The sequence below is a fragment of the Triticum urartu genome, chromosome 2A, assembly GCF_056163025.1.
Source record: "Triticum urartu cultivar PI428250 chromosome 2A, HENAU_Tu73, whole genome shotgun sequence".
NCBI lineage: Eukaryota > Viridiplantae > Streptophyta > Magnoliopsida > Poales > Poaceae > Triticum > Triticum urartu.
The window spans coordinates 546,871,502-546,943,590 of record NC_141874.1 but is presented as its reverse complement, the minus strand read 5'-3'; positions in this window follow the sequence as shown (position 1 = coordinate 546,943,590).

Sequence of the window (72,089 nt, the reverse complement as noted above, 5' to 3'; positions counted from 1 at the left end):
AGCCCGTTGTTGACACGGGAGGATCAAGCGGATGAGCATAACCTGGACTACGTTGACAAGTTTGAGCTTCTTGTCCACCAGGGTTTGGACGCATGTTTGGAGTCCAGCCAGCTCTCCCTTCTTACCCCACGATAGGCCCGTCTCCTTCCAGGAGGTGAGCCGCGTAGGGGGTCCGGATCAAAACTCAGGGGGGCGACCCATTTGGCGTCACGCGGCTCGGTGATGTAAAACCACCCCGATTGCCACCCCTTCAGGATCTCCACAAAGGAGCCCTCGAGCCAGAGGATGTTGGCCATCTTTCCCACCATGGCGCCTCCGCACTCCGCCTGGTTGCTGCGCACCACCTTCGGCTTGACGTTGAAAGTCTTGAGCCATAGGCCGAAATGGGGGCAGATGCGGAGGAAGGCCTCGCACACGACGATAAACGCCGAGATGTTGAGGACGAAGTTCGGGGCCAGATCATGGAAATCCAGGCCGTAGTAGAACATGAGCCCCCGGACAAATGGGTGAAGAGGGAAGCCCAGTCCGCAGAGGAAATGGGGGAGGAACACCACCCTCTCATGGGGCCTAGGGGTGGGCATGAGCTGCCCCTTTTCAGAGAGCCGGTACGCGATGTCGTTAGACAGGTATCCGGCCTTCCTCAACTTTTTGATATGTCCCTCCGTGACGGAGGAGACCATCCACTTGCCTCCCGCTCCGGACATGGCTGGAGAAGGTTGAGGTGAGGAGTGCGGACTTGGGCGCTGGAGCTCGAGTGCGCAAAGATGGATAGGCGAAGGAGGAAGAAGGCGTAGGTGAAAAGGTGGATCTCTGGTAAGACTCGCTTATCTCCAAGCGCCGTAATCAATGGCGCGGTTGGGTTACCCACGCCCGTATTGATGAGAATCCCGGGATAAGGGGACACGATCTCTGCTTTAACAAGACATGCCAAGGAAACCTCCTCGCATGACGCACTGAGGTGGGGTAATGAAACGACTCGGATAAAGGTTTGGCCGTGGTGTGACACGCTACGGAGTACGTCAACAGATTAGATTGGTGTAAATATTATTCTCTCTATGGCAATATGTGGAAACTTATTTTGCAAAGCCGGACACTATCTTTGTGTTCAAAATCTTCTATGAAGTACTTGGAGGAGGAACCCGCCTTGCAATGCCGAAGACAATCTGCGCGCCGGACTCATCGTCATTGAAGCCTGGTTTAGGGGCTACTGAGGGAGTCCTGGATTAGGGGGTGTTCGGATAGCCGGACTATACCTTCAGCCGGACTCCTGGACTATGAAGATGCAAGATTGAAGACTCCATCCCGTGTCCGGAAGGGACTTTCCTTGGCGTGGAAGGCAAGCTTGGCGATACGGATATGAAGATCTCCTACCATTGTAACCGACTTTGTGTAACCCTAACCCTCTCCGGTGTCTATATAAACCGGGGGGTTTTAGTCCGTAGGACAACGTACACATCAACAATCATACCATAGGCTAGCTTCTAGGGTTTAGCCTCCTCGATCTCGTGGTAGATCTACTCTTGTACTACCCATATCATCAATATTAATCAAGCAGGATGTAGGGTTTTACCTCCATCGAGAGGGCCCGAACCTGGGTAAAACTTCGTGTCCCTTGCCTCCTGTTACCATCCGGCCTAGACGCACAGTTCAGGACCCCCTACCCGAGATCCGCCGGTTTTGACACCGACAATTCCTTTGTCACACTGCTTTCCCTAACGCCGAACATGATTATGCAGGCCGCCCAGAGCCAGTATCGATGTATCATCAGACGACTCCCTGGGCTCGTCGGATATGGATAGTGATCCACTTCCGACCGCCACCTCCCCTTGCCCTGCGGACGATGCAGAGGTGCTGTCTCACGAGGCACCGGGTCGAGGGGAGACGGTCCCGGAGGCGCCTCAAGGCGGCCTCCCGAACTCCGGGAGCCGAGGGGACAAGGCCCCTGAGGGCCCCAAGTTCGCCCCTCAGCCGAACACCACGCCGGAACCTCCAGCGGTTCCGGACTCGGGCAGGCGGCCTGCTTCTAAGAGGGGCAAGATGCTTGTGCCGGTGACCTCTGCCCATCCAGAGGCGCCAGACAATCTGCTAGAAGCGCTTCGCAGCACTTCCATCGACGAGGAGCACCGTACTATTATGAGTGCGGTGGTCCGGAAGGTTCAGTCCGCCAAGAGCGGATTGACTGAAGCCTGTGCCAGCCTTCTAACAGGATTTGAGGTAAGTGTTAAAATATAGGAAAAATATTACCGCATAGACAGTATCCCATGAGCTTTGTTCGGTGTTCACAAAGAAAAGCCGAACAGAGGATCAAACAATATCGCAGGAGTCTAATTTAAGTATGTCAATATGCGTATGCAGGCTACGCTGCTGGCGTCCGCCGCACAGACTGCGGAGGTTGCCGTACTGAAGCAGGACCTCGAGGGGTCCAAGAAAGAGCTCGTTCTTGCCAAGAGGTAGCTCAAGGAGAACAAGGGTAAGTAATACCCTATCTATAGATATGTATATATAAAAGAAGACGTGATTGCAAAATGACAGGATCATCGTATATTTGCCAGGGGCCACGACCGAGGTGGCAACCCTGAAGCAAGCACTAACCAAGGCCGAAGATAAAGCGGCCAAGGAGCGCACCGAGCGGGAAAAGCAAGAGGCTCGTGTGGGCGAGGTGCAGGAAGAGCTCCAGGCTCTCGTGACGAAGCATGAGGCGTTGGAGCTTGACTCGAAGACGCGGGAGTCTGAGCTTGTCACGGCCCTCGAGAGCGCAAAAAGTGCCAAGGCCAAAGCCCAAAAGGCCCTCCAGGAGATCGACGCAATGAAGAAGATAGCGGCGGGTAAGGCATTCTATATGCAAAGCAAGCATGTAAAAGTAAATTACTGATTACTTACCCGAATTCGGAGCTCTCTAGGAGCATTCGTAGATCTGCCCCGCTGCGTGTCGGATGCCGCACTGTTTTATCAGGCCGAGGAGGGAATCTCAACGGAGAAGCTGTTCTGGTCTTAGTATACTGAGATCGAACACCCGATGCCTCTGAGCGACCAGCTAAAGCAGCTGGTTGAGCTGCACAAGGCGGCCGAACAGGCCATGAAGGGCCTTATAGTCTGGCTGTGGCCTGGCGACGCCCTTCCGAACCGCTACTTCGGCCTGGTGAGGCAGCTTGTGGATGCCTACCCACGGCTGGAGGTCGTCAAGCGGTCCGTCTGCATCGAAGGTGCACGCTGGGCTTTCGCCCGTGTGAAGGTGCAGTGGGCCAAGCTAGACGCTGTGAAGCTGATCAAGGAAGGGCCGCCGCAGGGCAAGGAGCATCGCACCCCTGAAATTTATTATGAGGGTGTCCTGAAGGGTGCCCGTCTTGTAGCAGAAGAATGTTCCAAGGATGCAATATTTGAGTAAACTTGCTCGTGTGATCCTGTATGATGAAAACTTGTTTCATATGTGCTATGCAACGCTTGTGTGAATTTAAAATATTACCTTATGTTTGGCTGTTTATCCAATCTGAGAGATGGCTAGTCCTCGGCTTCTGCCCCCATGCCACTAGTGCTGGGGTGTTCGGGATAAACCTGAGCACTCTTGTTCCCATGTTTGGGTCCTTCGAGGGAGGTGCTCAGCACAACGAACCAGGCAACCAGACTAATAATGCTTTATCACTCTCACTTAGCCATAGAATTCTATAATTTTAAATTTTGGCGAAGCCCCTGGTATTCGGAAGGCCGAATTCGGGGTGCGATACACGCCTTTAAGCCGAACAGGGCCGGCCCCTCGCTCTAAGCGGCATAAGTCTTTAGGGACTCGAAAACCTCGCCGAACAGCGACCAGTCTCTCGCCTTATCATGATAGTTAGTTTTAGGTTTCTCTACTGAGGTGCTCAGCCCGGCAAAACCGGGGCACAATCGCAGTAGTTCTCCTAGCGCTACCTTAGCCGATAGAGCGGAACGTAAGGTACCAAAACATAGGAGCCGGGCAAACCCAACATTTGACCAAAGACATGATTCGGAGATGATGCATATAATGCTATAAGTTCGGGGTGCCGCACTTGTGAAAGTGTTCAGACTTTTCACACTATATTGTGGGGTACGTAAGCCCCTGGTGTATTGGCCGTACCAAAGTGTACGGGTGCAAGGCGTCATTAATGAACACACACACACACACACACACATATATATATAACAAGAATGCAACAAAAGTCGTAATGTTATGCATTGTTTATTCAAAAAGGTGCGTTAAAGCAGAATGATACAGATGGTGCGATAAGCAAAGAGTAGGACTATGTCCCTTCCAAGGGCAAGCTGAGGAACAATATTAAATCAAATATTTTGCTCGTTATTGTAATCCACCTGGGAATTCCGTGGTGTGACGTAGCTTTCTGCCTCCTTGGTTGCTGCATCATGTGTTCGGCGATAGTGCTGCCGGACCGGGTTTCGAGAGATTAAGGTCCTGAAAAAGAGAAAAATAACCAAATGGGAAGCCCCTAGTGAGGTTTAAGCCACGTCTTGGGGTGTGCCGCAGTGTGTCCCCCCTCCCCACCTGTGCCCATGGTATTTTTAATGCGTAATTATGTACGTGTGGCACGAGTTTCGCCGTTCGGCTGGGACTAGGGTGGGGGCCGCATTGCTACGCGAGCTCAGATCGCGCCAGGCGGTCTAGTTGCCGATTGCTCCGAGCACGCTTGAAGGTGTCCGGGTCTTGAAATGCCGAACTGGTGTATTGCCTTGAGAGGCTGGTTTGCGCTTCTGCTGCGAGGGCTGCAGTGTGCTCCTCTGTTCGGAGAGAGAACTTCTGTGTTTCCATTGACTGTAATAACCCCGTGAGGTCCTGGCATCTTGAGCTTGAGGTATGCATAATGCGGTACCGCATTGAATCTCGCAAATGCGGTTCGCCCGAGCAGTGCATGATAACCACTGCGGAATGGGACTATATCGAAGATTAACTCTTTGCTTTGGAAGTTATCCGGGGATCCGAAGAACACTTCCAGTGTAATTGAGCCTGTGCAATGGGCCTCTACACCTGGAATGACGCCTTTAAAGGTCGTTTTTGTGGGTTTGATCCTTGAGGGATCTATACCCATTTTGTGCACTGTGTCCTGATAAAGCAGGTTCAGGCTGCTGCCGCCATCCATAAGGACTCGAGTGAGGTGAAATCCGTCAATGATTGGGTCCAGAACCAGTGCGGTGAATCCGTGATGACGGATACTAGTGGGATGGTACCTGCGATCGAAAGTGATCGGATAGGAGGACCATGGGTTGAACTTTGGGGCGACTGGTTCCAACGCATATACGTCCCTGAGCGCACGCTTCCGCTCCCTCTTGGGGATGTGGGTTGTGTATATCATGTTCACCATCCGCACTTGTGGGGGAAACCTCTTCTATCCTCTGGTGTGTGGCTGCCGGGGCTCCTCCTCGTCATCGCTATGTGGCCCCTTGTCCTTGTTTTCGGCAATTAACTTGTCGGCCTGCTTGAACACCCAACAAGCCCTGTTGGTGTGATTGGCTGGTTTTTCTGGGGTGCCGTGTATTTGACACGAGCGATCGAGTATACGGTCCATGCTGGACGGACCCGGCGTACTTTGTTTGAATGGCTTTTTCCGCTGACCGGGTTTAGAGCCTTTGAATCCGGCATTGACTGCCGTATCCTCATTATTATCGCTGTTAATGCGGCGCTTATGTTTGTCGCGACGTGACCTGCTATTGCCGTCCTTGGTATCTGAAGTACCATGGTTCTTTGATATGTTATTACTGCGAGCCAGCCAGCTGTCTTCTCCCACACAAAAGCGGGTCATGAGTGTCGTGAGGGCTGCCATAGATTTCGGCTTTTCCTGACCAAGGTGCCGGGCTAGCCATTCGTCACGGAAGTTGTGTTTGAAAGCCGCTAGGGCCTCTGCATCCGGACAGTCGACGATTTGATTTTTCTTTGTTAGGAACAGAGTCCAGAATTGCCTGGTCGATTCTTCTGGCTACTGAATTATGTGGCTCAAGCCATCGGCATCTAGTGGCCGCACATAAGTGCCCTGAAAGTTGTCGAGGAATGCGGCTTCCAGATCTTCCCAACAGCTGATGGACTCTGCTAGCAAGCTGTTAAGCCAATGCCGCGCTGGTCCCTTGAGCTTTAGTGGGAGGTATTTGATGGCATGTAAGTCATCACCGCGGGCCATGTGGATGTGGAGGAGGAAATCCTCGATCCATACTACGGGATCTGTTGTGCCGTCGTATGATTCAATATTTACAAGTTTGAAACCTTCTGGGATTTGATGATCCATTACTTCGTCTGTGAAGCATAAGGGGTGTGCGATGCCTCTGTATTGGGCTATATCACGACGCAGCTCGAATGGGTCTTGCCCACTGTGTTCGGCCCGGTCGGATTTACTTTTACTGTATCCGGCATGACGTTTATCGTCTCGCATAGTGGCGCGCCCTCGTGATCCGTAGATCGATCTTCCATGCTTTGCTTTATCCTCCAATATGTCTCGTAGGTCTGGCGTATCTCCCCATGCCTTCTTTTTTGAATGGTGTCGGGGTGCAGGCTGAGTTTTTGGCTGGAATGCCTCTCTATCGCGGCCACGAGGTGGCTGATCAGCCGCGTCATATGCTTCTTCCTCCAGTCGGGGTAGAGACCTACATTTTGGGTAACTCTTGGAGGGGCACTCAAGTTTATATTCCTTGGCCGCGAGGACTTCAGTCCATCTGTCAGCTAGCAGATCTTGATCAGCTTGAAGCTGTTGCTGCTTTTTCTTAAGGCTACTTGCCGTGGCTATAAGCCGGCGTTTGAAGCGCTCTTGTTCGACGGGATCCTCTGGTACGGCGAATTCGTCGTCGCCGAGGCTTGTCTCGTCTTCGGAGGGGGGCATGTAATTATCATCCTCCTCTCCATCTGCCGCTCTCTCAGGAGGGCTGGCTCCTCCATCCTCCTGCTCTAAATCTTGCTGGAGGGGATTGTTGTTGTCTTCGGCACTATACGAAGTGTTATTATCTCCTGTGCCGGTATCACCACTTTTGCTTTGGCGGGACTTAGAGCGGCGCCGCTGACGTCGGCGCTTGGGTTGCTTCTTGGAGGGGTCATCCTCCGCTATCTCGTTGCCATTGCCTTCTTTGGGTGTATCCACCATGTATATATCGTATGATGAGGTGGCTGTCCAGTGCCCTGTGGGCAGTGGATCCTCTTCGTCTCTCGCATCGTCGTCCATACCGTCGATGTCTTTGGACTCGAAATCGAGCATGTCGGTTAAGTCATCGACAGTGGCTACTAAGTGGGTGGTGGGTGGGCCGCGAATTTCTTCGTCGTCCGCATCCTAGTCCTGCCGGACCTTAATGAGTTCAGTATGTCGCCAAAGGGCGAGTACTGAAAAATATCCACGGAGGTAAACTCCATGATCGGCGCCCAATCGGGTTCGATGGGAACGGGCGCGGGCGGTTCAGAGTTCATGGCCGGAGAAGGATCCGGCAGTTTAACAACACGGCTCTTGTGCAAGGTAAGGTCGATGTTTGGCTCGATCGCCGCTGAGGGTAAGGCCTCCGTGGCGGGGTCCATCCACCCGTCCATGGACGGCGCAACTGGCTCCGAATTGAGGGTCAGAGCGGCTGCCTGTGCTATCTCCTGGACACTGTCCGATGGTAGAGCTAAATCGTACTCATCGTGACCGCGTGACGCACAAGGCAGAGGCTCGAATCCGTCGAAGATCAAGTCTCCACGAATATCGGCCATGTAGTTTAAGCTTCCAAACCTGACCTTGTGGCCAGGGGCGTAACTTTCAATCTGCTCCAGATGGCCAAGCGAATTGGCCCGCAGTGCAAAGCCGCCGAACACGAAGATCTGTCCGGGGAGAAAAGTCTCACCCTGGACTGCATCGCCATCAATGATAGTAGGAGCCATCAAGCCTAACAGCGACGACACAGAGGAACTCTCAATGAAAGCACCAATGTCGGTGTCAAAACCGGTGGATCTTGGGTAGGGGGTCCCGAACTGTGCGTCTAAGGCGGATGGTAACAGGAGGCAGGGGACACAATGTTTTACCCAGGTTCGGGCCCTCTTGATGGAGGTAAAACCCTACGTCTTGCTTGATTAATATTGATGATATGGGTAGTACAAGAGTAGATCTACCACGAGATCAGAGAGGCTAAACCCTAGAAGCTAGCCTATGGTATGATTGTATGTTGTAGTAGTTGTTGTTGTTCTACGGACTAAAACCCTCCGGTTTATATAGACACCGGAGAGGGTTAGGGTTACACAAGGTCGGTTACAAAGGAGGAGATATCCATATCCGTATTGCCTAGCTTGCCTTCCACGCCAAGTAGAGTCCCATCCGGACACGAGACGAAGTCTTCAATCTTGTATCTTCATAGTCCAACAGTCCGGCCAAAGGATATAATCCGGCTGTCCGGAGACCCCCCTAATCCAGGACTACCTCAATGAGTATTACAAGAGTTGATCTACCAAGAGATCATAATGGCTGAACCCTAGAAGTCTAGCCTGTATGACTAAGGTATTTTGTATATCCTATCCGGACTAAGTCCTCCGGTTTATATAGACAGCAGGAGGATCTAGGGTTACACAAGGTCGGTTACAAAGAAGGGAATTCACATATTCTGTCGCCAAGCTTGCCTTCCACGCCAAGGAGAGTCCCATCCGGACACGGGTGTAGTCTTCGGTCTTCGTATCTTCACAGCCCATTAGTCCGGCCCACAAATAACAGGTCGGACGCCCGAGCACCCCTTAGTCCAGGACTCCCTCAGTAGCTCCTGAACCTGGCTTCAATGACAAGGTATCCGGCGCGTAGTGTTGTCTTCGGCATTTCAAGGCGGGTTCCTCCTTCCGAACTCCTGAATAGTCTCCAGAAGAATTGATCGTGTAATAACGCATGAGTCCAATCTGCTGACAACTTTTGTAATGTGACGTCACGCCTGCCTGGTCATAATTTCGAACCGTTTTTCGCCCCATGTTTCGAGACGCGGTTGTCATTGGCACGTCTTGTCAAAGCATAGATCGTGTCCCCTTATTATGGGATTTTCATTAATACGAGCGTGGGTAACCCAACCATCCTGCGAGAAAGATTCCTTAGGAATAGGAAGGTTCCTAGGCTTAGGAGGAGACATTCAATACCAGAGGTGTATATAAAGGAACCAAAGGCCGTCCTTTTATGCATAACCTCTTTTAAGCCTCCCCAACCCCGAGTTCCAGCACTCAAGGTTCGACTCCATTGCTTTCATCCTTCCCATCATGTCCTGATCCAGCTCCCAAGGCCGATGGGTGTCTTCCTCTGTTACAGAGGAGGATATCACAAAGCTTCGGGCGGCCAGATATCTGACCGCAGAGATCCACCACCGGCTTCCTGCTCAAGGACAAGTTATCGCGACCCCCAGATCCGGCGAGAGGGTGGTATTCGTCTCCCACTTCCTCTAGGGGTTAGGTTTTGCTCTTCACCCCTTTGTCCGAGGGCTAATGTTTTATTACGGACTAGATTTTCACGATCTTGCCCCGGACTCTATCCTCCATGTCTTGATATTATCATTACATGTGAGGCCTTCCTTCGAATCCCCCCACACTTCGGCTTATGGCTCAAAACCTTTAGTGTAAAGCCGAAGGTAGTCGACGGGGAACAGGCGGAGTGCGGCAGTGCTACAATCAGCCAACTCGCCAACACTCCCTGGCTAAAAGGTTCTTTTGCCGAGGCTTCCAATTACTGGCAGCGGGAGTGGTTTTATATTGCAGAGCCCCGCAGTACTAAATGGGTAGCTGCCCCCACCTTCCGTCCTGGCCCACCATTACGGCTAGCATCATGGGTCAACAAGGGGCTAGACTGGGGATTAGTGTATGAAGTGCAGACCTTACAAAGCCGCATCCGAACCCTCCTCGAGAGGGATATCGATCTCGTCAGTGTGATCCAAGTGATGTTAGTTCGCCGAATCTTGCCCTGCCAGCGCAGGCCTCGCCGCATGTGGGAGTTTAATCCAGAAGGACCACAAACCCTCCAACACTTCTTTGGCGCCACACACGAACGGATGTGGAAGTTATTTTTCGGGAAGCGGAAACATTGGCCGGATACTGCTGAGGACGCCGGCCTTAACTGCAATCCTCCGGATACCCCGGTAAGCACTTGGCTTTCGAATACTTAGTGGTCATGCATACAGTAATATGGTACTGAGCAAGCTATCTTTTTCCAGGGCTGGATAAAGAAGGCGGAACTGATTATGTGTTCGACCCCTCTGCCCGAGGGTCCAGCGAATCCTGTCCTAACAAGGATGCTGGCCCCAGCACCATACCAGATGCCGGGGAAGGAGGAGGAGGCGGAGAGCAAGAGGACCAAGGATGGCATCTATTCCCAGGGAACCTTGGACTTTGCGTCCGGAGAAATAAATATCCCCTCATCCGAAGACAAAAGTGAAGGGGGCCACTATCTCCTTCCCTCCCAGGAAGAAGAGGGCCGCCTCTGAAGATTGGGAGAAGCAGGCTCCTAAGCGAGGCAAGATGCCTCTGGGGGCGGCCCGGGCCTGGAGGACGTTGAAGCGCAGTCTCATGATGAGGACAAGCCTCCGGCCAAATCATAAGCGAACAAGGCTGTTTTAAACCTATCCCATTCTTTTCCTATGATGCCTGGAATATATATATATATATATATATATATATATATATATATATATATATTTTCAGCTCAGCGCGTAGCCCCCTTCAACAATCCTCTTCCTCGGGGGACATTCTCCCGGAAATGATGGAAAGCGAGACGCCCCCACTGGCCTCTCCGTCCAATAAGGAAGACGACCTTGAGGTGTCGTCGCGGAGGGTCTCCCCCGACCAGCAAGTGGTGCCAGGGATGACGAAGATGCTACACAAAAGTGATACTTCGGAGGCCCAGGGTCCGGGGAACAACAATGAAGACCCCGAACAATCCAGAAAGCAGCCGGATACAAATAAACGGATCCCTTCAAAGGGTGACCGTACTCCTGCGGCTGCCTCCGGAGACCCAGAGGCACCGGATATCTTGACGAACATGCCGCGGCAGGCGTCCATTTCAGAGGAACATCGTACCTTGATGGGTACAGTGGTAAAAAAGGTCCTATCCGCAAAGAATGGATTGAATGAGGCATTTGCAAGTCTGCTAAGAGGCTTCGAGGTTTGTACTGTAATATGTGCAATCGTGTTTTATTCAGAAAATACACTTGTGTATAGACTGTAGCCCCTGAGACTTAGGTTGGCTTCCCATAGGAAGCGGACGGAGGATCAAAAGAAATATCTGAGGACTAATCTGATTAACTTTGAACACAGGCTGCTTCCCCCCTGATATGTCTCCAACGTATCTATAATTTTTCATTGCTCCATGCTATTATCTTATCTATTTTGGAAATTAATGGGCTTTATTTTACACTTTTGTATCATTTTTGGGACTAACCTACTAACCGGAGGCCAACCCAAATTGCTGTTTTTTTTTGTCTATTTTAGGGTTTCGAAGAAAAGGAATATCAAACGGAGTCCAAACGGAATGAAACCTTCGGGAACGTGATTTTCTCAACAAACGTGATCCAGGAGACTTGGAGTGGCTGTCATGAAACAAGGGAGGAAGTCACGAGGCAGGGGGCGCGCCTACCCCCTGGGCCCTCCACCCTCGTGGGCCCTCCGTTGCTCCACCGACGTACTTCTTCCTCCTATATATATCCACGTACCCCCAAACATCCAGGAGCACCACGAAAACCTAATTGCACCGCCACAACCTTTTGTACTCGAGAGATCCCATCTCGGGGCCTTTTCCGGAGCTCCGTCGGAGGGGGCATTGATCACGGAGGGCTTCTACATCAACTCCATGGCCTCTCCGGTGATGTGTGAGTAGTTTACTTCAGACCTATGGGTCCATAGTTATTAGCTAGATGGCTTCTTCTCTCTCTTTGGATCTCAATACAACACTCTTCTCGATCTTCTTGGAGATCTATTCGATGTAATCTTCTTTTGCGTTGTGTTTATCGAGATCCGATGAATTGTGGGTTTATGATCCAGATTATCTATGAACAACATTTGATTCTCCTCTGAATTCTTTTATGTATGATTGGTTTATCTTTGCAAGTCTCTTCGAATTATCAGTTTGGTTTGGCCTACTAGATTGATCTTTCTTCCAATGGGAGAAGTGCTTAGCTTTGGGTTCAATCTTGCGGTGCTCGATCCCAGTGACAGAAAGGGAACCGCCACGTATTGTATTGTTTCCATCGAGGATAAAAAGATGGGGTTTATATCATATTGCATGAGTTTATCCCTCTACATCATGTTATCTTCCTTAAAGCATTACTCTGTTCTTATGAACTTAATACTCTAGATGCATGCTGGATAGCGGTTGATGTGTGGAGTAATAGTAGTAGATGCAGAATCGTGTCGGTCTACTTGTCTCGGACGTGATGCCTATATACATGATCATACCTAGATATTCTCATAACTATGCTCAATTCTATCAATTGCTCGACAGTAATTCGTTTACCCATCATAATACTTATGCTCTTGAGAGAAGCCACTAGTGAAACCTATGGCCCCCAGGTCTATCTTTCATCATATTAATCTTCCAATACTTAGTTATTTCCTTTGCCGTTTATTTTACTTTGCATCTTTATTTATCTTTATCATAAAAATACCAAAAATATTATCTTATCATATCTATCAGATCTCACTCCCGCAAGTGACCGAGAAGGGCTTGACAACCCCTTTATCACATTGGTTGCGAGATTCTTATTTGTTTGTGTAGGTGCGTGGGACTTGAGCGTGATCTCCTACTGGATTGATACCTTGGCTCTCAAAAACCGAGGGAAATACTTAAGCTACTTTGCTGCATCACCCTTTCCTCTTCAAGGGAAAACCAACGCAGTGCTCAAGAGGTAGCAAGAAGGATTTCTGGCGTTGTTGCCGGGGAGATTTGCGCCAAGTCAAGTCAATATTTGACTCCCACAACGAGTCATTTTTGGTGCCATTACCAAGTCAAAACATACCAAGTACCCATCACAAACTCTTATCCCTCGCATTACATTATTTGCCATTTGCCTCTCGTTTTCCTCTCCCCCACTTCACCCTTGCCATTTTATTCGCCCTCTCTCTCCGTCCCCCTTCTCTTTCCCTATTTGCCTCTTTTTGCCCATTTCTTGTTTGCTTGTGTGTTGGATTGCTTGCTTCGTCGTTATGGCTAGTCCTTTATCTCCCGAGAATGAAGTTCTTAATTTTAAACAAAGGGAGGGAGAAAATCTAAAAGATGCTTGGTACAGAATTTGCAATGCTCAAAATAGATCTTCTAGGAAGCAATCTACTTCCGTTCTTCTTTGCAATTTTATGTAGGCATCACCCCTTGGAATAGATAAATTCTTGATACCATTACCAGAGGAAATTTCTTGGGCAGGCATACTTTGGATTCTTATAATGCTATGATAGATTTGTTTGGCCCACCACCTCTTTTGGTTAATGGAACTATGTTAACTTTGGAACATGTGATCCAAAGGCTTGAAATTATTGAGAATAAAGTTGCTACTGTAGAGTTGATTGAGAATTTGGATAAAAAGATCCACAACCAAATTACCCAATATGGATCTAAGGTGGGAGTTACTTTGAATTTTTTAAGGAAAAAGAACCCATAGTTAATGAAAGAATAGATCAAGATTCTACTAGAATCGATAAACTTGAGGGAATTATCACCAACTTGGGATCCGCTTTTTCTTCCGTTAAAAATACTCCAAATCCTCCTACTAAAATTGCCAAGCTTGTTTATGTTCCTAAAAATAAGGGTGAATCCTCTAGTAAGGAAACTGCGGATTTAAAATCCATAAGTGTTCATCCTAATCTTTTTGTTATCATTAAGGAACCGTTTGCTAGAAATGATTTTCTTGATTTTGTGCCTAGGAGTTTGATAATTAATAAAAAGGAAGAAACTACTAAGAATTATAGGTGTCTCATTGAAGAATTACCTACCAAACATGGTAATACCAAGATCTATCTTCGCTTTTATGCCTAGCTAGGGGCGTTAAACGATAGGGCTTGTCGGGAGGCAACCCAATTTTATTTTCATTCCTTGATTTTGGCTCCTGTTTGGTAATAAATAATTTATCTAGCCTCTGTTTTGGTTGTGTTTTTGTGTTTAATTAGTGTTTGTTCCAAGTAGAACCGTTGGGAAGACTTGGGGAAAGTCTTTTTGATCTTGCTGTAGAAAACAGAAACTTTAGCGCTCACGAGAATTGCTGCCATTTTTATTTGGAAGGTGATGTTTAGTTAATTATTTTTGCAGATGATTAATAGATAAACTCCTGACGTCCAGCAATTTATTTTAGAATTTTTGGGGTTCCAGAACTTGCGTTAGCTACATATTACTACTGACTATTCTGTTTTTGATAGATTCTGTTTTTCTTGTGTTGTTTGCTTATTTTGATGAATCTATGGCTAGTAAAAGAGTTTATAAACCATAGATAAGTTGGAATACAGTAGGTTTAGCACCAATATAAATAAATAATGAGTTCATTACACTACCTTGAAGTGGTGTTTTGTTTTCTTTCGCTAATGGAGCTCACGAGATTTTCTATTTTGAGTTTTGTTTTGTGAAGTTTTCAAGTTTTGGGTAAAGATTTGATGGATTATGGAACAAAGAGTGGCAAGAGCCTAAGATTGGGGATGCCCATGTAACCCCAAGGTAAAATTCAAGGACACCAAAAATCCTAATCTTGGGGATGCCCCGGAAGGCATCCCCTCTTTCGTCTTCGTCTATCGGTAACTTTACTTGGAGCTATATTTTTATTCACCACATGATATGTGTTTAGCTTGGAGCATCTTGTATGATTTGAGTCTTTGATTTTTAGTTTACCACAATCATCCTTTCTGTACACACTTTTTGAGAGAGACTCACATGATTTGAAATTTATTAGAATACTCTATGTGCTTCACTTATATCTTTTGAGCTATATAGTTTTTGCTCTAGTGCTTCACTTATATCTTTTAGAGCACAGTGGTGGATTTGTTTTATAGAAACTATTGTTCTCTCATGCTTCACTTATATTATTTTGAGAGTCCTTTAGAACAACATGTCAATAATAAAAACTTTCATATAAGTGCATTGAATACTATGAGAAGTTTGATACTTGATAATTGTTTTGAGATATGGAGATGGTGATATTAGAGTCATGCTAGTTGAGCAGTTGTGAATTTGAGAAATACTTGTGTTGAAGTTTGTGATTCCCGTAGCATGCACGTATGGTGAACCGTTATGTGATGAAGTCGGAGCATGATTTATTTATTGACTATCTTCCTTATGAGTGGCGATCGGGGACGAGCGATGGTCTTTTCCTACCAATCTATCCCCTAGGAGCATGCGCGTAATACTTTGTTTCGATAACTAATAGATTTTTGCAATAAGTATGTGAGTTCTTTATGACTAATGTTGAGTCCATGGATTATACACACTCTCACCCTTCCACCATTGCTAGCCTCTCTAGTATCGCGCAACTTTCGCCGGTACCATAAACCCACCATATACCTTCCTCAAAACAGCCACCATACCTACCTATTATGGCATTCACATAGCCATTCTGAGATATATTGCCATGCAACTTTCCACTGTTCCGTTATTATGACACGCTTCATCATTGTCATATTGCTTGCATGATCATGTAGTTGACATCGTATTTGTGGCAAAGCCACCGTTCATAAGTCTTCATACATGTCACTCATGCATCATTGCACATCCTGGTACACCGCCGGAGGCATTCACATAGAGTCATATCTTGTTCTAAGTATTGAGTTGTAATTCTTGAGTTATAAGTAAATAAAGTGTGATGATCATCATTGTTAGAGCATTGTTCCCAGTGAGGAAAGGATGATGGAGACTATGATTCCCCCACAAGTCGGGATGAGACTCCGGACGAAAAAAAGGAAAAAAAAGAGAAAGGCCATAAAAAAGGGAAGGCCCAAAAAATGAGAGAAAAAGAGAGAAGGGACAATGCTACTATCCTTTTCCACACTTGTGCTTCAAAGTAGCACCGTGTTCTTCATATAGAGAGTCTCTTATGATATCACTTTCATATACTAGTGGGAATTTTTCATTATAGAACTTGGCTTGTATATTCCAATGATGGGCTTCCTCAAAATGCCATAGGTCTTCGTGAGCAAGCAAGTTGGATGCACACCCACTTAGTTTCTTTTGTTGAGCTTTGATATACTTATAGCTCTAGTGCATCCGTTGCATGACAATCCCTACTCACTCATATTGATATCTATTGATGGGCATCTCCATAGCCCGTTGATACGCCTAGTCGATGTGAGACTATCTTCTCCCTTTTGTCTTCTCCACAACCACCATTCTATTCCACCATAGTGCTATATCCATGGCTCACGCTCATATATTGCGTGAAAATTGAAAAAGTTTGAGAACATCAAAAGTATGAAACAATTGCTTGGCTTGTCATCGGGGTTGTGCATGATTTAAGTATTTTGTGTGGTGAAGATAGAGCATATCCAGACTATATGATTTTGTAGGGATAACTTTCTTTTGCCATGTTATTTTGAGAAGACATGATTGCTTAGTTAGTATGCTTGAAGTATTATTATTTTTATGTCAATATTGAACTTTTATCTTGAATCTTTCGGATCTGAACATTCATGCCACAATAAAGAAAATTTACATTGAGAAATATGTTAGAAAACATTCCACATCACAAATTCTTCTTTTATCATTTACCTACTCGAGGACGAGCAGGAATTAAGCTTGGGGATGCTTGATACGTCTCCAACATATCTATAATTTTTGACTGCTCCATGCTATTATATTATCTATTTTGGATGTTAACGGGCTTTATTTTACACTTTTATATCATTTTTGGGACTAACCTACTAACCGGAGGCCCAACCCAAATTGCTGTTTTTTTGCCTATTTTAGGGTTTCGAAGAAAAGGAATATCAAATGGAGTCCAAACGAAATGAAACCTTCGGGAACGTGATTTTCTCAACAAACGTGATCCAGGAGACTTGGAGTGGCCGTCAAGAAACAAGGGAGGAAGGCACGAGGCCGGGGGCGCGCCTACCCCCCCGGGCGCGCCCTCCACCCTCGTGGGCCCTCCGTTGCTCCACCGACGTACTTCTTCCTCCTATATATATCCATGTACCCACAAACATCCAGGAGCACCACGAAAACCCAATTCCACCGCTGCAACCTTATGTACTCGAGAGATCCCATCTCGGGGCCTTTTCCGGAGCTCCGCCGGAGGGGGCATTGATCACGGAGGGCCTCTACATCAACTCCATGGCCTCTTCGGTGATGTGTGAGTAGTTTACTTCAGACCTATGGGTCCATAGTTATTAGCTAGGTGGCTTCTTCTCTCTCTTTGGATCTCAATACAACACTCTTCTCGATCTTCTTGGAGATCTATTCGATGTAATCTTCTTTTGCGTTGTGTTTGTCGAGATCCGATGAATTGTGGGTTTATGATCCAGATTATCTATGAACAATATTTGATTCTCCTATGAATTCTTTTATGTATGATTGGTTTATCTTTGCAAGTCTCTTTGAATTATCAGTTTGGTTTGGCCTACTAGATTGATCTTTCTTGCAATGGGAGAAGTGCTTAGCTTTGGGTTCAATCTTGCGGTGCTCGATCCCAGTGACAGAAAGGGAACCGACACGTATTGTATTGTTGCCATCGAGGATAAAAAGATGGGGTTTATATCATATTGCATGAGTTTATCCCTCTACATCATGTCATCTTCCTTAAAGCATTACTCTGTTCTTATGAACTTAATACTCTAGATGCATGCTGGATAGCGGTCGATGTGTGGAGTAATACTAGTAGATCCAGAATCGTTTCGGTCTACTTGTCTTGGACGTGATGCCTATATACATGATCATACCTAGATATTCTCATAACTATGCTCAATTCTATCAATTGCTCGACTGTAATTCGTTTACCCACCGTAATACTTATGCTCTTGAGAGTAGCCACTAGTGAAACCTATGCCCCCCAAGTCTATCTTTCATCATATTAATCTTCCAATACTTAGTTATTTCCTTTTCCGTTTATTTTACTTTGCATCTTTATTTCTCTTTATCATAAAAATACCAAAATTCTTATCTTATCATATCTATCAGATCTCACTCTCGTAAGTGACCGAGAAGGGCTTGACAACCCCTTTATCGCGTTGGTTGCGAGGTTCTTATTTGTTTGTGTAGGTGCGTGGGACTTGAGCGTGATCTCCTACTGGATTGATACCCTGGTTCTCAAAAACTGAGGGAAATACTTACGCTACATTGCCGCATCACCCTTTCCTCTTCAAGGGAAAACCAACGCAGTGCTCAAGAGGTAGCACCCCCTGGCTACTTCCCAGACTACGGATATTGCCGAGATGCAATGGAAGCTTGATGTAGCCGGGGATGACATTACGTTAATCAATATGCGTCTTGATGAGTCGCAAGGTATGTATTCGGAGCAGTCCCTGCGCATACATTTTTGTGATATAAGCATGATGCTGAAAGTTGTGCCTAGCTGCAAATGGGGCTGCCACCATTGAAATTTTTCAGGCGGAGCTAGCCCGGGCCAAGGAGCAGGCCCGACGTAGTAATGCGGCTGCCGAGAAGGCATCGGCTGAGTTAAAAGCCGAACGAGCTGCTCGGCGTCAAGACGAGGAGAAGATATCCACGATGGCGCTCAAGCTAAAAAGTGTTGATAGCCGGTGTGAACTCGTTGAGAAGGAGAATGAAGCCAAAACGGCTGAAATTGACAAGGCCCTATGAGAGGCGAGAGAAGCGCGGTCTGAATCTAGAGCAGCCTATGAGGAGATCCGGCAAGCTAGGGAGATTGCAGCTGGTAAGCCATTTTTACTACAGGCTAAGTTCGGTGATCCAAACTATGCTCAGGTAACCAATTGTGGAGTTATCCACACGAGTTTTTAGACTTGCCAAAGAGTTCTTCCGATGCGACGCAGTATTATTAGGTGCGAGACGGGTATGCAGTGGAGACGCTTTTCTGGTCACAATTCGGCGCCTCGAAGCACCCACTGTTGCTGAATGAGCAGATGTCGTAGTGGGCCGAGCTTCGTAGGATATCCGGTGCTGCCATGAAGAACGTCATAATCCGGTTATGGCCATCTGAGCCTATTCCGAACAGTTACTTCGGCTTGGTGCAGCGGCTTGTTGACGCAGTGCCGCGTATCGACGTTGTGAAGCGATCGGTGTGTATCGAAGGTGCACGGATGGCTTTTGCCCGAGTCAAGACGTTCTGGGGGAATATGAAGGCCATCGACGTTGCAGTGAAGAGTCCACCCAAGGGCAAGGACCGCCAAGAACCGGAGCATTATTTTGAAGACGTCGTTGTAGCCGCCCGCTTGATAGAGGGTCAATGCTCGAAAGACATAATATTCGAGTGAAGTGTATGAGAATCGTACGAGACAATTTTATAGTAAATCTATTTATATATTTTGCTCGAAAGCTTGTGTTCCTCCTGTGCGGCCGTTTTAATATAATCTGAAAGTTCTCCAGTCGTTGGCTTCAGCCCCCTTGTACGAAGTACAGGGGTGTTCGAAAAAGCATCTGATCACTCTTGATCCAACGTCTTGGTCCGTGAAGGAGGTGTTAATGCGGCAAACTGATGACCCACAAGTATAGGGGATCTATCATAGTCCTTTCGATAAGTAAGAGTGTCGAACCCAACAAGGAGCAGAAGGAAATGATAAGCGGTTTTCAGCAAGGTATTCTCTGCAAGCACTGAAATAATAGGTAACGGATAGTTTTGTGGTAGGATAATTTGTAACGAGTAACAAGTAACAAAAGTAAATAAAGTGCAGCAAGGTGGCCCAATCCTTTTTGTAGCAAAGGACAAGCCTGGACAAACTCTTATATGATGTAAAGCGCTCCCAAGGACACATGGGAATATCGTCAAGCTAGTTTTCATCACGTTCATATGATTTGTGTTCGTTACTTTGATAATTTGATATGTGGGTGGACCGTTTCTTGGGTACTGCCCTTACTTGGACAAGTATCCCACTTATGATTAACCTCTATTGCAAGCATCCGCAACTACAACAAAATTATTAAGGTAAACCTAACCATAGCATGAAACATATGGATCCAAATCAGCCCCTTACGAAGCAACACATAAACTAGGGTTTAAGCTTCTGTCACCCTAGCAACCCATCATCTACTTATTACCTCCCAATGCCTTCCTCTACGCCCAAATAATGGTGAAGTGTCATGTAGTCGACGTTCACATAACACCACTAGAGGAGAGACAACATACATCTCATCAAAATATCGAACGAATACCAAATTCACATGACTACTAATAGCAAGACTTCTCCCATGTCCTCGGCAACAAACGTAACTACTCACAAAGCATATTCATGTTCATAATCAGAGGGGTATTAATATGCAAATAGGATATGAACATATGATCTTCCACCAAATAAACCAACTAGCATCAACTACAAGGATGTAGCGACCCGACGTCAAACGGTCAAGCCTCTGTGTATCCGTGTCATCCCTGGATCGGTATGCTGGCACACACAGTACATCAATGTATATATCAAAATGCAATCACATGTATAAATAACGTAAAACTGATATATATACCTCATAAGTCTCAGCGGAAACAAACATAAGGGTGTGGAGTCCATCAACGCCAACGGCAAGTTGAGTGTAGACCGTAACCCTGCAACGTAACTCTTATTTGTCGTAGAAAATTCCTACAACATAAGACGTTGCAGCCCTGTAGGTCAGTACATTGAATGTACTGGCAAGTCACATCATAAGAATAATGAACCTATTTGTACATGCAATTTGGCTGTTGGAAAGCTCTAAGTTTAGTTTTTGCATAAAGCTAGTTTTTCCCTAGAATGAAAGATATTATTCTACCACTACTGTATAGCATAGAATGAGTTGGTAAACCCAACTCAATCCATTCCCAAAGTTTTATTAAAAACCCAACTGTTTAATTAAGAGTGATGAGATCTCCCAGCATTTCCACTACTAGATGCTCAAGTTGTCCGTAACCGGGGACACGGCTAATCGATTAGGTTTTAACACTCTGCAGAGGTTTGCGCACTTTTCCCCAAAAGACTCGATCGCCTCCCTTGAAGTTCTCGCACTACCTGGCGTTTGAGAACAGGTTGACCGAGACACAGTCTTTCGAAAATGTTCCCCCTTAACCCACGGATAGGCCGGTACACCTACATCATTCTACATCTGCTAGCCCATCCCGGAAGGGGTCACACTAACTACTCAACTAAGCCAAAGCCCATATTGGCTTGTGGCTACACACGTAAGCTTCTAGACATGAGAATACGATTGATCTCTTTGAGCCTGGGCGGCCGACCACTAGTGGTGCACCACCACGGATTAACCATGCATGCTCCCACTGTACTTCGCCGCCATTCAAACCAAATACCGCCCAGGTAGTTCATTTACAAGTCTTGATCCTGATTACTACTTTGTCAATCATGTCTCGCCATGTTCGCTTCCCAAACCACGTCTACATTTAGTGAGGCAAAAATAAACTTACACGGTGGTGACAAGGATGTATAGATCAGACCTACCTCAAATGAACTACTAGGTAACAGCATAGCCATCTGGCAACAATAAATCCTACCATGCAATCCTACCACAAAAGCACTAAGTGCATAATATAAACATAGGTAATTGGACGAATGGTCAAATGTGAACTTGCCTGGTAATAGTTGATGAAGATTATATCGCTCTCAGAAATTTACTTAGTAGAGCTATTCGTCGCTCTCCGTTGAAAATCTATAAGGTCAAACATTGCACTCACATAAGCAATCATTTCAAAGAACCAAGAAGAACATGCAAAGCAAAAGTCTTGGAAAACCAAATGAACATTCAACACACTTAACTAGCATGGAAATATCCTAAATGCAAAACAACATGTGACATAGGGTGCAAAGATGTGATGTGTACTAAAGTGCATACATGGCATAATAGTAAAACTATCATGGACAGAATCTAATGTGTGTGAAAAATTAGTGTGACAAAGGTCCAGGTGATAGGGTTTGGCAACGGTGACACGGTGCAAAAAGAATCAAATCAACCGGAGCTACGGTTTAGGAGATATGGCCATTTGAAGTTTGAATTCAAATCTGAATAAATTCAAATTTGAATCTGACAAAAGTTTACAAAGCTGACACTAATGGATAGATCTAATCAATACGAAGAATTTGCCGTTGGTTTCATCAAATTTGGAGTTACGGTTAAAAAGTTGTGGCTAACTAAAGTTCAGGGACCAATCTGCAAATCCTAGGGACTAATCAGTGAAACAGAAACTAAAATATACTGCGAACAGGCCCTTGGCCACGTGGCAGATTCCTACTGGTGCATACCCATTCGTTGCGGAGCTTATCCAGCGGACGGTCGACATATACGACAAACGGGCTACCGCGGCTAAACTAAGTGATCCGACCGGTTTAAAAAAATAAAACCGGCGATTTTTTCGTGTAATGGTTCAAAAAAAACGAGACATAGAAAAGAACGAGGGGGCGGGGTGGCTCACAGAGGGCAACTACGGTGGCGCCGGCGTTGGGCAGGACCACGGCGTCAGCGGGGCGGCGGTCTGCGATGCTTCTCGGCGACGGGTAAGGAGGCGAAGGGGACCGGCTTGGCGCGGGCGACCGGATGGTGGTGACGGCGGGCGTCGGCGTGGACCGGACGGGGCAGAGGGAGGCGGCTCTGGTGCTCCGACGAGGGCGCGCGTCGTCGGACAGGGCAGCGGCTCCGGCGGGTTCCGGCGACAGCGGAGGGTACATGGAGATGCGGTGCTTCGAGAGGATCACGACGATGGTGGCGGCTCGCATCATCGGCGTTGGAATCGGGCGGAGGACGGGCGGCGGCTTGTGTGCTCCGGCGGGATGCAAACGGACGGGGCGGGGTCTGCGAGCGGCATGGGGATCAGAGAGATGGTGAGATCGAACGAGGAGCCTCGGGGGAATTTATAGGCGAAGGCAGGGCGTCGGGAACCAGCGGATAAGCCTCATCCGCGGGGCCTCACCGGTGGTTGCGGGCGGCACACACGCGAGCTTGTTCCGAGCGGCGCGGCGGGAGGTTGGGGGTGACGGGGTGGGGTCCTCCTGGCAGCGGGAGCTACTGCGAGCGTGAGAGAGAGACGAGGTGGGCGAGCGAAGTGGTGCTCGGGCTGCCTGGCAATCGCCAGCTGGGCCGCGGGGGTGCGCCTGGCCTGGCGCGGCTAGCCGGTTGGCCCGTCGCGTGTTCCTGGGCCGAGCTGGCCTCGGTCCAGGGGGCGGTGCGTGTTTTTTTACAGAAAGAAGAACTGCAACAGAGAGAAAGTAAAAAAATCTACATAAGCATATTATATACCAAAATGCTCAGAAAAATAGCAGCAATAAGATGAACTATTTTTCAAGTTCAACTAAATTCCATAAAAATTCCTAAAAGTCAAAGAGCGCTACTATTGCATTTAAAATCAATAAAAATCATTTTTTTAAATAGCAAAATGATTTCAAATTTATTTTCTCCTAATTTTCTATTGAAGGGAATCATTTTCCCCTTATTTCCATTTATTTATTTTTAGGAGAAAAAATATTTTGAATAGAAACTCAAATAACTCCCAATTGGATTTGAATTTGGAATTTCAAACAACTTTAAATGGAAAAATGAGTTTCAAATAACTTCAAAGTGACTTCCAATTTATTTCTTTGAAACTTCCAACTCTCTTTCTTCAAATATGAAGAAGTCATTTTATCTTCCCTCATGAACTCATTGAGCTGCTTAAAGTTTCTAGATTTAAAAATATCTCAAATGGAAATTCAAATCATTTTCGAACCCCTTTTCATATCTTTAAATGGAAGAAGTCATATTATCTTCACTCTAGGGTGTTGTGATGAAATCTATACCTATACTAATTACAGACTCCCAACAAATTACCACGTTAATTAGAAATTAGGAGCCGTTAATTTGGTGGGACCAATGAGTTATTACGGTGTAGATCCACACGCACCAATATACATCATGGCTGAAGTTTTGGTGAATTGTGAAAAAAAAGTTATAGCTTCAAGGCCCACAATCATTCGTTTGATACAAAAAAATACAGCAGATATCCTAATCCACCGTTTATTCCTTCTCTAATCAATGCAATCTCAGTTCAAAAATAATAATGCAATTTCTATCTCTTCCTTAAAAATGCAATCTCTATCTCTTCTGAAGAAAAAACAATCTTAAACTACATCTTTTTTTGCGGAAAAATCACAATATACACCTGATCTACTCCATGGTCTCTTCCTCTTTGGTTCTCCATGGTATCTTCCTCCCAACTTCATGGACTCTTCCTATTCTCCATCGTCGCACTATCCACACGTGGAAAAGAAATCCATCAATGGCTTCTTCCTCTTCACCATGATCTCTCTCTCTCTCCGCCAATGAAAAACATGCGTAACCCCTCTCAAGCTGAACAAAGTAAGTTGGGCATTGATTCGGTGTGCTCAAGGAGGTTATCAGATCAAACAAATTCCTCATCCAGATCAGCAGGTTCGTTTTCTTTCCAGTTTACGCTTCAATCTACTGTTACTTTTTGATTGAATTTGGATCTCTCCCCGACATCTCTTCTTGATGTCTCCAGGTCATGTTGTTGTTAACATACATCTAGATTGTTGCTGCCATGGGCAGCGGTTCCTTCTCGGCCCGTTCTCTCTCCTACACTGTGTTCACGTGCATGGCATCGCGTTTCCAGACAGAAGGGTTGAACCGACGTTAATTCTAGGGGTTAGAAAGTTTCTCTCTATCCAAGTGATCTTTGGGATTGGTGGACACACTTGGTTTCTCAATTCCTCTTAAGAAGAAAATAATTAATAAGCTTCTCCTCGACGATCTGCCATGGAGCATTAAGAAGATGGTCTATCATGCACGAAATTCTATCTGGAAGTCATGCAATCTCAGAATTCTGTCCTTCATATATAGGTTTGTGTCACAACTGCAAGGAGAAGAAGCCTGCTCTGCCTGTACGTGGCCAGTGGCCTCATGGGTCAATTTGCTACTCAGCTGCTGCAGACGGCGGCCAATGTTTCCGTCATCTCTTCTCTTTTCATGGTACATTATCCCTTGGTCCTCCACGAATGAGTCTTGCAAGCATCTACTAACGTATTCATCCCCTCACGTACATACTGGGCAGTTTATTCTCTAGGCCTACAAATGAACTAATTACGAATGTGCTGTTAATAGCTGGTGGCGCCTTAGTTCCATAGGCACATGACACAGATATATCTAGATTATAATCTGGGACGTGTGTACCCTATAGGTGCAGATGCCAAAAGTATGAACTGACTTTCCAAAAATCTAGGCTACCCTTATTGGAAAAAGATAATCCAATTTGAGTTACGTGTAATAATGCCTCTTAAGGATTGGTTGGCAGTCAGGCCGCCAAGAGCTGTAGGGAGAAAGTATTATTGGGAAGGGTGGTGGCAAGGGCGCCCGGGTTGTACTGGTAGGTGCTGTTGGATGTGTAGTTTTTACTGTTACCATAGAGCTGGACCGTGTTGTATTCTAGATGCCTTTCCTTGCAAAACATTGGTCCACACTAATAAATTTTGTGGTAATCACGTGATTGAAAGTTTGGTCAATCTGATCAGAATAGACTATGTGCTATATTAAGGTTGGAATTGGCGTAAATACTGATCAGCAGCATGGATGTATACCATATTTTGTTCATTTTTTCACGTGCTATGTCTATTGTGTTCATATGTAGCTTTTTTTTCAACTGTAGACATGCGAGAGTTTTATTGAGTTCCGACGGATTGGTTAGTTTCTCTTATCAGAAGTGCTGATTTTGTTTGTTAATTTACCACATGCAAGTTCACTCGAGACAATATTTATGCCATGAGTATCATACATAAAGCATGATTGCCAAGAATCAGCAACATATCACTCAGTGTAATATTGATCTAGCTTCTGTCACACGGAAAACAAAAATTGATCCAACAGGCTAGATCGTTAGCTCACGTGGCGCATCACAGTTCACCAGCGGCACTAAGACTCTCCATCGATTGCTCTACTTCTCATCATATGGTAGATGGAGTGTGCCGTCAGCATGCAACAAGGCCTCTCGCTGCAGGTACCAATAACTTGCACGCATGAATGATGGCTTTTGATTATAGTATGTATGCTATATAAAATAAATAAAAATTAATAGCATATATGCCCACGGATATCAATAATGAAAAGTTCTCGGCCCATTGCCCGCATTGCCTCTTCTCATCACTATGTACACCATCAGCCAGGATGCAACCACACATGCATAAGATATCACGCATGAAAATCTTGAAGTATGTGGTTAATTATGTTGGAAAAATGGTACTCAAAATATTAATTTATTATTTTGATATTGTTCATGGAAGTGGTAGCACCTTTTAATAATTTAATTAGATCATGATGTCAGATAGTTTTGCATTACGAGAAGCAGTACATTGAGACAGAATTAGTCGTAAATGTATTTTATTTTGTATTTCTTTATGTTGATCTAAACATGATCTGATAAAAGAAACTCATTTTAGTTTGACATTTGTAGTACAACATAGCACAATTACGCATTATGTGCAGAATATTTTACAAATTTATGAAACATAGCATATCCCAAGTTGGACATGTGAAATGCCTGCTGGTACAAACTTGATGTCTACCTAAGTTACATAAAATGAGTATGTAATAATTAGTTACGATGATATGACAAATTTGTGTGAGAATAACCTTCTATTCCATAGTTACTTGCATCCATAACCAAATCATGTGGATTGTCCTAGCAAAAAGTTACATAATAATTTTCATATCCACATATATTATAATGATAAGATTTTTATAGTATGTCTGTCATATGCAATAATAGAATTCAAGGTATTTTATCATCCAATTTTCATCAACGTGTTTGTTGCTTCTTCACTATTCTTTCATTAAATCATTTTTCATAATGTATAGTTCACAGTCGAATAGAATTTATGCAGATTAACGCAGCTACAACTCATAGCATGGTATGCAATTCAATATTCTTACAATGTCCATATCATTTAACCGCATAATTTCTTATAGGAATTCAGTTAATTTCATTTTATGAATAATACCTAGATGGAAACACAAATAGGATGAAAGTGCTCACATATCTATCATCTAGGGGACATGGTACTATGAGCTTTCAAACTTCACACTTTAAGACAACTCTGAAAAGAAAGAAAGAAACCTACTTACAAATTTTGTAATAATTATTCATTCTATGTAGTGTATAGGCATGCAATCCCTACATAACTAGGATAAAATTCGGACTAAAATAATATGACTAACACTAAAATGAAATTAAATGTATATGTTTGTTCAAATATACTAATACCAAAATTTAAAATTATAATTATCTATATATTGTATTGGCATGCAATCCCTACATAAGTAGGATAAGATATGGACTAAAATGGTATAGTGTGAATAACACCGAAATGAAATGAAATGTATATGTTCGTTTGACCTATATTAATACCAAATTTCAAATTATAAATGGTTTCATGCGTGTTGCACGCTAAACAAGATCCAAAATCTACAAAGTTGCAATTAAAAATATATATTATAAAAAAACTAGCCCGTGCGGATGCATGGGTTGGCGACTAGTGAATTTGAATTCAGGAAGATCAAAATGCAAGATGCAAAGTTTTGGGAAAGTCCTTTTATTCCCTCTCATTCAACTTTCAGAAAGTTTTCAATTTCCAATCATTTTCACACAATCAATCACACAACAATCAAACAAACAATCATAATAATTTAGTTAATATAACATTCCAAAATTTAGAATTTTGGGATGTTACAAACTACCACCCTTAAAATGAATCTCATCCTCGTGATTCGGAGAGGCTAGAAAGAAGGTTAGGTTTGAGGGGTCTCCTTGAAAATCCATTAATCAACACATGGTATGGGGGCTACCACCCTTAGAAGCATGGTCACGGTTCCAACAAAACTCATGTACTCCATCCTTGGTGTTAACGGTGTCAGTCTTCCCATATTCTCCGAGATAACTCCCTCACTTGTGTTCTTCTGGTAAGGGCATGGCCTTTTCCTCAAAATCAGGAGTCCTTGCATCAAAATAGGATCCTTCTGAGACTTGACAGGTCTGGCGCCAATGCTAAACAACTATCGAAGACCTCATGGTGGTCAACAATTTTTGGTTTATCCTACAGGAAATGGGTCTGGGTTGAACCTCACTACATAACCTACGATTGGCAATAGGTGCCTGTACAGGGTTTCCATCGTCCTGCCATTCTAAGGTTTTTGGCTTATCGTGTCGACACTCTTCTAGGGTTTTAAGGCTCTCTGATTTTCTATCAACATATGATAGCTCATGATAGAAGTCTCTAGTATGGGGGCCAATCCATCCTATACTTGAATCATTACCACATACGCAGATAGTGAATCACGTATTCTAACACTTGGGCATCCTCACAAGCATTGCAGAACTTCTCTTCTCCACGGACTGGGTCCGATAAATCCATTGGTCCTGCAAGCCAAACAAAACCTCTATCGTTTCTTCACAACTCTCAGGTTTACGTAACCTCCTATGGAACGTTTGCCGATGAACTCACAACTTCTTCCAGAATTCTTTTCTTCAACAAGATTGTGCTTGTTTCCTTATCAAATCCTGGGTCCTGTGAGTTATGGCCCACTTCAACACTTGTATAACTTTAACTCATCCTTGGAGCTACTATTGTTCCGTATTCCAGCATTACATCTCCTTTAAATCCAATATCACTTCATTCCTGCCTACTCTTGGGGTCACCATCATAACTAAAACCAAACTCCAACTCATTTGTCCAAACTTCACTCTATGGAATACATTTTCTTTTCCATTGGTCAAGTGTTCACACAAACAAGTATCACCAAAAAATGCACTGGTTCATCCATAATTCATATTCTCTTCATATCAAATCTTTTATTACATCCTTAACCACTACTCAAAACTCAAATTTCAAAACTACTCTATTACAAAAGCTTCCACCCACATAGTATGGTATGGTCAAGCATTACTTCCATCTTTATTCATTTGCCCTTCTTGAAGATACTTTAGTCCCACTAGAATTGTGCGATGTGATCCTTCAAATCATCAATGTTTTGCTTCATCGTGGTGGCCATGAGCTTCATCTCCATCATCTCTGCATGCACCTCCCTAAGGTATTCCTGAGTGTGACGGAGTATTGCTTCTAGTATTTCTCCAATCTGACGTATGGCTTCCATAGCAGCTTCACGAACAGAGTCGAAGAATGTTGCTCAGGGTACTCGAGAAATGAAAAAGTATTGACCCATAGTCTTTGGGCAAACTCCCTTCACACGGTGGAGGTGTACCTCCACTTACCAAAGTTCAACTCCCTTCTCCATGAAAGGATAACCCTTGTAAATTGCATCTCCTTCAAGATGAATATGCTTCATCATGTCCTTCAGGATTTTTGGGTAATCCTAATCACTGGTCAGGGTCATGATCGTTTCCGGGCCCTTGAGAAGAGACTTGTAAAGGGTTGTCATCTGCAGGCATAAGATAGAAGGGGTACTCAGGATACTGTATGTATTTCCTTGGGTGAAATGTGATTGTTTTCTGTAAAAAGTTTGGGGTCAGCTTGTCCATGGGTTTAAGGTTTTAGTCTGGGTGAGATAATGAGAGAGGCACCCACATTCAACAAACAACTCATAACATTTCATATGAGATTCCAAACACCTCAACTTTTATTGCTTTACGAACTATTACAATTTCCATTTCATAACTCAACTCAATATCCCCAACGAAAATACAAGTGTGTTCCAACTTTATTACATGCTTTATTCCAATGTCAAGATCTCAACTACTCTGCTCAAGCTCTCCTTGGGTCTGAACATTCTCTGGAAAAATGTCCTACTCCTTTGCAGCATAAACAAATGACTTCAGACAAATCCAGGGGCTTCCTGGTGGTTATCTTGGCTCCTTGGGTTCTTGGCTTCCTTGCTGGGCATTTGCTAGCGTAATGACCTAAATCCTTGCACCTATAACAAGTGATTTGACTCAGGTCCTTTTCTGCAGAAATTGGGTTGTTCTGGGGATACATGCTCTTTCTCTTCCTCGACTTCTTCGTTTCGATCAATTCCTCTATCTCTTGTCGATCAAACTCCACTTCTTCCGTCGGGAAGTTTCCCAGATACTCTTGGTTTTCCTTCATGCAATATTGCGAAAATATCCTTTTTCTCCACATGAATAGCAAGCATTGGAGTAAAATCGGTTTAGGCTTTATCCATCAGGGTTGTCAACATCTTCTTTCATCACCGGTTTTCTTAAACTTTCCCTGAGGGCTTCTTTCACCGCTTCCTTCTGCTACTTGGTAATTTCTTGTACCTTGGGATAAATATGACATTGGGCAAGGTAGTGCGTAGTTCCTTCACACAAGAAACAAGTAACCTGCCTAGTTGGGCATTCTTCAGCTCGGTGATTTGCTTCACAATGAGGGCATCCGTCCTTGTGTTCTTCATGGGTATGTCCTATATCTCCACATATCTTGCAGGCACAAGGTTCCTTCATCGGTTTATTACCGTGCTTTCGGATAAGACGAGATCCCAATAGAGTCTTCTTCAATTCCTCCCAGGTTTTTGCTCCATTACATCCTTGTATGGCTTGATCCATTTTCCACCAGGTTGCAGCACTTTTTGTGAAGTACTGAAGAGCGTACTGAACCTCATACTTCCTTGCAACCAAATTGCTCCTGAAGTGATTCTCCATGTTTTCAATCCATAGCTCTGCCTCTAACTGAGTGATCGGTCCAGAGAATACAAGTCCATCTTCAGTCATCATCTATTGGGTCCAAGGGTTTTGGGATGAGATACGAGAGAGGGATAGAGAGATACACACAATATAGTTTTGAAAATAAGTTTTATTTATGGCTATCAGGAAAAACATCAAACAATGACAGCTCACAAACATCGCATCTAACGTGAGTATACAACAGGGGTTTGGTCCTCTAAAATTCATATAAACCTTGGAATATGTCAGTGTCTTCAAATTCTTCAATTCTTCAGAGGATTCGACAGTTGTAGCTTCAGTTCTTCTAGTGTATGGTGATGTCTGATATCTTGTCCTTCTCGGAGTGGCTTCAGTTCATCCTCCGTGTGGTCCAAAGGGAACGGGGTATTGTCTAACTATTTGAGGTAAAAGGAAAGATTTGATAAAGCTCAGAAAAGAAGAGAGGTAAAGGACCTTTTGAAAATTAAGTTTTAGAGAAATCCTTTCCTATGGGCTTTCCAGTTTCTAGGGTCACGTCCTACAGTCAACATGTGCTCTGATACCATCTCTGTAGCAACCTGACCTCAAACGGTCAAGCCTCTGTGTATCCGTGCCATCCCTGGATCGGTTTGCTGGCACACACAGTACATCAATGTATATATCAAAGTGCAATCACATGTATAAATAACATAAAACTGATATATATACCTCATAAGTCTCAGCGGAAACAAACATAAGGGTGTGGAGTCCATCAACGCCAACGGCAAGTTGAGTGTAGACCGTAACCCTCCAACGTAACTCTTACTTGTCGTAGAAAATTCCTGCAACATAAGACGTTGCAGCCCTGTAGGTCAGTACATTGAATGTACTGGAAAGTCACATCATAAGAATAATGAACCTATTTGTACATGCAATTTGGCTATTGGAAAGCTCTAAGTTTAGTTTTTGCATAAAGCTAGTTTTTCCCTAGAATGAAAGATATTATTCTACCACTAATGTATAGCATAGAATGAGTTGGTAAACCCAACTCAATCCATTCCCAAAGTTTTATTAAAAACCCAACTATTTAATTAAGAGTGATGAGATCTCCTAGCATTTCCACTACTAGATGCTCCAGTTGTCCGTAACCGGGGACACGGCTAATCGATTAGGTTTTAACACTCTGCAGAGGTTTGCGCACTTTTCCCCACAAGACTCGATCGCCTCCCTTGAAGTTCTTGCACTACCTGGCGTTTGAAAACAGGTTAACCAAGACATAGTCTTTCGAAAATGTTCCCCCTTAACCCACGGATAGGCCGGTACACCTACATCATTCTACATCTGCTAGCCCATCCCGGAAGGGGTTACACTAACTACTCAACTAAGCCAGAGCCCATATTGGCTTGTGGCTACACACGTAAGCTTCTAGACATGAGAATACGATTGATCTCTTTGAGCCTGGGCGGCCGACCACTAGTGGTGCACCACCACGGATTAACCATGCATGCTCCCACTGTACTTCGCCGCCATTCAAACCAAATACCGCCCAGGTAGTTCATTTACAAGTCTTCGTCCTGATTACTACTTTGTCACTCATGTCTCGCCATGTTCGCTTCCCAAACCACGTCTACATTTAGCGAGGCAAAAATAAACTTACACGGTGGTGACAAGGATGTATAGATCAGACCTACCTCAAATGAACTACTAGGTAACGGCATAGCCATCTGGCAACAATAAATCCTACCAAGCAATCCTACCACAAAAGGACTAAGTGCATAATATAAACATAGGTAATTGGACGAATGGTCAAATGTGAACTTGCCTGGTAATAGTTGATGAAGATTATATCGCTCTCAGAAATTTACTTAGTAGAGCTATTCGTCGCTCTCCGTTGAAAATCTATAAGGTCAAACATTGCACTCACATAAGCAATCATTTCAGAGAACCAAGAAGAACATGCAAAGCAAAAGTCTTGGAAAACCAAATGAACATTCAACACACTTAACTACCATGGAAATATCCTAAATGCAAAACAACATGTGACATAGGGTGCAAAGATGTGATGTGTACTAAAGTGCATACATGGCATAATAGTAAAACTATCATGGACAGAATCTAATGTGTGTGAAAAATTAGTGTGACAAAGGTCCAGGTGATAGGGTTTGGCAACGGTGACACGGTGCAAAAAGAATCGAATCAATCGGAGCTACGGTTTAGGAGATATGGCCATTTGAAGTTTGAATTCAAATCTGAATAAATTCAAATTTGAATCTAACAAAAGTTTACAAAGATGACACTACTGGATAGATCTAATCAATACGAAGAATTTGCCGTTGGTTTCATCAAATTTGGAGTTACGGTTAAAAAGTTGTGGCTAACTAAACTTCAGGGACCAATCTGCAAATCCTAGGGACTAATCAGTGAAACAGAAACTAAAATATACTGCGAACAGGCCCTTGGCTATGTGGCAGATTCCTACTGGTGCATACCCATTCGTTGCGGAGCTTATCCAGCGGACGGTCGACATATAAGACAAACGGGCTACCGCGGCTAAACTAAGTGAACCGACCGGTTTAAAAATATAAAACATGCGATTTTTTTCGTGTAATGGTTCAAAAAAAAACGAGACTTAGAAAAGAACGAGGGGGCGGGGCGGCTCACAGAGGGCAACTACGGTGGCGCCGGCGTTGGGCAGTACCACGACGTCGACGGGGCGGCGGTCTGCGATGCTTCTCGGCGACGGGGAAGGAGGCGAAGCGGACCGGCTTGGCGCGGGCGACCGGATGGTGGTGACGGCGGGCGTCGGCGTGCACCGGACGGGGCAGAGGGAGGCGGCTCTGGTGCTCCGACGAGGGCGCGCGTCGTCGGACAGTGTAGCGGCTCCGGCGGGTTCCGGCGACAGCGGAGGGTACATGGAGATGCGGTGCTTCGAGAGGATCACGACGATGGTGGCGGCTCGCATCATCGGTGTTGGAATCGGGCGGAGGACGGGCGGCGGCTTGTGTGCTCCGGCGGGATGCAAACGGACGGGGCGGGGTCTGCGAGCGGCATGGGGATCAGAGAGATGGTGAGATCGAACGAGGAGCCTCGGGGGAATTTATAGGCGAAGGCAGGGCGTCGGGGACCAGCGGATAAGCCTCATCCGCTGGGCCTCGCCGGCGGTTGCGGGCGGCACACACGCGAGCTTGTTCCGAGCGGCGCGGCGGGAGGTTGGGGGTGACGGGGTGGGGTCCTCCTGGCAGCGGGAGCGACTGCGAGCGTGAGAGAGAGATGAGGCAGGCGAGCGAAGTGGTGCTCGGGCTGCCTGGCCAATCGCCAGCTGGGCCGCGGGGGTGCGCCTGGCCTGGCGCGGCTAGCCGGTTGGCCCGTGGCGTGTTCCTGGGCCGAGCTGGCCTCGGTCCAGGGGGCGGTGCGCGTTTTTTACAGAAAGAAGAACTGCAACAGAGAGAAAGTAAAAAAAATCTACATAAGCATATTATATACCAAAATGCTCAGAAAAATAGCATCAATAAGATGAACTATTTTTCAAGTTCAACTAAATTCCATAAAAATTCCTAAAAGTCAAAGAGCACTACCATTGCATTTAAAATCAATAAAAATCATTTTTTTAAATAGCAAAATGATTTCAAATTTATTTTCTCCTAATTTTCTATTGAAGGGAATCATTTTCCCCTTATTTCCATTAATTTATTTTTAGGAGAAAATTATTTTGAATAGAAACTCAAATAACTCCCAATTGGATTTGAATTTGGAATTTCAAACAACTTGAAATGGAAAAATGAGTTTCAAATAACTTCAAAGTGACTTCCAATTTATTTCTTTGAAACTTCCAACTCTCTTTCTTCAAATATGAAGAAGTCATTTTATCTTCCCTCATGAACTCATTGAGCTGCTTAAAGTTTCTAGATTTAAAAATATCTCAAATGGAAATTCAAATCATTTTCGAACCCCTTTTCATTTCTTTAAATGGAAGAAGTCGTATTATCTTCACTCTAGGGTTTTGTGATGAAATGAATTTGAATTCAGGAAGATCAAAATGCAAGATGCAAAGTTTTGGGAAAGTCCTTTTATTCCCTCTCATTCAACTTTCAGAAAGTTTTCAATTTCCAATCATTTTCACACAATCGATCACACAACAATCAAACAAACAATCATAATAATTTATTTAATATAGCATTCCAAAATTTAGAATTTTGGGATGTTATAAAGGAGTAATTAACACTACTAGCAACCCATAGGTACCAATCCCGGACTTGGAGACAAGAATTGGATACAAGAGATGAACTAGGGTTTTGAGAGGAGATGGTGCTGGTGAGGATGTTGATGGAGATTGCCCTCTCCCGACGAGAGGAGCATTGGTGATGACGATGGCGATGATTTCCCCCTCCCGGAGGGAAGTTTCCCTGGCAGAACAGCTCCGCCGGAGCCCTAGATTGGTTCCGCCAAGGTTCCGCCTCGTGGTGGCGGAGTCTCGTTCGGAAAGATGGATTATGATTTTTTTCCTCATCGAAATACTCCATATAGCAGAAGATGGACATCGGAGGGCCACCAGGGGGCCCACGAGGTAGAGGGGTGAGCCTAGCAGGTAGGGCGCGCCCCCACCCACGTGGGCAGGGTGTGGCCCCCTGGTGAACTTCTTGTGCTCAATATTTTTTATATATTCTAAAAATGTCTTCCGTGAAGTTTCAGGACTTTTGGAGCTGTGCAGAATAGGTCTCTAATATTTGCTCCTTTTCCAGCCAAAATCCCAGCTGCCGGCATTCTCCCTCTTTATGTAAACCTTTCAAAATAAGAGAGTATAGGCATAAGTATTGTGACATAATGTGTAATAACAACCCATAATGCAATAAATATCGATATAAAAGCATGATGCAAAATGGACGTATCAACTCCCCCAAGCTTAGACCTCGCTTGTCCTCAAGCGAAAGCCAAAATCGAAAAATATGTCCACATGTTTAGAGATAGAGGTGTCGATAAAAATAAAATACGGACATGAGGGCATCATGATCATTCTTAGAACAACAACTTATGTAATTCTTGTCATATGATTTCTTATGCTAGAGTAATAATTCAATCACAATTTCAAGTATGAATCATAAACTTCATTAAAAACTAACAAATTATAATCTCAGTCATTGGAGCAATTGCAATTTATCATCACATAGGAAAGAGTCAATATAAGAGCTTTTCGGCAAGTCCACATACTCAAACTATCATATAGTCTTTCACAATTGCTAACACTCACGCAATACTTATGGGTATGGAGTTTTAATTGGACACAAAGAAATATAGGGGCTTATAGTTTTGCCTCCCAACGTTTTACCTCAAGGGTAATATCAACAATAATAGTTCATGAAAACTCACATCCAATTAGCCATATATACCAGGATCTTTCTAACATGATGTGCTTGCCAAAAGATAAAAATTGAAAAGGAAGGGTGAAGATCACCATGACTCTTATGTAAGATAGAAGATGAAAGTAAAAGATAGGCCCTTCGTAGAGGGAATCAGAGGTTGTCATGCGCTTTTATGGATGAATGCACAAAATCTTAATGCGAAAGAACGTCACTTTATATTGCCACTTGTGATATGGACCTTTATTATGCAGTCCGTCGTTTTATTTCTTCCATATCACATGATCATATAAAGCTTATTTTCTCCCACACTAATAAGTCATACATATTTAGAGAGAAATTTTTATTGCTTGCACCGATGATAACTTACTTGGAGGATCTTACTCCATAGGTAGGTATGGTGTACTCTCATGGCAAAACTGGTTTAAGGGTGTTTGGAAGCACAAGTAGTATCTCTACTTGGTGCAAAGAATTGGCTACCATGAGAGGGAAAGGCAAGCTCAATCATGTCGAATGATCCATGACAATATAATTTATCTCAAATGTAAGAAAACATAAACCATTACGTTGTCTTCCTTGTCCAACGTTAACTCTTTAGCATGTCATATTTTAATGAGTGCTCACAATCATAAAAGATGTCCAAGATAGTATATTTATATATGAAGACCTCTCTTTCTTTATTACTTCCTATTAATTGCAACGATGAACAAAACTATGTTTGTCAATTCTCAACAACTTTTATTCATCATACTTTTTATATGTGAGCTCATTACTCTCCATAAGATCCATATGATCTCTATTATTTCCTTTTTATTCTTTATCTTTTCTTTTATTCACTCAAGATCATGGCAGAATAATCAAGCCCTTGACTCAACACTAATCTTTATTATATATAGCTCACGGACTCGATTACATAGAAGGATCATAAAGCAAAACTCACAACTAGATCATACTAAAACTTTATTCTACTAGATCAAGATATTACCAAAAGGATCGAACTAAGAAAAACATTAAAGATAAAAGTGGTGGTGATACGATACCGGGGCACTCCCCCAAGCTTGGCAGTTGCCAAGGGGAGTGCCCATACCAGATACTCAGTTCTTCTTTGTTGGTGGAGAGGATGGTGGTGATGATGAGTAGTCGCACATCGAGCGCAGGAGGTCTTCTAACTTGCGTATAATGCCCTTGAGTGCGATGATATGCTCCTTCAACAAAATATTTTCACGTGCGAGATACTTGTTTTGTATACAAGCTAGCTCAATCATCTTGAAAGCTTCGATCTCAGTTGGGGTAAGGAGATTGTGATCAAGTTGAAGGATGTCTTCTATTGCCAGAACTTGGTCCTCCGTGGCCTTCTTGATCCCTTCATCCTTATTGATCTCCATGGATTCTTCTCTCTTCAGCTCTATCTTCATTAGCCAAGCGTCGTTGCCCTCATTGTTGGAGGAGGAGGGAGACGACAAGATGCTTAGCTTTGACAACCCGGGCAGAAAACAACTCGAAACAAGAACAAGAGATTTTTGCGTGATACGGTGGTCAAAACCTTCGAGAGATTATATAATGAATTTTTACCGACCAAAATACGTATCATGCAAGAAAACGGAGTCCAGAGAGCACACGAGGTGCCCACGAGGTAGGGGGCGCGCCCAGGGGGGTAGGGGCACCCTCCACCCTCGTGGAGCCCTCGTGTCCTTCCCGGACTGCTTCTTATTTTTCTATTTTTCTAAATATTCCAAAACGGAAGAAAATTGCCATTAGAACTGTTTTGGAGTCGGTTTACTTACCGTACCACATACCTATTCCTTTTCGGAGTCTGAAACGTTTCGGAAAGTGTCCCTTATGTATTCCTCCGGGGTTACGGTTTCAATAACATTGGTTTCTGTCAGGACCCCGATTCCAAGTCACATCGATCTAGCCGGTAACACCTCATATCACATTGCGGCCTCACGCACGGTATCCCACGGGTGTCGCCTTACCATGGCCCGGGACTGTTTTCACCTTTTGGCTCACGTATATGATAGTGTCACTAGCATCCATATGACAGAGAACCCGGGCCGACATGGCTAGTCGTGAACCCAAAGCGGCACAGACCTATGGAGACAGACATACATGAATCACATCGAGCATGTCGGTCATCAGCAAGTGAATCCGGGCTGTAGCACTGGGCTAACAGGACTCCGGGGAACCCGGGCTGTAGCAGGCTAGGCAGGACTCCGGATGTCACCGCGTGACATTTCCCCGAAGGGACAGACATTGGAACGAAGTGAAACACATGCCGGCCAGTCAAGTGTCCTGAGCAGTAGTGCTGGGCTAGCAGGACTCCGGTGAACCGGGCTGTAGCGGACTACTATGGCTCGAGGAACACTAGACTACATTTCCCCATAAGAAAGGCTGCCAAGGATAAACAACTAGATTGTCGGATCCCAGTCATACCAAGCATTTCAATCATACACACAATATGCCCGATATGAGTACATACAACATGGCATCACAACAAAACTCTACAACTCAAGTACTTTATTTGAAGGCTCCAGAGAGCCATACATAGCAAGTTCATACAGGTAGGGGTCACATGACCCGACACTCAAGTCATACAATCATACAAGCACAAGCTGAAGCAACTAGTCTGAGTACAGACACTAGAAAGAAAGAAGGCTTCTCGAAGCCTGTCTATCTACATAGGGCCCTCCATGGCCAGGATCACCACCTGGGTGGCTAGTCACTCGTCGACATCAAGGTCTACGTAAAACCCATCGGAGGGGGCGGTGTTGTCGTCTGAAAATAGTAATTAAGCAAACATGAGTACAAAGGTACTCAGCAAGTCTTACAACAGAACCTACTATACATGCTCATTCTCAAGAAGGTGGTGGGGTTATTGCAGCAAGCCAGCTTTGACTCTTGGCTAGGCTATCCTACGGAACTCCACTAGTAAAATAGTTTTCGCACACGAGTCCACTACTCACCAACACAATACTCCACCGGGGATCCTCCCTCGTCATCCTACGAGAGGGCCATCCTCGGTACTCACTTATCTTGAGTCTCTTAGTAGTAACCATTAACTTGTCTATGAACTGTATAGGAAACCAAGTAGTCCTTTACCGCGGACGCGGCTATTCGAATAGTTTATACCTTGCAGGGGTGTACTTCTTCATACACGCTTTCACCACTTACCGCCGTTTACACGACATGTACTCGGCAACCTTCAAGCGGAAGCCCAACGAGGGTGTCGGCCACGGCCTACCCAAACACTCAAGTCTCTAGTCCAGGTGTATCGCCTATCCAGGTTCCATCCACAGGGAGTCCGGCCGACGTTTCCACATACAGCCCCGAACGATGTGAACAGGGTTCCCGAGACACCAAACGGGTGACTCGGTACACTGTGCCACGGTGTATCTACCGCAACATAGCCCACCCTTAGGGTCAGCGCTACGCACGGCCGCCAACACATAACCTACAAACACCAGAAACTATTTGCAACTCCTGGACAGAGTACTAGGGTGATCAAGAAGCCGAGAGGGTCCATTGGTTTTGGGCCCAATGTATGGTAGTAACTGCATCTTAAATCACACATACATATCTCAGTTCTTATGGACGGCCTCAATGAAACAACCCACCATGTACTCCTGCATGGCCTCTCATCGATACCTTTACCAAAACATGTTCAACACACCCCTCACATTACCGACATAATCATTTCACTCTAGCCCATCACCCAAATGAACCAGACCTGACACAACTCTAAGCATAGCAGGTATAGCAAGGTAGGAATCACATACATGGCTCAATCAACTCTTACACATGCTAGTGGGTTTCATCTAGTTACTGTGGCAATGACAGGTCATGCAGAGGATAAGGGTTCAACTACCGTAGCACACAGCAGTTTGAATCGCGTTGTCTTAATGCAGTAAACAAGAGCAGAAGCGAGAACATGGGTTTGTATCGGAATGATCAATGGGTTGCTTGCCTGTTGTAGTGGTAGTAGGGTACTGCCTTTCAGATGGATACTCGGGGTTATCCTCGGAGGCAGAACCTACCACGAAAGGCACACCAAACATAATCAACACATGACAATATGCAACAATATGATGCATGCTATGACATGGCAAGATGAAAGTGTCTTGGCCTAATGCAAGCTAAAACAGAAGGGGATGAACTCATTCGAATCAAAGATTCAAATGTTAGCTCATTAAACATAGCCTTATTAGTGTATTATCTTATTCTGCTTAAACAGCAAGGTTAACTTGTGTTGTCATGGATGAAACCATTACATATGGATAGATTTAATTTCTCTGATGATTTTTCATATATAAATCTTTGCATTTGGAGCAATGGTTGATTTTCTATGGTTTTTAGAAGTTTTCGCTATTTTCTGGAATTTCCTGTTAAAGAATAAATCTAGTAATTGAATTAATGTGTCAACATGACATAGGTGTGACATCAGCGGGTCAATTGGGTCGGCCAGGTCAAACCTGACTGGTGGGCCCTGTCTGTCAGTGACTCAGCTAATTAACAGAATTAAATTAACACTAATTAGCTGTCAGTGGGGCCTGGGCCCACATGTCAGTGACTAAACTAATTAAAATTAGTTAAAACTAATCCTAAACTATTTAGCAAACCGGCCCCACCTGTCATAGACTTAGGAGGTTCAACCTGGGCCCACACAGGGTCAAACAGGGTCAACTCGCCGGTGTCTAGCCACCGGCGAGGCCAGACGCGGCGGAGCAGTGCAGGATTTGCACTCCGGCGACCAAAAAGACGGCGGAGACTATCTACGTGATGCGAGGAGGAAGCCGCAACGAGTGGTGGAAGTGGGTGGAGCTAGGGTGGCCGGAAACATCGCCGGCGACGAGTTTGGCGGCGGCCGGAGCTCGGGTGAGGTCGAGCTAGTCGCTAGGGGGCACGGGGAGGCGCGTGGATTGGTGCGTTGAGCTCCTGGAGGTGCGGTAGGACTAGTGGACAGGGTGGCGCGGCCATTGGGTGGCCGGAGCCTCGTCGGTGACGAGCTCCGCGGCGGTGCGTGCGGGTGAGCTACGTGTGGTCGCTACGAGGCTTGAGAGAGAGAGAGAGCGGAGAGGGTGGGGAGGTGGCTGAGCTCACGGGGGTCTCGTCGAGGCAGTCGGAGAGGTCGGGGATGAGCTGATGCGGCGGGGACGACGAAGGGGATCTCCGGTGGCCGGAGTTGAGGACGAGCTTGGTGCAGCGTCTCCGGGGCGAGCGAGCGCTCGGGGCTCGGCCTACTTGATGTAGTCGACGACGGCAGAGCTTCCTGGCATGACGAGGCAACAAATGGACGGCGGTGGCTGTGGTGGAGCTTGCCGACGGCGACGGCTGCGCTCGGCAGGGAGATGGGGAGAGAGCCAGAGAGGGGGAGAGGCCACGAGGAGAGTGGGAAGAAAAAGAGGGAGACGTGGGGGTCGGCGTGGCACTCGTAGACGCCTCTAGGGCGTCGGCGGAAGCAGGAGGAGGCCGGCGTGTGGCCGCAGGCGCCGGCCACGCGCTCCTCGTCCTCCTGGCGAGAGGAGGAGGACGACTGGCATGAGCCAGTGGACTAGGCCGAGCCGGGTGGGCTGGTGGGCTGCGCCAGGTAAGCCCCTGTTCTTTCTCTCCTTTTCTATTTATTTATTTATTTATTTATTTATTATTTTTGTAACTTCAGGGCTTTATTAAAAATGCCAGGGCATTACCATAAATCATAAAATTAATCATGGCCACTGCTTAGAATATATCCAGCAGCAAACATTTTAGTTTATGATTATTTGAGCATTCAAAAATTTTTATAGCATTTAAATGCCCAAATGCAAATACCATAAGGATTAATCCAATGACCTTAGATGTCCTAGAAAAATGTGCACCATTTTTGTCAAAGGTTTTAACCCAAATCAAAAAGGGTGGGCTTTTTAGAAGGGCATTTCAGGTTCATTGAAAAAGTTTTTAGTAAACCCTAGTTGTTCCAGGGGGGTGTTGGGGGTTCTGTCATCCCCATTTCAAATTTAAAAGGAATTTAAACATGATGCACACTCTAATGCTTGAACTAGCTAGGGTGTGACAACTCACCCCCACTCAAAAGAATCTTGTCCCGAGATTTTGGATCCTCCGGAAAGAAGGTGGGGTACTTGAGTCGAAGACGATCCTCCCTTTCCCAAGTGGCTTCTTTCTAGGAATGGTGTGACCATTGAACCTCAAGAAACTTGATATTATGACGTCGAGTGGTACGCTCGGCTTGATCAAGGATACAAATGAGATATTCCCGATATGAGAGGTTATCTTGTAGATCAAGCGTTTCGTGGTCCACTCCACGGATAGGATCCGCGAAGCAACGCCTGAGTTGAGAAACGTGGAAGACATCGTGAACTCTAGAAAGTTGTGAAGGTAGTTCCAATTGGTAGGCAACTTCTCCTCGTTTGGCGAGAATGCGAAAGGGTCCAATGTAACGAGGAGCCAATTTGCCTTTGATACCGAAACGATGGGTTCCCTTTAACGGAGTAACCCGAAGGTAAGCCTTCTCACCGACTTCATAAGTCATAAGCTTATGTTTACGATCATATTGACTCTTTTGACGAGATTGGGATGTTTTCAATTTCTCACGAATAACGCGAACCTGTTCTTCTGCTTCCTGAATCATATCCGGGCCAAAGAGTTGTCTTTCCCTAGTTTCTGACCAGTTAAGAGGCGTTCGACATTTTCGTCCATAGAGAACTTCAAAAGGAGCCTTGCCCAAGCTATCTTGATAACTATTGTTGTAAGCAAACTCCGCGAATGGAAGGCATTTCTCCCAACCCATTCTGAACGAGATGACAGAGGCTCGGAGCATATCTTCCAGAATTTGATTGACTCGTTCTACTTGACCACTTGATTGAGGATGTAAGGCGGTGCTAAAAGAGAGACGAGTTCCCATAGCATTTTGGAAACTTTTCCAAAATCGAGAGGTGAAGAGACTCCCAAGGTCTGAGTTAATTTCCAATGGGACACCATGAAGAGACACTATTCGGGAGATGTACAAGTCAGCTAGCTGGTTAGCGGTGATACTCTCACGAACAGGTAGGAAATGGGCTACCTTGGAAAGACGGTCGATCACGACGAAGATGGCATTATTCCCTCTCTTGGTCCTGGGAAACCCAGTGATGAAATCCATACTGATTTTATCCCATTTCCACTCAGGAATAGCCAAAGGTTGAAGGGTGCTAGCAGGCCGTTGATGCTCTGCTTTAACACAACGACAAACGTCGCAATTAGCAATGTATTGAGCGATTTATCTCTTCATCCTAGTCCACCAAAACCTCTGGCGTAGGCCTTGATACATTTTAGTACTACCGGGATGAATGGTGAGAGGGGATTCATGAGCTTCCTTAAGGATCAGCCGCCTCAGGTTTCGTGCCTTTGGAACCACTAAGCAGTTTCCAAAGTATACGACACCTTGATCATCAACGGAGAAACAATTCGCGACTCCTTTCTTAATGCTTCTCTTAATACGGGAGATTCCCGGATCTACCTTCTGTGCCTTGATGATCTGATCCGTAAGGGTAGGTTTCGCCACCAGTGTGGATAGGAATCCTCGAGGAACAATGTGAAGATTGAGTTTACGAAATTCCTCATGGAGAAGTGGTTGACTTTGGTGTAACATCAGGTTGTTACAATAAGATTTACGACTTAGCGCATCAGCCATGACATTGGCTTTGCCCGGGGTGTAAGTTATTCCTAAGTCATAATCCGAGATCAACTCGACCCAACGTCTTTGCCTGAGATTCAAATCTGGTTGGGTGAAGATATATTTCAAACTTTGGTGATTGGTGAAGATCTCGCAACGATTACCAAGGAGGTAATGTCGCCAAGTTTTGAGTGCATGGACTACAGCTGCAAGCTCTAGATCATGTGTGGGATAGTTTTCCTCATGTGGGTGTAATTGCCGTGAAGCATAGGCAATTACCTGATGATCCTGCATGAGTATGCAACCTAGTCCTTGTCGCGAGGAGTCGCAATAGATAACAAAGTCCTTGGAGAAATCTGGTGGTACCAGTACGGGAGCAGATGTCAGGCATCTTTTTCAGTTCCTGAAAGCTGAACTCGCATTGTGGGGTCCGCTCGAACTTTTTATCTTTCTTGAGGAGTTCAGTTAGAGGTTTAGCAACCTTGGAGAAATTCTCGACGAAGCGGCGGCAATAGCTCGCTAAGCTAAGGAAGCTCCGGACTTGCTTGACCGTCTCAGGTGGAGTCCAATCAAGGACGGCTTGAACTCGCTCGAGATTGACAGCAATACCCTTACCAGAGATTACATGGCCTAGATAGGTCACTTCTGGCAACCAAAATTCACATTTGGAGAATTTGGCATAAAGGCGATGCTCTTGAAGTTTCATCAATACCAGCCTTAGATGTTCGGCATGTTCCTCTTCATTATTGGAGTAGATGAGTATGTCATCGAGATAAACTACGACGAATTTATCCAAATACTCCATGAATACCGAGTTCATTAACCGGGAGAAGGTGGCTGGGGCATTGGTTAAACCGAAGGACATAACGGTGTACTCGTATTGGCCATAACGGGTAACAAAGGCCGTTTTGGGAATGTCCCCATTTATGATTTTGATTTGATGGTAGCCCAACCTCAAATCCATCTTGGAAAAGACTGAGGATCCAGCGAGCTGATCGTACAGATCATTGATCCTGGGAAGCGGATACTTGTTCTTGATGGTGACCAAGTTGATAGGTCGGTAATCTACAACCATTTGATCCGTTCCATCCTTCTTCTTAACAAAGAGGACGGGGCAAGCCCAAGGAGAGGAACTAGGATGGATGAAACCCTTTTTCAAGGACTCATCGAGTTGGTTCTTAAGCTCGGCTAGTTCTAAGGGTGCCATCTTGTAGGGTCTTCTAGAAATTGGAACAGTTCCTGGAACAAGGTCTATCACGAACTCGACATCCCTGTCAGGTAGAACACCTGGCAGTTCCTCGGGAAAGACATCCGAGAAGTCCCGGACTACCGGAACATCCTCAAGGTCTGGAAGGGGGTTGGCATTTAGGGAGTAAAGCTGGCGCTTGGCCACTCGAGTTAAGACATTGACTGTCTTGCCCGATGAATGAGTAAGTTGAACGGTTCTAGTGGCACAATCAATCTTAGCATAATGAGCTGACATCTAGTCCATACCCAAGATGATGTTTATGTCTGAGGACTTGAGAGCTATTAAGGGTGCAAGGAAGACAAGTCTATCGACAAGAATTTCGTTCCCATGGCTTACTCTTGAAGTTTGCCATTTGGAACCCGGAGTTTGAATTACCATGGAAGTGGGCATGTCACAGAATGTCGTGTTATGCAATCGAGCATAGTTCTCGGATATGAATGAATGAGATGCTCCAGTATCGAAAAGAACAGATGCCGGATGGCAGTTAACAAGGAGCGTACCAAGGACGACGTTAGGATCCTCGTGAGCCTCCTCGGCTGAGACATAGTTGACATGGCCACGTGCAGTGGTGACCGGCTTGGCGTAGAATGTCTTTCCCGCTGGCTTACCACGGCCAATGGACTTTCCAGATTGATTGGGTTGTTGTTCTGGGGACACTCTCGGCTATAGTGACCCGGCTCTCCACACTTGAAACACGTCACCACACTGGGACGTGGAGCAGCATTAGCAGCGGGGCCACCATAGGGCTTGGGCGGTGCAAACTGCTGGTTGGGACGAGGCGCCTCAAAGGATGGCCTCGGAATGAACCTGGGTGGCAGTGCCATGCTTGGGATCCACACCTGGCGCTTCTGAGCTCCAGAGCCGGATGAAGAGCCAAAATCAAGTGAGTGCTTGCGTGAAGCGTCATAGTCAGACTGACCTGACTCGGCACTGATGGCTTTGTTGACCAACTTCTGAAAGGAGGTGCACTCGTGCAGACGAAGATCACGGCGAAGCTCAGGGCTAAGTCCCTTGCGGAACCTTGCCTGCTTCTTAGCGTCGGTAGATACTTCTTCAGGACCATATCGTGCTAGATTCCCAAATTCACAACTATATGCATCCACAGTCAGTCTTCCTTGGGTGAAATTGCAGAACTCCTTCCTCTTGCGATCCATGAGACCTTCCGGAATGTGATGCTCACAGAAAGCCTGACTAAATTCAGCCCAGGTAGTGATTTGACCGACCGGGCGCATAGCTTCAAAGTTTTCCCACCAAAGGCTAGCAGGGCCTTCGAGGTGATAGGCAGCATAAGTAACCTTGTCGGCTTCGGCTACGTTGGCAGAACGTAGCTTGTGGGTGATGCTGCGAAGCCAGTAATCCGTGTCGAGGGGCTCGACAAAATGGTTAAACTTTGGTGGGTACAGCTTGATAAAGTCATTGATTGACACCAAGTCATTTCGCTGATGGCGTGCAATGTTCTGCTCAATCCGCTCCAGCAGGCGGTTAGTCTCACACTTGTTTATTTCCGCCTCCAGCATCACTTCGGCCAGAGAAGGCGGGTGAGGCAGATTTTCACCCCTAGCTGCACTGGCTTCCCCCTGCTCCGGGGCAGCAGGGTTGCTGTGGGTGTTGACCATCCTAGGAGAAAACAAGACAACGGTTTAGGTAAGGATGGCTCAAACTAAGCAAGGAAGTGCAGAATGTAATGGATAACACGGAATGCAGAGATGTTCATCCGTATGTCATGGTAATATAAAACTGCCATATATATACCAACGGTCATACACACCATACATAGTTTAGTACGAGCCCATTCTACAGTACAACTATGATGAAAGACGTTACATCTCATCGGAGGCATTCCAAGCTCCTATACATTATTTGTCTACACCTCCGGAATTGATTACACACAAAGTCATATTCCACAAGTCACGCAGGACAGTGAAGATACAACTATTACAATACTAGTGGTACTACTACTAACTCAGACAGCTCCGTAGTAGTCCTCATAGAAGTCACCTCCATAGCCTAGAAGTTCAACGTGATCATCCGGGAATAGACGGTCCTGAGGAGCTTGTGGACCAAAGGGGCTAGGATGAGGTCTTGGACCAACAAACGGTGGCCTGCGGGGACCACGGGGTGGGGTGATGCCTCCCACATCACGCCAATCCACCATGTCTGGCAGAGCAGATCTCACAGGATACAGATCCCTTGTATCCATACATCCAGCTTGCACCGCAGGTGCAAACCGAGTCAATGTGGCCCAATGATCAGCACAGGTGTTGAAAAGCTCCAGCCTCAAGGCCCGATTCTCTCGGTCTTTATCCTCGAGCATCTCGGCAGTGGTACGAGTTAGTGAGTCCTCCTGAGTGGAGTCAGCATAGATAGCCTGGAGATACCCTTGCGCTCCCGGAAGTGAAGCTGGCATGTAACGGAAGTCGGTGTTCCGAAGCAGACCAGTCCTGACTCGCATGATGGTCATCATGGAATAGGCAGCATCCTGCACAGCCATCTCAACAGTAACCCCGAGTCCATAGGAACAGTGAAGGGGCTCGGTAGATCCAGGATAAGAAGGAAATATCCTGACGGTGCAGAAATATTTGGCTTTGATTAAAGTCTTGGAATTGCTCTTCGACGGTGTATTCGGGATACCAACGATAACCCGTCTCGATCATTACCTGGACTAACATAGCAGTATGACCGGGCACGTCGAGGCACCGGGTCAGGCGAACCACTTGGTTTTGAGCACGGTTGGCCATCTAAAAGCACAACCACAATGCAAAGACATTAGAATTTCCGGGGAAAATTGGACAGCATAACAGCTGTAAATGCTCAGAAAAAGATTTGAGACATCCACAACAGTTTGCAATACCACTCAACAACATCATATCAAGGTTCTGATTCAACTAGCAACATACTAGAAATAGTAGAAACTGAACTGGGGCTTGTAACAACAATCCTATAAGCTACTACGGATTAGTAACATGTGAACCCGACAGAAGAAGAGAGCCTAGTCCTTAACCCACGTTGAATGAGAAGAGAATGACTCAAATCAGAGGGCATAAGGTAAAGGAGTAAAAGAGCCTTACGTTCCCTCCCACAATCAATTCCCCTACATATAACTAAAGCATTTCTAGACTCGACATCGACCAGTTTGGCTCAACGAACCTACAGGCAGTCCGGCTCTGATGCCAACGCTGTCAGGACCCCAATTCCAAGTCACATCGATCTAGCCGGTAACACCTCATATCACATTGCGGCCTCACGCACGGTATCCCATGGGTGTCGCCTTACCATGGCCCGGGACCTTTTGCGCCTTTTGGCTCACGTATATGATAGTGTCGCTAGCATCCATATGACAGAGAACCCGGGACGACATGGCTAGTCATGAACCCAAAGCGGCACAGACCTATGGAGACAGGCATACATGAATCACATCGAGCATGTCGGTCATCAGCAAGTGAATCCGGGCTGTAGCACTGGGCTAACAGGACTCCGGGGAACCCGGGCTGTAGCAGGCTAGGCAGGACTCCGGATGTCACCGCGTGACATTTCCCCGAAGGGACAGACATATGAACGAAGTGAAACACATGCCGGCCAGTCAACTGTCCTGAGCAGTAGTGCTGGGCTAGCAGGACTCCGGTGAACCGGGCTGTAGCGGACTACTATGGCTCGAGGAACACTAGACTACATTTCCCCATAAGAAAGGCTGCCAAGGATAAACAACTAGATTGTCGGATCCCACTCATACCAAGCATTTCAATCATACACACAATATGCCCGATATGAGTACATACAACATGGCATCACAACAAAACTCTACAACTCAATTACTTTATTTAAATGCTCTAGAGAGCCATACATAACAAGTTCATACAGGTAGGGGTCACATGACCCGACACTCAAGTCATACAATCAAACAAGCACAAGCGGAAGCAACTAGTCTGAGTACAGACACTAGAAAGAAAGAAGGCTTCTCGAAGCCTGTCTATCTACATAGGGCCCTCCATGGCCAGGATCACCACCTGGGTGGCTAGTCACTCGTCGACATCAAGGTCTACGTAGAACCCATCGGAGGGGGCGGTGTTGTCGTCTGAAAACAGTAATTTAGCAAACATGAGTACAAAGGTACTCAGCAAGTCTTACAACAGAACCTACTATACATGCTCATTCCCAAGAAGGTGGTGGGGTTATTGCAGCAAGCCAGCTTTGACTCTTGACTAGGCTATCCTACGGAACTCCACTAGTAAAATAGTTTTCGCACACGAGTCCACTACTCACCAACACAATACTCCACTGGGGATCCTCCCTCGTCATCCTATGAGAGGGCCATCCTCGGTACTCACTTATCTTGAGTCTTTTAGTAGTAACCATTAACTTGTCTATGAACTGTATAGGCAACCAAGTAGTCCTTTACCGCGGACGCGGCTATTTGAATAGTTTATACCCTGCAGGGGTGTACTTCTTCATACACGCTTTCACCACTTACCGCCGTTTACACGACATGTACTCGGCAACCTTCAAGCGGAAGCCCAACGAGGGTGTCAGCCACGGCCTACCCAAACACTCAAGTCTCTAGTCCAGGTGTATCGCCTATCCTGGTTCCATCTGCAGGGAGTCCGGCCGAGGTTTCCACATACGGCCCCGAACGATATGAATAGGGTTCCCGAGACACCAAACGGGTGACTCGGTACACCGTGCCACGATGTATCTACCGCAACATAGCCCACCCCTAGGGTCAGCGCTACGCACGGCCGCCAACACATAACCTACAAACACCAGAAACTATTTGCAACTCCTGGACAGAGTACTAGGGTGATTAAGAAGCCGAGAAGGTCCATTGGTTTCGGGCCCAATGTATGGTAGTAACTGCATCTTAAATCACACATACATATCTCAGTTCTTATGGACGGCCTCAATGAAATAACCCACCATGTACTCCTACATGTCCTCTCATCGATACCTTTACCAAAACATGTTCAACACATCCCTCACATTACCGACATAATCATTTCACTCTAGCCCATCACCCAGATGAACCAGACCTGACACAACTCTAAGCATAGCAGGCATAGCAAGGTAGGAATCACATACATGGCTTAATCAACTCCTACACATGCCAGTGGGTTTCATTTAGTTACTGTGGCAATGACAGGTCATGTAGAGGATACGGGTTCAACTACCGTAGCACACAGCAGTTTGAATCGCGTTGTCTTAATGCAGTAAACAAGAGCAGAAGCGAGAACATGGATTTGTATCGGAATGATCAATGGGTTGCTTGCCTGTTGTAGTGGTAGTAGGGTACTGCCTTTCAGACGGATACTCGGGGTTATCCTCGGAGGCAGAACCTACCACGAAAGGCACACCGAACATAATCAACACATGACAATATGCAACAATATGATGCATGCTATGACATGGCAAGATGAAAGTGTCTTGGCCTAATGCAAGCTAAAACAGAAGGGGATGAACTCATTTGAATCAAAGATTCAAATGTTAGCTCATTAAACATAGCCTTATTAGTGTATTATCTTATTCTGCTTAAACAGCAAGGTTAACTTGTCTTGTCATGCATGAAACCATTACAGATGGATAGATTGAATTTTTTTGATGATTTTTCATATATAAATCTTTGCATTTGGAGCTATGGTTGATTTTCTATGATTTTTAGAAGTTTTGGCTATTTTCTAGAATTTCCTATTAAAGAATAAATCCAGTAATTGAATTAATGCGTCAGCATGACATAGGTGTGACGTCAGCGGATCAACTGGGTCGGCCAGGTCAAACCTGACTGGTGGGCCCTGTCTGTCAGTGACTCAACTAATTAACAGAATTAAATTAACACTAATTAGTTGTCAGTGGGGCCTGGGCCCACATGTCAGTGACTAAACTAATTAAAATTAGTTAAAACTAATCCTAAACTAATTAGCGGACCAGCCCCACCTGTCATAGACTCAAGGGGGTCAGCCTGGGCCCACACAGGGTCAAATAGGTTCAACTCGCCGGCGTCTAGCCGCCGGCGAGGCCAAACGCGGCGGAGCAGCGCGGGATTTGCACTCTGGCGACCAAAAAGACGGCGGAGACTATCTACGTGATGCGGGGAGGAAGCCGCATCGAGTGGTGGCAGTGGGTGGTGCTGGGGTGGCCGGAAACGTCGCCGACGACGAGTTTGGCGGCGGCCGGAGCTGGGGTGAGGTCGAGCTAGTCGCTAGGGGGCACGGGGAGGCTCGTGGATTGGTGCGTTGAGCTCCTGGAGGTGCGGTAGGACTAGTGGACAGGGTGGCGCGGCCATTGGGTGGCCGGAGCCTCGTCGGCGACGAGCTCCGCGGCGGTGCGTGCGGGTGAGCTACGTGCGGTGCTACGGGGCTCGAGAGAGAGAGCGGAGAGGGTGGGGAGGTGACTGAGCTCACGGGGGTCTCGCCGAGGCAGTCGGAGAGGTCGGGGATGAGCTGATGCGGCAGGGACGGCGAAGGGGATCTTCGGTGGCCGGAGTTGAGGACGAGCTCGGTGCAGCGTCTCTGGGGCGAGCGAGCGCTCGGGGCTCGGCCTACTTGATGTATTCGACGACGACGGAGCTTCCTGGCATGACGAGGCAACAAATGGACGGCGGTGGCTGTGGTGGAGCTTGTCGGCGGCGACGGCTGCGCTCGGCAGGGAGATGGGGAGAGGCCACGGGGAGAGTGGGAAGAAAAAGAGGGAGACGTGGGGGTCGGCGTGGCACTCGTAGACGCCTCCAAGGCGTCGGCGGAAGAAGGAGGTGGCCGGCGTGTGGCCGCGGGCGCCGGCCACACGCTCCTCGTCCTCCTGGCGAGAGGAGGAGGACGACTGGCATGAGCCAGTGGACTGGGTCGAGCCGGGTGGGCTGGTGGGCTGCGCCAGGTAAGCCCCTGTTCTTTCTCTCCTTTTCTATTTATTTATTTATTTATTATTTCTGTAACTTCAGGGATTTATTAAAAATGCCAGGGCATTACCATAAATCATAAAATTAATCATGGCCACTGCTTAGAATATATCCAGCAGCAAACATTTTAGTTTATGATTATTTGAGCATTCAAAATATTTTATAGCATTTAAATGCCCAAATGCAAATACCATAAGGATTAATCCAATTACCTTAGATGTCCTAGAAAAATGTGCACCATTTTTGTCAAAGGTTTTAACCCAAAACAAAAAGGGTGGGCTTTTTAGAAGGGCATTTCAGGTTCATTGAAAAAGTTTTTAGTAAACCCTAGCTGTTCCAGGGGGGTGCTGGGGGTTCTGTCATCCCCATTTCAAATTTAAAAGGAATTTAAACATGACACACACTCTAATGCTTGAACTAGCTAGGGTGTGACAGTTTCAACATTTACAGGATTACCTGAGATATAATGTTTAATTCTTTGACCGTTCACCACCTTCGGATTTGTGCCTTCGAAGTTGTTGATTTTTATGGCACCAGAACGATAGACCTCCTCGATAACATAAGGACCTTCCCATTTAGAGAGAAGTTTTCCTGCAAAAAATCTTAAATGAGAGTTGTATAGCAATACATAATCACCTACATTAAACTCACGCTTTTGTATTCTTTTGTCATGCCATCTTTTAACTTTTTCTTTAAATAATTTGGCATTCTCATAGGCTTGGGTTCTCCATTCATCAAGTGAGCTAATGTCAAATAACCTCTTCTCACCGGCAAGTTTGAAATCATAGTTGAGCTCTTTAATAGACCAATAAGCCTTATGTTCTGGTTCGAGAGGTAAGTGACATGCTTTTCCATAAACCATTTTATACGGAGACATGCCCATAGGATTTTTATATGCAGTTCTATAGGCCCATAATGCATCATCAAGTTTCTTGGACCAATTCTTTCTGGATCTAATAACAGTCTTTCACAAAATTAATTTGAGTTCTTTGTTGCTCAATTCTACTTGACCACTAGACCGTGGGTGATAAGGAGATGCAATTCTATGATTAACATCATATTTAGCAAGCATTTTACGGAAAGCACCATGAATAAATGTGAACCACCATCAGTCATTAAATATCTAGGGACTCCAAACCTTGGGAAAATAACTTCTTTAAGCATTTTAATAGAGGTGTTATGATCAGCACTACTAGTTGGAATAGCTTCTACCCACTTAGTAACATAATCAACAACAACTAAAATATGTGTGTAACCGTTAGAGGCAGGAAAAGGTCCCATATAATCAAAGCCCCAAACATCAAATGGTTCAATAACAAGTGAATAATTCATAGGCATTTCTTGACGTCTACTAATATTACCAATTCTTTGACATTCATCACAAGACAAGACAAACTTACGGGCATCCTTTAAGAGAGTAGGCCAATAAAAACCGGATTGCAATACCTTGTGTGCAGTTCTATCTCCAGCATGGTGTCCTCCATAAGCCTCAGAGTGACACTTGCATAGGATCTGTTCCTGTTCATGCTTAGGTACACAACGTCTAATAACACCATCTACTCCTTCTTTATAAAGATGTGGGTCATCCCAAAAGTAATTTCTCAAATCATAGAAGAACTTTTTATTTTGCTGGTATGTAAAGCTAGGTGGTATAAATTTAGCAACGATCTAATTAGCATAATCAGCATACCATGGAGCAGTATGAGAAGCATTTATGACATTTAATTGTACATCAGGAAAGCTATCATCAATTGTAGTGGGTCATCAAGCACATTTTCTAACCTAGACAAGTTGTCTGCAACGGGGTTCTCAGCACCCTTTCTATCAATAATATGCAAATCAAATTCTTGTAGCAAGAGAACCCATCTAATAAGTCTAGGTTTAGCATCTTTCTTTTCCATGAGATATTTAATAGCAGCATGATCAGTGTGAATAGTTACTTTAGAATAAACAATATAAGGTCTGAACTTATCACTAGCAAATACAACTGCTAAGAATTCCTTTTTAGTAGTAGCATAATTTCTCTGAGCATTGTCTAGAGTTTTACTAGCATATTGAATAACATTTAATTTCTTATCAACTCTTTGCCCTAGAACAGCGCCTACAGCATAATCGCTAGTATCACACATAATTTCAAAAGGTAAATTCCAATCAGGTGGCTGAACAATAGGTGCAGAGATCAATGCTTTCTTAAGTATTTCAAATGCTTCTACACAATCATCATCAAAGACAAATGATATATCTTTTTGTAATAAATTAGTCAGAGGCCGAGAATTTTTTTAGAAGTCCTTAATGAACCTCCTATAAAAACCGGCGTGACCAAGGAAACTTCTTATACCTTTGATGTCCTTGGGACATGGCATCTTTTCAATAGCATCAACCTTAGCTTTATCAACTTCAATACCTCTTTTAGAAACTTTATGCCCCAAGACAATACCTTCATTAACCATAAAGTGGCACTTTTCCCAATTCAAGACAAGGTTAGTTTCTTCACATCTCTGCAAAACTCGATCAAGGTTGCTTAAGCAATCATCAAAAGAGGATCCATAGACATAGAAATCGTCCATGAAAACCTCACAAATATTTTCACAAAAATCAGAGAATATAGCCATCATGCATCTTTGGAAGGTAGCAGGTGCATTACATAAACCAAAAGGCACACATCTATAAGAAAAAGTACCGAACGGGCAAGTAAAAGTAGTTTTAGATTGATCATCAGCTGACACAAGTATTTGAGAGAAACCAAAATAACCATCTAGAAAGCAAAAATGTGTATGTTTGGATAACCTTTCTAGCATTTGATCAATAAAAGGTAAGGGGTAATGATCTTTTTTAGTAGCCTTATTTAATTTGCGGAAATCAATTACCATCCTACAACCTATAATAATTCTTTGCGGAATCAATTCATCTTTATCATTAGGAACGACAGTAATACCTCCCCTTTTAGGGACACAATGGACAGGACTTACCCACTGACTATCAGCAACGGGATAAATTATACCTGCCTCAAGGAGCTTTAGTATTTCCTTTCTTACCACTTCTTTCATCTTAGGATTCAACCGTCGTTGGTGATCATGAACTGGTTTGGCATCTTTCTCCAAATTTATTTTGTGTCGACATAGTGTGGGACTAATGCCCTTAAGATCATCAAGAGTATATCCAATAGCAGCATGGTGCTTCTTCAGAGTTTTCAATAATCACTTTTCTTCATGCTCTGAAAGGTTAGCACTAATAATAACAGGATATATCTTTTTCTCATCAAGATAAGCATATTTAAGAGTATCAGGTAACAGTTTAAGCTCAAACACGGGATCACCCTTGGGTGGAGGAGGATCCCCTAGGATTTCAACAGGAAAATTGTGTTTCAGGATGGGTTCCTGTTTAAAGAATACTTCATGTATTTCCCTTCTTTCATTCATAAACACATCATTTTCATGGTCTAGCAAATATTGTTCTAAAGGATCACTAGGAGGAACGGCAATAGAAGCAAGACCAATAATTTCACCTTTACTAGGCAATTCCTCTTCATGGTGTTGTCTACAAAATTTAGAGAAATTAAATTCATGAGACATATCACCTAAAACAATAGTAACAAAATCCTTTTTGCAATCTATCTTAGCATTAACTGTGTTCAACAAGGGTCTACCAAATATAATGGGACAAAAGCTATCTTGTGGGGAACCAAGAACAAGAAAATCAGCAGGATATTTAGTTTTCCCACACAAGACTTCAACATCTCTAACGATTCCCATTGGTGAAATAGTATCTCTATTAGCAAGTTTAATTGTGACATCAATATCTTCTAACCCAACAGGTGCAATATCATGCATAATTTCTCTATATAGGTCAATAGGTATTGCACTAGCACTGGCACCCATATCACAGAAGCCATGATAACAATGATCTCCTATTTTAACAGAAATAACAGGCAAGCCTACCATAGGGCTAGGTTTATCTTTAGCACAAGGTTTAGCAATTCTAGCAGTTTCATCATAGAAATAAATAACATGCCCATCAATATTATCAGACAAAAGATCTTTAACAATAGCAATATTAGGTTCAACTTTAACTTGCTCAGGAGGTGTATAAGTTCTAATATTGCTTTTACGAACCACAGTTGAAGCTTTAGCATGATCCTTTATCCTAACAGGAAAAGGTGGTTTCTCAACATAAGCAGTAGGAACAATAGGATCATTATAAGTGACAGTCTTTTCTTCAACTTTAATAGGTGCAGCTACTTTTACTTCTATGGGAGGATGATATTTAAACCATTTCTCCCTAGGGAGATCAACATGAGTAGCAAAAGATTCACAAAAAGTAGCAAACGATTCACAGAAAGAAACCACTTCTCAAAACATCGGTATCCATAAAAGATTTAACACAATCAAACTTAGGTGTCATACCCGACTCCTTACCTTTGTCGAGGTCCCAATCTTCAGAGTTGCGTTTAATTCTTTCCAATAAATCCCATTTTAATTCAATAGTCTTAATCATAAAAGAGCCAACACAAGAAGTATCGAGCATGGTGCGATTGCTATCAGAAAGCCGAGCATATAAATTTTGAATAATTATTTCTCTTGAGAGCTCATGATTGGGGCATGAATATAACATTGATTTAAGCCTCCCCCAAGCTTGATTGATGCTTTCTCCTTCGCGAGGCCAGAAATTATATATATAATTGCGATCACGATGAACAAGATGCATAGGATAAAACTTCTGATGAAATTCCAATTTCAATTCTTTGTAGTTCCATGACCTCGTATCATCACATAGCCTATACCATGTCAATGCATCTTCCTTCAAAGATAAAGGGAAGACCTTCTTCTTAATAACATCTCTGGGTACACCTGCAAGCTTAAATAATCCACAAACTTCATCCACATATATTAGGTGCTCATCGGGATGTAATGTTCCATCTCCTGCAAAAAGTTTAGCTAGCAGTTTCTCTATCATACCCGAAGGAATTTCAAAGCAGACATTTTAATTTTCAGTAGGTTCAGTAGGTTGAGGAGCAACTCTTTGCTCTACTGGTCGGGGTGAAGATACCCCAAACAAGCCCCTCAGAGGATTACTTTCCATAGTAACAAGTGACAGTAAATTTCAGCACACTATATAAATTTTTCCTTACCAAATTCCACCTACCAAAGGCGCTTCACTCCCCGGCAATGGCGCCAGAAAAGAGTCTTGATGACCCACAAGTATAGGGGATCTATCGTATTCCTTTCGATAAGTAAGAGTGTCGAACCCAACGAGGAGCAGAAGGAAATGATAAGCGGTTTTCAGCAAGGTATTCTCTGCAAGCACTGAAATAATAGGTAACAGATAGTTTTGTGATAGGATAATTTGTAACGAGTAACAAGTAACAAAAGTAAATAAAGTGCAGCAAGGTGGCCCAATCCTTTTTGTAGCAAAGGACAAGCCTGGACAAACTCTTATATGAAGCAAGGTGGCCCACATGGGAATTATCGTCAAGCTAGTTTTTATCATGTTCATATGATTCGCGTTCGGTACTTTGATAATCTGATATGTGGGTGGACCGGTGCTTGGGTGCTGCCCTTACTTGGACAAGCATCCCACTTATGATTAACCCCCATTGCAAGCATCCGCAACTACAACAGAAGTATTAAGGTAAACCTAACCATAGCATGAAACATATGGATCCAAATCAGCCCCTTACAAAGCAACGCATAAACTAGGGTTTAAGCTTCTGTCACTCTAGCAACCCATCATCTACTTATTACTTCCCAATGCCTTCCTCTAGGCCCAAATAATGGTGAAGTGTCATGTAGTCGACGTTCACATAACACCACTAGAGGAGAGACAACATACATCTCATCAAAATATCGAATGAATACCAAATTCACATGACTACTAATAGCAAGACTTCTCCCATGTCCTCAGGAACAAACGTAACTACTCACAAAGCATATTCACGTTCATAATGAGAGGGGTATTAATATGCATATAGGATCTGAACATATGATGTTCCACAAAATAAACCAACTAGCATCAACTACAAGGAGTAGTTAACACTACTAGCAACCCACAGGTACCAATCCCGGACTTGGAGACAAGAATTGGATACAAGAGATGAACTAGGGTTTTGAGAGGAGATGGTTCTAGTGAAGATGTTGATGGAGATTGCCCTCTCCCGATGAGAGGAGCGTTGGTGATGACGATGGCGATGTTTTCCCCCTCCCGGAGGGAATTTTCCCTGGCAGAACAGCTCCGCCGGAGCCCTAGATTGGTTCCGCCAAGGTTCCGCCTTGTGGCGGCGGAGTCTCATCCGGAAAGATGGATTATGATTTTTTTTCCTCATCGAAAGACTCCATATAGTATAAGAGGGACATCGGAGGGCCACCAGGTAGGGGGGCGCGCCCAGGGGGTAGGGCGCGCCCCCACCCTCGTGGGCAGGGTGTGGCCCCTCTGGTGAACTTCTTGTGCTTAGTATTTTTTATATATTCTGAAAATGTCTTCCGTGAAGTTTCAGGATTTTTGGAGCTGTGCAGAATAGGTCTCTAATATTTGCTCCTTTTCCAGCCCAGAATCCCAGCTGCCGGCATTCTCCCTCTTTATGTAAACCATGTAAAATAAGAGAGAATATGCATAAGTATTGTGACATAATGTGTAATAACAGCCCATAATGCAATAAATATCGATATAAAAGCATGATGCAAAATGGACGTATCACGAACCAGGCAACCAGACTATAGGGCGTTAACACTTTCACTTAGCCATAGGAGTTTTACGGTGGGTCTACGACATAGCCCCTAGTATGTATGCGGCTTACCCATACGATGCGTTTACATAATTAACTGAAAAAGAGGTCCTTCGTGTGACACGGAGGAATCGCTAGAGATTCCGAGAAGTCATCGAGTTGTTGACCAGCTCTCGCCGCATCATGACAGTTAGTTTTTGGCTTTCTCTACTGAGGTGCGTCACCGGGTGAACCGGTAGCACAATCGCAGTAGTTCTCCCTTTACTACCCTAGCCGATAGAGCAGAACATAGGGTAGCAAGCACAGGAGCCGGGCAACCCAACTATTGACCCAAGACATGATTCGGAGCTGATGCATATAAGGCCAAACTCGTGACGCCGAAGTACGCTGTAAAAGTTGTTCGGACTTTGTTGGCAACCCATTTGTTCCCGTACCGAGCCCCTGGCAAGTTAAGCCGGGGTATATCTATGAAACGACCATAGGAGGCGTATTCATTTTGCGAAAAGACGCGAGTGATTAATTCGGATTGAACTGGGACCTGAGTGATATGCCAATGGTTACTTGATATACATAAGGGCCACGACCCCAACAATTTGGTATGTCCTGGGTCGAAGGCATAGGAAAAAGGCATGTTACAAGCTTGAAAAAAGAGTGCGGTCTACAAAAAGTTATTTTGGACCTCCTGCCGCACGTCTGCGCCGCCTATCCTCAGCGAGGGGAGTCCTTGAAGGGGGTAGCCCCGTGGGTGAGTGTACGGATCTGAACTCCTATGGGGTCGGTCGTAGGTGTTTCCCCTTTGCGCCACCTGCTTTTAAGAGATAATGAAACAAAAGAAAATAGGAGAGCGGTTAAAGAATGTTACCAGAGTGCCTGCAGACTTGTCTGTATTATGCTTCCATCAATGCCCATAGTATCTTGAGTGTGTAATTATGTATGCGCGGTATAGTTTTAACGGGTACGAGATGGGCAGCGGAAGCCGAAATGCTATTTCTGTTCCGGATTTGATCGATCTTTAGGGCAAAATTGCTTCCGCCCTCCGGCATTTAGCTGGTGAGCCGCTCCGTTGTCCCTATTGCCTGGTGGCCCATTTCCATTGTGTCCGGCGTTGAGCCTACCGGCCTGCTTGAGGACCCAACAGCTTATGTTGGTGTGATTAGCTGGTTTATTGGGGTGGCCATGAATTAGGTAGGGCCGGTCCAATATCCTGTCTAGTTTGGATGGTCAGTCTCTGTTAGCCTTGAATGGCTTTTTCCATTGGCCGGGCTTGGGATTGCTATATCCGGCGTTGACCGCTGTGTCGCGTGATCTTTCATTATCATTGCGACTGTTGCATGTGCTTCGTCGTGGCTTGCCATTGCCGTCTCGTATTTCGGAAGTGCCCGAGTCGCTGGCGCTGTTGCTTCTACGAGCGAGCCAGCTGTCTTCTCCCACGCAAAAACGGGTCATTAGAGTGGTATGGGCTGTCATGGACCTAGGTCTTTCTTGACCGAGGTGGTGTGCAAGCCATTCATCCCGGACACTATGTTTAAAGCCCGCAAGGGCCTCCGCATCCGGACAGTCGACGATTTGGTTCTTTTTAACTAGGAACCTGGCCCAGAGCTTCCTGGCCGACTCTCCGGGCTGCTGGACAATGTTACTTAAGTCATTGGCGTCTGGTGGCCGGACATATGTTCCTTGGAAGTTGTTGTGAAAGGTGTCCTCCAACTCCTCCCAGCTGCCGATAGAATTTTCCGGCAGACTGTTTAACTAGTACCGAGTTGGTCCTTTGAGTTTTAGTGGTAGGTATTTGATGGCATGAGGGTCGTCTCCACGGGCCATGTGGATATGGAGGAGGAAGTCCTCGATCCATACCGCGGGATCCGTTGTTCCATTGTATGATTCGATATTCATGGGTTTGAACCAGTTTAGGAATTCATGCCCCATTACTTCATTTGTGAAGCAAAGAGGGTGTGCGGCGCCTCTATGTTGGGCCACACTGCGGCGTATCTCCGACAGAGTCCAATTGCGGTTTTCATCCCGGGTGTGGCTAGGTTTGTCACGTCCGAATAGGTGGCCGTCGTCACGTGTCGAGGTATGTCCTTGTGATCTGTAGATCGCTCTTGAGTGTCCTGCTTTGCTCCCCAAGTCTTGTTGACGGTCGTATATGTAACCTCGAGCTGTTTTGTTCTTGCTTTTGCTGCGAGGTGGGGCGGTCTGGTGTTCGGCTTGAGTTGCCACTTTACCTGGGCCCGGTTGTGGTTGACCTGCCGCATTGTGCGATGATGGTACGGGCTCCAGCGCCTCATTGGCGCCCTGGGGTACCAATCTATGCTTCGGGTAGCTTTTCGCTGGTCCACTAAGGCCGTATTCTTCAGCGGCTAGGACTTTGGTCCATTTATCATTGAGCAGATCTTGGTCAGCTTGAAGCTACTGCTGCTTCTTTTTCAGGCTCCTTGAAGCGCTCCTGCTCACGAGGTTCCTCCGGCACGATGAAATCCTCAGTGCCGAGGCCCACCTCATCCTCAGAGAGCGGGAGGTAATTGTCGTCCTCTGAATCTTCGTGTGTGGCCTGTTTAGCAGGGCTGACCTGCCTATCTTCCCGTTCATCTTGTTCATTAGTTGTATCCAAGGGGTCTTCGTTGTCATCGGCATCATTGTCCATTCCGTCGATATTCTCGGAGTCATAATCAAGTTCATCGGTCAAATCCTCGATCGTGGCTATAACGTGGGTGGCGGGTGGGGAGAAAAATTCTCCATCGTCAGCCCCTAGTTCGAGCCGGATATAGTTCGGCTGAGAGTCCTCCGCCAAGGACATGTTTTTTAATGAGTTTAGCACATTGCCCAAAGGCGAGTGCTGGAAGATGTCCGCGGCGCTGAATTTGAAGATCGATAGACGATCAAGCTTGGCGTCCGCGGGCTCGCGTGGTTCGGAACCTACAGCCAGAGATGAGTCCGGCGTTCCGGTGGCATAGGCATCGTGTGAGACCAGGTCCATGTGCGGCTCCAACGCCGTGGAATCTGCGGCCTACAAGTGGGGTTCATCCTCCCGTCTTTGGATGGTGCGGCCTGCTCCGTCTCTAGGGCCAGAGCGGTTATAGGAGCGATCTCCTGGATGCAGCCCGATGACAAATTTAGGTCATGATCATTGGGGTGACCGGGAGCGGCCGCCGCGGTATCGAATCCGGCGAAGATCAAGTCTCCACGGACGTCCGCAACGTAGTTCAAGCTCCCGAATCTGACCTGATGGCTAGGGGCGTAGCTTTCGATCTGCTCCAGATGGCCAAACGAGTTGGCCCGCAGTGCGAAGCCGCCGAATACGAAGATCTGTCCGGGGAGGAAAGTTTCTCCGCAGTCAGCGTCATTATTGACGATTGAAGGGGCCATCAAACCTTTCAGCGACAACACAGAGGAACTCTCAATGAAAGCACCAATGTCGGTGTCAAAACCGGCGGATCTCGGGTAGGGGGTCCCGAACTGTGCATCTAAGGTTGATGGTAACAGGAGACAGGGGACACGATGTTTACCCAGGTTCGGGCCCTCTCTATGGAGGTAATACCCTACTTCCTGCTTGATTGATATTGATGAATATGAGTATTACAAGAGTTGATCTACCACGAGATCGTAATGGCTGAACCCTAGAAGTCTAGCCTGTATGACTAAGGTGTTGAGTATATCCTATCCGGACTAAGTCCTCCGGTTTATATAGACACCGGGAGGATCTAGGGTTACACAAGGTCGGTTACAAAGAAGGGAATTCACATATTCCGTCGCCAAGCTTGCCTTCCACGCCAAGGAGAGTCCCATCCAGACACGGGTGTAGTCTTCGGTCTTCGTATCTTCACAGCCCATTAGTCTGGCCCACAGATAACAGGCCGGACGCCCGAGGACCCCTTAGTCCAGGACTCCCTCAGCAACCCAATGAATAAATTTCATTTTTTCCTTTTGCTTCCTATTCTTGAGTGTTAGTACAATTATGCTATTGTTGTGATTGTGCTTTTATGTTTTAATTAGTGTTTCTGCCAAGTAAATCCTTTAGGATCTTCTTGGGTGATAGTTGTTTGATCTTGCTGAAAAAACAGAAACTTTTACGCTCATGAAACTAATTTTCATTTTTTTACCAGAGAGCGATAAAATACCCATTCCACTTATCGTAGATCAATATACAAATTTCTTAGGTCGTCCTAATTTTCAGAATTGTTGGAGTTACAGAAGTATTCGAAATAGCCAGATTGCTTCAGACTGTTCTATTTTGGCAGATTCTGTTTTCTTTGTGTTATGTGCTTATTTTGATGGCTCTATGGTTTTCTTTGATGAGTTTTTGCCATAGAAAAGTTGGAATACAGTATATATAATACAAATCATAGATGGGGTTGTTGTCCTTCATGAAACAGTTCATGAATTGCATCGGAAAAAACTGAATGGGGTGGTTCTTAAAGTCGACTTTGAAAAAGCTTATGACAAAGTCAAGTGGTCTTTTCTTCAACAAACTCTCAGCATGAAAGGTTTTTCTGCAGAGTGGTGCGCAATGATCCATAGTTTCGTGACTGGAGGTAGTGTTGCCATTAAAGTCAATGATGACATTGGCAACTATTTCCAAACGAAGAAAGGATTGCGACTAGGTGACCCAGTATCACCCATGCTATTCAATATAGTGTCTGATATGTTAGCGGTCATGATTGAGCGTGCCAAGGTTGATGGCCAAATTGATGGGGTAGTGAGTCATCTAGTGGATGGTGGCCTCTCTATCCTTCAATATGCCGATGATACGATTCTCTTTATGGATCATGACCTCGAGAAAGCAAGAAATCTGAAATTAATTTTATCAGCATTCGAGCAACTCTCAGGGCTTAAGATCAATTTCCATAAAAGTGAACTGTTTTTGTTTCGGCGAGGCTCAAGACGAGACCCATCTGTATGCTGACATGTTCGGATGCGGATTGGGCCAGTTTCCGATCACTTATTTGGGGATACGGATACATTATCAGAGACTCACAAATGCTGAATGGAAACACGTTGAGGAGAGACTACAAAAAAGACTTAGCAGTTGGAAAGGTAAATTGCTATCTCTGGGAGGAAGGTTGGTCCTCATAAATTTAGTACTAAGTAACATGGTACTATATATGATTTCCTTCTTCCAATTGCCGAAAGGAGTATTACATAGATTGGATTACTTCCGGTCAAGATTCTTTTGGAAAGGAGATAGCGAGAGAAAGAAATATCAACTTGCTAAACGGAGTGTGGTTTGCCATCCCAAGGACCAAGGTGGTTTGGGCATTCATGACCTTGAGGTTAAGAATAGGGCCCTCCTTGGCAAATGGTTGTTTAAGTTGTTGACGAAAGATGGTGTATGGAAAACCATCCTAAGGAGAAAATATGTGGGTTCTAAGGCGGTATCCCAAGTATACTGGAAGCCTGGGGACTCTCATTTTTGGGCCGGACTAATGGCAATGAAGAAATATTTCTTCCGCTATGGTTCCTTCTCAATTAAGGATGGCTCAGAAATTAGATTCTGGGAGGATAAGTGGTTAGGTAATGCTACTCCCCGAGAACAATATCCAGCTCTATACAATATTGTGCGTCACAAGGGTGATACTATTGCCAAGGTTTTGGAATCATTTCCGCCAAATGTGACGTTCAGAAGGGATTTAACTGGACCTAGACTCCAATCGTGGAACATACTGCTCCAGCGGTTAACCACGGTACAGTTTTCATAAGGATCCGATGTCTTTCCTTGGAACCTACATGGGAAATTCTCAATGGATTCTATGTATAGAGCTTTGATCCAGTCAGACGTGCCAGTTGATAATAATAAGAAGATCTGGAAGATGAAGATACCTCTTAAGAATAAAATCTTTGCATGGTATCTTCGTCGCGGAGTCGTTCTTACTAAAGATAACCTTATTAAGAGGAATTGGCATGGAAGTACGCAATGTGTATTTTGTCCGCATGATGAGACAATAAAACATTTGTTCTTCCATTGTAAATTGGCTCGTTCTATATGGTCAGTCATCCAGATAGCTTTTGGCCTGTATCCTCTTTGTAGTGTTGCTAATATATTTGGCAACTGGTTACATGGGATTGATCATAGGTTTAGAATTCTTCTCAGGGTGGGAGCGCTTGGCGTGATTTGGTCGCTTTGGCTATGTAGAAATGATAAGGTTTTTAACGATAAAAGTACTTCTCTTATGCAGGTTATCTACAGATGTACTGGGACGCTTCGTTTATGGTCCTCTCTACAACGAGTGGAGAATCGAGACCTGTTTACGGACGTGTGTACACGATTGGAGGATGCGGCGAGGGATACTTTTACCCAACATGGGTGGCAGCATGATCTTAGGATTGGGCCACCTATGCTTTAGGCGTCTACAGATTTCATCTTTGTATTTCACCTTCTTCTTTTATATTGGCTTGTCGTGAGGACATTGTTGGCTGTGTGCATTTTAGTTATGCAGAGGCCGGGTGTAATGCTTAAACCTTTTAAGTAATAAAGTGCCCCTTTTCGAAAAAAGATATAATACAAAAACAAAATATGAATTGGTTTGATACGGTACTTATAGTAGTGGTTTGCTTTCTTATACTAACGGATCTCACGAAGGTTTTGTTGAGTTTTGTGTGATTGAAGTTTTCAAGTTTTGGGTTATCTTACGATGGATGAAGGAAGGATGGAAGAGCCTAAGCTTTGGGATGCCCCAGCATCCCAAGCTATTATCCAAAAATGAGCAACCAACTAAGCTTGGGGATGCCCCCGAGTGGCATCCCCGCTTTCTTCCAACGATCATCGGTATTTTACTCAAAACTATATTTTTATTCATCACATGATATGTGTTTTGCTTGGAGCATCTTGTATGATATGAGTCGTTGCTTGTTTTATTTTGTGTTTTAAGTCATCAATCCTTGCTGGACACACCTATTTGGGAGATCCGAAATTATGTCATGACTTGTTAAAATTGCTCTCTATGCTTCACTTAAATTTTTATGAGCAATGGACTTGCTCTAGTGCTTCACTTATATCTTTTTTAGCATGGTGTGCTTAGTATTTTTGAAGAAATGCTCTCTTGCTTCACTTAGATTTATTTGAGAGTTAGTAAAATTTTCAAGAAATTCTCTCTTGCTTCACTTAAATTAATTTGAGAGAAAGAAGAAAAAGTATGCTCATGATCTTGACTTATATTTGTTTGAGCTTATGAAAAGCAACACATGAAAATTAGTCTCAAAGTGATAGATATCCAAGAAGGATATAATAAAAAAATTCATGAAGATCATTGAACAAAATAAACTTGATTCTTAGTGTTTTGAGATATGATGATGTGATATGTGAGTTATGTTGATGAGTAATTATGCTTTAGTAAGAATATTGGTGTTAAGGTTTGTGATTCCCTATGCAAGTACGAAAGTCAATAGTCATGCAATGAAATTATATCCTACTTGTGGTGCATTATTCGATGTTATTTATGCTTAATGCTTACTTATGAGATTATCTGTTTCTTGGTTGGTCGCTTCTCAATCTTTTGCTAGCCTTCATTTTGCACCAAGTATGATCACTACTTGTGCATCCAAAATCCTTTAAACCAGTTTTGCCACATGAGTCCACTATATCTACCTATATGTGGTATTCTTTTGCCTTTCTAAGGAAATTTGCATGTGCCATCTCTAATTTTCAAAATAAACTTCTCTTTTGTGTGTTTGTTTCGCTCGCGGAGCAGTGAGGGGTGGCTAATATTTTCCATGCTAGATGTGTTATTATCAAGATGTGTATTTATTCACTTGTCATTGCACGAGAGTAAGGCAAAGGTATTAGGGATGCCCAGTCCCAAAATGCAAAAAAATGAATTTACTTTATGTTGTCAAACAATAAATTCCTTGGAAAGTGTTGGTATGGAGGGCACCCATGGATACAGTTAGCCATGGAAAGTGAAAGTATGGTGGAAAAAGGAATAAACTTTATTTCCTGTTTGGGAACCATCTATGATATATCTAAGCATGGAAAGTATTGGGAACTCTAAGTCGTTTTCATTGGTGGGATGGATACACCTCCCAAAAAAATTTTATCTCTAAGTTTTTCACTTTGATCTCTGGCACCTATACAAATCCCTACTTCCCTCTGCGAAGGGCCTTTCTTTTACTTTATGCAATTTTTATTTTTGAATTTGAGTCTCCATCTTCTCTTATAAAAGCACCAACTAGGAGGAAATATGATCGTACTTAAGTATTGGGTGTAGCTAATATTCGAGTGTGTTTCATGAATGGATCAATGTTTGAGCATGATGGGCTAGGGATAACTCATTTTAGCGTTGATATTTTGAAAGACATGGTTGCTTGCTGATATGCTTGAGTATCTAAATTATCATGTCAAAACTAGACTATTGCTTTGAACAACTAAAAGTCCAAATGTCCATGCTATAAAGAAAATAAATATGATATGACATGTTAGGCAGCATTCCACATCAAAAATTGTGTTTATATCACTTACCTACTCGAGGAAGAGCAGGAGTTAAGCTTGGGGATACTGATACGTCTCCAACGTATCTATATTTTTTGATTGTTCCATGCTGTTATATTATCAATCTTGGATGTTTTATAATCATTTTATAGTCATTTTATATCATTTTTTGGTACTAACCTATTGACATAGTGCCAAGTGCCAGTTGTTGTTTTTTCCATGTTTATAATCATTTTATAGTCATTTTATATCGTTTTATAATCATTTTATAGTCATTTTATATCATTTTATATCAATATCAAACGGAGTCCAAATGCCACGAAACTATACGGAGAAGTTTTATGGGCCAGAAGGAACACAATGGGCCCTGGCTGTGCCTGGGGGGTGCCCCGAGAGGGGCACAACCCACCAGGGTGCGTCAGGAGGCCCAGGCGCGCCCTGCTAGGTTGTGCCCACCTCGGGTGCCCCCCCGGACCGCCTCTTTGCTCTATAAATACCCCAATATTCCAGAAACCCTAGGGGAGTCGACGAAATATTCATCCAGCCGCCGCAGAGTCCAGAACCACCAGATCCAATCTAGACACCATCTCGGATGGGGTTCACCACCTCCATTGGTGCCTCTCCGATCATGTGTGAGTAGTCGTTTGTAGACCTTCGGGTCGATAGTTAGTAGCTAGATGGCTTCATCTCTCTCTTGATTATCAATACAATGGTCTCTTGGAGATCCATATGATGTAACTCTTTTGCGGTGTGTTTGTTGGGATCGATGAACTTTGAGTTTATGATCAGATCTATCTTTTTATATCCATGAAAGTATTTGAGTTTCTTTGATCTCTTTTATGCATGATCTCTTATAGAATCATATTTCTTCTCCGATATTTGGGTTTTGTTTGGCAAACTTGATCTATTTATCTTGCAATGGGAAGAGGTGCTTTGTAGTGGGTTCGATCTTACGGTGCTTGATCCTAGTGACAGAAAGGGAAACAACATGTATGTATCGTTGCTACTAAGGATAAAACAATGGGCTCTATCTCTACATAGATAGATCTTGTCTACATCATGTCATCATTCTTATTGCATTACTCCGTTTCTCCATGAACTTAATACACTAGATGCATGCTGGATAGCGGTCGATGTGTGGAGTAATAGTAGTAGACGCAGGCAGGAGTCGGTCTACTAATCTTCGACGTGTTGCCTATATAATGATCATTGCCTGGATATCGTCATAATTATTTGAAGTTTTGTCAATTGCCCAACAGTACTTTGTTCACCCACCGTTTGCTATTTTTCTCGAGAGAAGCCACTAGTGAAACCTACGACCCCCGGGTCTTTCTTCTCATATATTTGCCTTTGTGATCTACTTTTATATTGCATTTATTTCAAATCTATTAAACCAAAAATACAAAAATACCTTCCTGCATTTTATTTCTATTTATTTTATTTGCGATCTACCATTCAATCTACTACAAATTTATCTCACGTCTGTTTGCCTATCTTGAGGCGTCGTACCCCGAAAGGGATTGACAACCCCTTTAACACGTCAGGTTGCGAGGATTTGTTATTTGTGTGCAGGTGTTGTTTACGTTGTGTTGCTTGGTTCTCCTACTAGTTTGATAACCTTGGTTTCATATATGAGGGAAATACCTACCGCCGCCGTGCTGCATCATCCCTTCCTCGGGGAAATGCCAACGTAGCTTCAAGCGACATCAACAGAATACTCGATCGGCCTTGCCACATCCATGGCACCCCTGACAAGCCTGCCAATCATACCAACAGAAATTGTTGGGTCTTTAAATAGGCCGGTAAGCTAAACACCAAACATAATGGGAAGGAGACGCCTAGCGAGGATGACGATGAGCCTCGCCCACCGAACATAGGGGGGCAAAAGAAATCCCCCCCCCGAGGTAAAAACAGTGAATATGATCTACGTCACTCATATCCCTAAACGGGAGCGCAAGCGTGCACTAAGGGAAGTCTACACCATAGAGCTAGTCGCCCCAAAATCCAATCCGTGGTCGGCCTGCCCGATCACTTTTGATCGCAGGGACCATCCGACTAGTATCCGTCATGGAGGTTCGACAACATTGGTTCTCAATCCAATCATCGACGGATTCCATCTCACGCGAGTCCTCATGGACGGCAGCAACAGTCTTAACCTGCTTTATCAGGACACTGTCCGTAAAATGGGTATCGATCAGTCAAGGATCAAGCCTACTAAAACTACTTTTAAAGAAGTAATACCCGACGTGGACGCCCGCTGCATAGGGTCAATAATGCTGGAAGTAGTCTTTGGCTCACCGGATAATTTCTGAAGCGAAGATTTGATCTTCGACATCGTCCCCTTCCGCAGTGGTCATCATGCACTACTCGGACGAACCACTTTCGCCCGCTTTAATGCAGTCCCGCACTATGCTTATCTAAAGCTCAAGATGCCCGGACCACACAGTGTTATAACAGTCAATGGAAATATGGAGCGCTCCCTCTGTACTAAGGAGCATACCGCGGCCCTCGCAGCTGAGGTGCAGGGTGGCCTTATCAAGCCGAATACTTCAACGGCCATCAAAGTCCCTGGACACTATCAAACGAGTCCGATCTACCCCGTAGAACGACAGTGTGATTCATCCAGGACTGGACTAGTGGTTCATCCAGGACTGGACTAGCAATTCGGCCTCCGTCAAAACCCCCACCTAATCGCGGCATATGTACTGCACGCACATAACTACGCACTAAAAATACCATGGGCATGGATGGAGGCACATTAAGGACAAAGTCCACAATACGGCTCGACCCTATTCGGACCTTAATCTTCTTCTTCTCCCTTTATTCTCTTTTCTCTCTTATTTAAGGTTCTTCAAAACCTAGATCATTTTTCGGTGGTACAAGGGCCCTCTCCCAGGCCCCTTCTATATGTACGATCGTTGATCCTCTCAAAGGATCCTTCACCAAGGTGAAAAGCGGTATAGACGTGTGGCAGGATGGCCAAAGGATCTTCAAGACAACCTTTTTAGGACCTGTATACAGCTTTCCCTTGTTTACAAATTCCTGGCATGTAAAATAGCCTTGATGCTTATGGCATTCTTTGTAAGAGCATGTTTTGACATGTCAATCAGACTATAGTGGAAACATTTTTGTCCAACCCTATTCGGTATTGGCTTATTTCATAATCTGTATTCCCTCTTCACGTCAGATTGACATAATACATGTCGGCATAAATTGCCAAGGGCTCTATTCGGCCACGTATATTTTTCAACAACAAAAAAAAGTCCGAACACTTCTATAGTATACTTCGGTGTCCCGAATACTGCATTATATGCATCGGCTCCGAATCATGTCTTTGGTCAATAGTTGGGTTGCCCGGCTCCTGTGGTTACCACCTTACGTTCCTCTTGTTCGGCTAAGGTAGTAAAGGGAGAACTACTGCGATTATGTTTCTGGTGCGTCCGGTCAAACACCTCAGTAGAGAAAGCAGAAAACTGACTGTCATGATATAGCGAGAGCTGGTCAGCGGTTCGGCGACTCACTAAATCTTTTGCGATTTTTTCTTTCCATATTGTATGGACTGGCTAATACGTCTCTGTCGTATCTACTTTTCTAAACACTTTTGCCCTTGTTTTGGACTCTAACTTGCATGATTTGAATGGAACTAACCCGAACTGACGCTGTTTTCAGCAGAATTGCCATGGTGTTATTTTTGTGCAGAAATAAAAGTTCTCGGAATGACCTGAAAATCAACATAGAATTATTTTGGAATATATAAAAAATACTGGAAGAAAGATCCATGTCAGGGGGGCCTCCACCTGTCCACGAGGGTGGGGGTGCGCACTACCCCCCTGGGTGCGCCCCCCTGCCTCGTGGGCCCCCTGATGCTCCACCGACCTCAACCTTGACTCCATATATTCACTTTCGGGGAGAAAAAAATCAAAGAGAAGAATTCATCACGTTTTACTATACGGAGCCGCCGCCAAGCCCTAAACTCTCTCGGGAGGGCTGATCTGGAGTCCGATCGGGGCTCCGGAGAGGGGAATCTGTCGCCATCGTCATCATCAACCTTCCTCCATCACCAATTTCATGATGCTCACCGCCGTGCGTGAGTAATTCCATCGTAGGCTTGCTGAACGGCGATGGGTTGGATGAGATTTATCATGTAATCGAGTTAGTTTTGTTAGGGTTTGATCCCTAGTATCCACTATGTTCTGAGACTGATGTTGCTATGACTTTGCTATGCTTAATGCTTGTCACTAGGGCCCGAGTGCCATGATTTCAGATCTGAACCTATTATGTTTTCATCAATATATCAGAGTTCTTGATCCTATCTTGCAAGTCTATAGTCACCTACTATGTGTTATGATCCGACAACCCCGAAATGACAATAGTCGGGACCACTCCTGGTGATGATCGTAGTTTGAGGATTTCATGTATTCACTATGTGTTAATTCTTTGGTCTGGTACTCTATTAAAAGGAGGCCTTAATATCCCTTAGTTTCCAATAGGACCCCGCTGGCACGGGAGGGTAGGACAAAAGATGTCATGCAAGTTCTTTTCCATAAGCACGCATGACTATATTCGGAATACATGCCTGCATTACATTGATGAACTGGAGCTAGTTCTGTGTCACCCTAGGTTATGACTGTTACATGATCGTTCACATCCGACATAATTCTCTATCACCGATCCATTTCCTACGAGCTTTCCATATATTGTTCTTCGCTTATTTACTTTTCCGCTGCTACTGTTACAATCGCTATAAAACACCAAAAATATTACTTTTGCTACTGTTACCTTTTACCATAGTTACCACTACTATCATATTAATTTGCTACTAAATACTTTGCTGCAGATATTAAGTTATCCAGGTGTGGTTGAATTGACAACTCAACTGCTAATACTTGAGAATATTCTTTGGATCCCCTTGTGTCGAATCAATAAATTTGGGTTGAATACTCTACCCTCGAAAACTGTTGCGATCCCCTATACTTGTGGGTTATCAAGACCATTTTCTGGCGCCGTTGCCGGGGAGCATAGCTCTATTCTTTGAGTCACTTAGGATTTATATCTACTTATCATTATGAAGAACTTGAAAGATCCAAGAACCAAGATTTATCCCTCAACTACGAGGGGAGGTAAGGAACTGCCATCTAGCTCTGCACTTGATTCACCT